This window comes from Bubalus kerabau, chromosome 15 (genome assembly GCF_029407905.1).
Source record: "Bubalus kerabau isolate K-KA32 ecotype Philippines breed swamp buffalo chromosome 15, PCC_UOA_SB_1v2, whole genome shotgun sequence".
Lineage (NCBI taxonomy): Eukaryota > Metazoa > Chordata > Mammalia > Artiodactyla > Bovidae > Bubalus > Bubalus kerabau.
In genome coordinates, this window is record NC_073638.1 from 80,610,167 (window position 1) to 80,682,255 (window position 72,089).

General features: G+C 41.3%; 1 protein-coding gene across 1 annotated transcript; it reads right to left on the bottom strand.

Annotated features, from left to right (window-relative positions):
- Nucleotides 1-11,760: 11,760 nt before the first annotated feature.
- On the bottom strand, nucleotides 11,761-59,227 carry LOC129627923 (fatty acid desaturase 2-like protein FADS2B). Its single transcript, XM_055547364.1, is given in 12 exon segments — nucleotides 11,761-11,821; nucleotides 13,420-13,545; nucleotides 18,067-18,146; nucleotides 20,055-20,151; nucleotides 21,832-21,929; nucleotides 22,091-22,167; nucleotides 24,796-24,856; nucleotides 29,368-29,493; nucleotides 34,528-34,629; nucleotides 36,370-36,567; nucleotides 44,779-44,889; nucleotides 58,907-59,227. Coding segments are annotated over 12 exon segments (1,458 nt in total).
- Between the last annotated feature and the right edge of the window lie 12,862 nt (nucleotides 59,228-72,089).

The following is a 72,089-nucleotide window of genomic DNA, read 5'->3' on the forward strand; positions in this document are numbered from 1 at the left end:
GTGAGGTGGGCACTCTCCATTCTCCCTTCTGATGTCTATGTCAGAGGCTTTCTCTGTCCCTTTTTCACTTTAATAAAACTTCTGCCACGCAAAAACTCTGAGTGATCAAGCCTGGTCTCTGGTCCTGAAGCTAAATCTTCTGTGGAGATCACAAATCCGATATTGTTCACCATAAGCTATCAATACCTGGTGTTGTCACACGCAAGCTCTATTATTCAAAGATGTCTCAACTAGCCAATGCTAGTACTGATTCACACACATGCAGCATACACATAACAAGCATGGTCCCACAGACAAAAGGACAAACTGAGTGGCTCAACGCAAACACACACACACACAAACAACAAATAAGCTGTAGTTGCACAGACAGAAAATCAGAAAGCTGTAGTCTAAAATTCCACTTCCGCTCCCAGATGGAGGTCTCCAAACAGTGGCTCAGCTCTCAAAGGAGAACAGACGCAAAGTAGCTCACTTCCTGCAATGGAAGCAGCCCAGATGCAGTGGAGAGAATTCCCAGCCTGCACTAGCTGGAGTGACTTACCCAGGTGACACCAGACGTGGACTATAGTTCTGGACATTTCTCTGCCCGAACAGACTCATGCTTTGGGAGAGCCGGCACTTGTCCTGGAGAGTCCTTCTCAGTTCCTGAGAGCAAAAGGAACTCCCGCAGCTGCTGGGCACTTGGGAAAGGGTGGCCTCCAGCCAGGGTCAACCTGCCCCAGGCACAAGTGTCCTACAGCAGTCGCCATAAATAGTTACTGAAAACACAAGTTCATGTGCCCGATGCACAGTGAGGCCAAACACTAAACCACTGGAATTTGGAACAGAGAAAGGTTGATTACAGGACCATGCAAAGAGTTGGGTGGCTCATGCCCTAAGACCCCCAAAGTTACTAAAGCTTTCAGCAAAGCCCTTTTATTTTTTTATTTTTATTTTTTTTAATTTAATTTTATTTTATTTATTTTTTTAATTTTAATTTTATTTTATTTTTAAACTTTACAATATTGTATTGGTTTTGCCATATATCAACATGAATCCACCCCAGGTATACACGTGTTCCCCATCCTGAACCCTCCTCCCTTTTAAAAGCAAGTGGGGAGGGAGGGTTGCCGTTAGTTGTTGCAAACTTGTTGGTGTCAGATCCTTTGTTCTCGAAGTCAGCTCATGGTCAAGAAACGATGTTTCTGTAACTCTCTACCAAATACTTTGTCCTGCCCAGAAAGGGTAAGATCCCAAGGCATAATTTCACCCTCCAATGTCCCAGTCCAGGCGAAGAGGAGGCAGATATCTGTCGGCAGCTCCCTCAGGGCCAGGTCCCCGGACTCTGCCCAGCTGTCATTGCTGAGGGAGCCAGGGGCCCAACCCAACTGGTCCTCACGTTCCTCAGGCCACCACAGGGGAGAGACCACAGACGGGACCTAGGCAGACTGCCACTGCTGATCAGGTAGCCGCGGCCATGACGGGGGAGAGGGTCACCGCTTCCTCGAGGCCTGGGTCAAGGCTGGCCAGTGGCCTTGGTGAGGCCTCTGACACCCTACAGAACACAGCTCCCGGCCTGTCCTCTGGCCCGGTGGGCCCAGGACCGCTTGAGCTGGAGGGCCTTGGGGAGAATGCCAGGCTCTGCCCCACACCTGACTCCCGCCTTCTTTGGGGAGAACGCCAGGCTCCGCCCCTCAACTCACTGCCCGCCTCACTGGGGTAGAACGCCAGTCTCCACCCCACACCTGACTCCCCGCCTCGTTTGGGGAGAACGCGAGGCTCCACCCCTCCCCTCCCCGTATCTCTAGGGAGCCAAGCTCCGCCCCGCCCCTCCCTGCCCGCCTCACTGGGGTAGAACGCTAGACTCCGCCTCTCCCCTCACTGCCCGTCTCGCTGGGGAGAATGCCAGGCTCCGCCCCTCCCCTCACTGCCCTCCTGGTGACACCCACTCCACCGTCGTGTCCTCCCTTCACTGTCCTTTCCAAACGGTAGGCTGCTTGTGGGAGGGGCCCTCCACTGCGCTGTCAGTGGCCGAGCAAGACCCGCTGCTTGGGAACAGGCTGAGGATAATGACCACGGCGATGGCTGCCTTGCTGAGGGCTGCGCTCCCCGCCATCTGTTACAGTGTGGCTCCAGAGCCCTCACCCAGGCCACTCACTAGCCAGTCCCAGGCCTGAGGAAGCGGTGAACCCTCTCTTCCAGCCCTGTCTCTGTGACCTAATAGCAAGGCATGCTGCCTGTGTCATGGTCTGTGGGAGCCCACCTCCCGGCTTTGGACAGCCTGAGGAGCCAGAGGGCCAGTCAGGTTGGGCCCCCGGCTCCCTCAGTGATGACAGCTGGGTGGGGTCTGGGAACCTGGCCCTGAAGGAACTGTCAGCTGAGATCTGCCTCCTGTTCGCCAGGACCAGGGAATTGGAGGGTGAAAGTTGGGCCCTTCCTTGTCAGAAGCGAGAATAGCATTCATGTCATAGAGAGTTACAGTGACATCATTGCCTGACCATAAACTGACTTCAGGAACAAGGATTTGACACCAAGAAGTTTACAACAACTGGCCACGCCCCTCCCTCACCTTTCCTATCAAAGGGCAGTGCTGAAAGCTTTCAGTGATTATGGGGTTCTTGGGCATAAACCACTCACCTCCTTACATGAGCCTCTAATCAGTCTTGCTCTGTTCCAAACTCCAACGTTTTAGTATTGTTTGACCTCACCGTGCATTGGGCACATGGACTTGCAATTTGGTAACAGGAGGTGGTCCTGACCAAGGACCCAGCACCAACCTCCGCTGGACAGGTTTCTGAGGGCTGAAGAGGGCGATGGAGGACCAGCGGGGACGCCCTGGAAGAGACTCCTTCCCTTTCAGCTAGGCCATGGGCAGCGGCAGGTTCTCAGCCACGTGGCTGGGGCCTGGGGGAGGCCCTTCTCCAGCAGGAACCCGTCCTGGACCACATACTGCAGGTGGAATATCTCGTGGTCACCTGGCAAGGTCTGGTCACAGGCACGCCACATGAGGGAGACTGAGATGGCCATGGTGCTGGCTGTCTCAGCCCATTCTTCCTCCAGTTTTTTCCTTCCACTCATCTTTATTGGGGCGTGCCTCATGGCGGTGGTAGTGGAGGGGGAGGAGGGTGCTGGTTCTCCAGTAGCTTCTCCAGGACTAGTGAGAAGGAGCCAAGCAGGCCTCTTACCCTGGCTGCATACCCTGGCCTCAGGCCTGGCCTCACCTGTGGCTCCTCAGGGAGCTTCTTGTTGCCCCTTGTAACTGTTGGAGCTTGTAGCTGTTGGAGCACTGGACCTGCAGCTGTGGATGCTGGCAGCTGGTGCAGGCTCCCAGCAGCCCCCTTCCCTGCCCTCCACAACCCCTCCTCTCTTCTGCTCACGCCTCCTGCTGCCCTTTCTGCATTGGACATGGCCCTAGCCATCTTAATTTCTTCTTTTTCTTGTTCATTTTTAAAAATTTATTTATTTTAATTGGAGGCTAATTATAGTTTCTATTTTCCTCTTAAATGTATATTATTCTTGTCTTAATAAAATTGTCAGCTCTTTGAGAGTGAAACACTAGCGGGTCCATATTCCGTGTGCCTGCAGTGCCCCTTAACCACAATACAAGGTTTTCCATTGTTGCATGTTGGATTGTCTGAAGTCCTCCAAATCTTACTCAGTTGGATAGTGCTCGTGGCTTTTTACCACAGAAATTCCAGCAGGTCTGGACTTTGTATCCTCTGCAGGACTACTCTGAGATGTGTTCAGTGCTTGAATAGAAAAGCAGCAGTCCCTGAAGAACAGGTATTTATTGAACAGGCACTCAGGGCAGGTTTGGTGCTGGAGGTATAACAAATTAGTCCAAAACCACTGCTTTCAAGGACCTGATGGTATTTTCCCACTCTCTTCACACTTTATAAATGACAAGGGTATACTTACATTCATTCACTTACCAGATTTTTATGTTAAAGCTTATATTCCAATAAGATAACAAATAATTTCATATGGTGTTGAAAACTATGAAGGAACCAAAAACAGATTAATGCTTAGGGAATTATAGGTTCTCCTGGTGAGGGAGGAACAGGGATTCTATGCATAAATTGGATTGGATGGAAGGTGACCATGAGAATAAGTAGATACCTGTCATGCATATATCTGGGAGATCCCAGGTAGCTAGGACACTGAGTTCAACTGTGCTGATATTGGAAGAAGAGGGTAAATAATGAGAACAGTTAGGAAGCTGATGCAGTAGCCCATGAAAGCTGATCGGGGTAGGCAAGGTACTGACACTCTAACATATTGACTCTTTATAACCCCAAATAATTCCTTGTATTTCATTAGATTATCTATGAATAAAGGAGGTACTCTCTAGAAAGGAAGGAGCAAGCTCATGATCAGAGAGTAAGTGAGAAATAAATGTGTAACTATTAAGAGAGCCCAAGTCTAGGGCTGGAAACTTCACATTGTGGTTTAGGGCAGCCTTACTCTCTCATCTCTTCAGCTCTGCCTATTCCTTCTCCAACAAATCATCTGGCAGCATGAAAATTCTTTTAGTATAAGCCAATATTTGTACCAGTGAGAAGTAGACCTAAGTCACTCTTTGTAGCCTTTTTCAATTGACTGAGCAGAGGGTTCCTAATTACAGACTTAAAACTCAAAATTCTAACAACTAAGATCATGGCATCCAATACCATCACTTTTTGGCAAATAGATGGGGGTAAAAATGGAAACAGTGACAGACTTTGTTTTCTTGGGCTCCAAAATCACTGAGGGTGGTGACTGCAACCATGAAATGAAAAGACACTTGCTCCTTGGGCAAAAAGCTATCACAAACCTAGATAGCATATTAAAAAGCAGAGACATCACTTTGCCAACAAAGGTCCATATAGTCAAAGCTATGGTTTTTTGAGTAGTCATGTATGGATGTAAGAGTTGGACCATAAAGAAGGCTGAGTGCCAAAGAATTGATGCTTTTGAACTGTGGTGTTGGAGACTACTCTTGAGAGTTCCTTGGGCAGCAAAGAGATCCAACCAGTCTGTCCTAAAGGAAATCAGTTCTGAATATTCATTGGAAGGACTGATGCTGAAGCTCCAATACTTTGGCCACCTGATGCGAAGAACTGACTCATTGGTAAAGACCCTGATGCTGGGAAATATTGAGGGCAGGAGGAGAAGGGGGTGACAGAGGATCGTCAACTCAGTGGACATAAGTTTGAGTAAACTTTGGGAGATGATTCGGGACCAGGCAGTCTGGCATGTTGCAGTCCATAGGGTCACAAAGAGTTATACACTACTGAGCCACCAACAAAAACAAGGCATGTTTTTTATTTTTTATTTTTTTTGCTAGGGGTAGATGCCATATGGAACTGAGAGCATCAGAATGACAGCTGGAGTCTAGGCAGCAATTACAAGCAATTTTTGGAATGCTTGTCATGAGAAGATAGATTAACTAATTATTATTAAAACATTTATTGAATACCTGGCCAGTGCTAAACACTGGAGAGGGGCTGGTGATAAAATGGTGAGTAGCAGCATACAGGGTGGCGACTGCCCTCGTGGAGTTTTCAGTGTTCAGTGGGCACATAGGCAGAAAACAAGTTGTGTTAGTGAGGTGCACAGGACACAAGGGCTTGTAAAAGGAAATTTAACCTGGTCAGTTAAATCTGGGAGGCTTTCCAAAGAGAAATCTATGCTCATATTAATAAAGTAATAGAAATTTACTTTTATTATTTTTTTATTGAGATATAGTTTATTCATAATATTCTGTTAGTTTTGGTGAACATCACAGTGCTTAAGAGTTTTTATAGTTTTTTTTGGTTGCTGTTGTTTAGTTGTTAAGTTGTATCTGGCTCTTTGTGACCCCATGGGCCTTAGCTTGCCAGGCTCCTTTGTCCATGGTATTTCTCAGTCAAGAATACTTGAGCGGGCTGCCATTTCCTCCAGGGGATCTTCCCAACCCAGGGATCAAATCTGCAACTCCTTCACTGGCAGGCAGATTCTTTACTGCTGAATCACCAGGGAAGCTCTTTTACAGTTTATACTCCATTAAAATTTATTACAAGATAATGGCTATGATTTCATGTGCTATGCAGTTTCCTTGTTCTTTATCTGGAAAATTGTTTTTGAATGCCTCTGAAGAGCCAAGACAAAATACACTGAAGAAATGAAGTTGAAGTGACAGTGAGGGAAAAACCTGGGACACTATTTCATAGTCATACAGGCAGCTGTGTTCTTTGAACAGAAGTTTGTTACTTAGAAGCAACGGCCTTTGCACTTTGCTTCTAATGATGCTGCTCATCAAGATATCATGGCAGTCTTCACATCCTCACAGTCAGTTTTTCATAACCCCCTTATTGAAACTAGTCCCTGCTTATCACTCTCTCACACAGCCTTTGGTTTTCTTCATTTGTGATGATCTTGGTTTTTCTTCCATTTACTTTTCTTAATGACTTTTTTCCCCCCACTAGATTGTATGCTCCAAGAGCCCAGGCCACTGCAACTCTTTTCATATCACTTGGCCTGATTCTGACACATGGTAAGTGATCAATAAATATTGCCAAGTGAAAGAGAATGAAGGAGTTACATATACATCAGTAATCAAAAAATAGAGGATAAATGCATGCACAAGAAGGTTTATTCTGTTTTGAGTTAATAATTTCTTTTGCACAATGTTAACCATGTTATATTCCCTTCACATAGCAAAATTCCCATAAAACTCCCTCAAAGGTGAAACTGCTACACAATTCTTTACTGAAGACAAGAAATGAACTTTGTTGTTTGCGTAATCTGAGCTTTAGTTTTAAAAAGCCTCTGGAAATTTACTTTGAAGCACATAAAAAGGGTAGAGTAATGAATAGAGAGGTAGATGGATATAAAATAAAACAAGTTTACTAAAAATGTAACTTCAAAATTTTGATTATGGTTAGACAGATGTTCACTGTAAAATCCTTTCAACACTACACATTATCATAAATGAAGTTTAGAAAGAAAGGGTATCTGAGTGTTCCTCTTCTCAACAGAATTTATGTTTAATCTTTATTGATGTTAATAAAGCACATTAAATTTTTTATATTTAATTTAGTACTTTCTGTATCTTTAGGGTACATGATTAGCAGGGGAATAGTCAAGAAAATCCTTTACAATATACTGATTAAGCAACAAGTGATATAGTTCTATTTGGCATGATTTCCAGTAGAGAATTGTGTACTTACATGATTGACTGGAAGCTTGGAAAACTAGAGCCCATGGCTCTCTACTATTCTTCCAGCCTGAGATCTGACTGCTGGTTCCAGGGGACTGAGTAAAGTCAGAAGTGGAAGGTGATGCCCAGGTGTTATCTGTTGTAACAGGAGAAATAATTTTCTCACTTGTGACTCACAGCCCTCTCATCTAAGGAAATGTGCCCTTGTCGTCATTAAAATGGTTCAGTGTCTTTCTGTCCCTAGAGTCTATTTGACTTTGTGGCTGCTCTTGCTGTTGTTGGGGCCAGGATGGAAGGAACCCTAGTTACATTCATAACAACAACCATCATCAGGAATGGGTGTTCCTGGCTTATGAAAGTATTTCTATTTGCTTTCTTTATTCAGCTTTCCCAACAAAGCTATGATGCAAATAGGCCAGGTAATATTATGCACCCCACCTATTTTACAGAGTGAGGCAATGTGTGCGAGACATGGCCAATTTCATGGTAGGGCATTGAGGAGCTGAAATTAGGACTGAGGTTCCCGCCTTCTAATCCAGTCAATCATCCTTACTTCATGCCCAACTGAAAATACAACTTCTCACTGCCAGAATGTTTCACATTTGGAAAAGAGTGAAGCTTTGGAGGAAATAGGCTATCAGGGAAAAGCCATGTGAAGGTAGCCACAGGTAAGGTGAACTTTCCCCGGGTTGAATTCATGCCATGTCACCACCAAAGCTCCGATCCATTTCTCCATTCCATTCTTCCATGTTTAATGCAGTGTCTTCCCCTTGAAAAGTTAAATCTCTGCTTGATTCTCCCCTAGTGAATTTCTCTGAGCTGGATAATACTCTTAGGATGGGGAATAGTCAGTCAACGGGGACTGTTTCTATGCTTGTCACATGTTCCTCCAGTCTTCCCCTCCCCACGTGCCTGTTCTTGCTGAGGTGGAAAGATAACTACATTTGTGCTTATTTCACCAGCTCCCAGGAAGCTTATTCTTACCAATACTTGCGAGCATCTACCAAGCAGTAAGTACTGAGTTGCACCCTTCATGTGTGGAATGGGTGTTATTCCATTTAACCCTCACAACAGCTCCACAGGGCAAGTCCTATAATTAATCTCATTTTATAGATAAAAATATGCTACTTTGGGAGGCCAAGAAACTTTCCTGATGGCACAGGTAGGAAAGGGTGTGCCTTTTTATGAGGAAAGGGTGTGCCCTTTCCAAGTATGTCCACTGCTCACAGCTTGTAATACCACTTAATATCCTTTATTTTTGGTTTCTGGGTATGAATGTTAATGAGTATTGACTATGGAATCAGAGATCCGTGGGTCTGAAACTCTACTCACCCCTTCCTACCTGTGCCATCAGGCAAGTTGCTTGGCCTCCCAAAGTAGCATATTTTTATCTATAAAATGAGATTAATTATAGGACTTGCCCTGTGGAGCTGTTGTGAGGGTTGTACACCCATTCCACACATGAAGGGTGCAACTCAGTACTTACTGCTTGGTAGATGCTCATAAGTGTTGGTAAGAATTTTAATAATTCAGAGTTAAAATATAAAAGTACTCTTCATATACTTGATAAAATTCATCTTACTATCTGGGCTTCCCCAGTGGCTTATTGGTAAAGAACCCGCCTGCTAATGCAGGAGATACCGGTTCAATCTCTGGTGAGGAAAATCCCCTGGAGATAGAAATCTTATTGTCTAATTAGAAGGAATAACATTTACACACAGCTTTTTCTTCCTCCTTCCTTCCCTCTCTTCCTCCCCCGCTTCCCTCCCTCTTCTATCCTTCATTTCTTCCCTCCTTCCCTCCTTCTCTCTTCCTCCCAGGCTTCCCTCTTTCCTTCTGTCCTGTAGACTGAAAAAAAGGCACAACATGAGAGCTGTGAGTTAAGTTTTACTGGGGCAAAATGAGGACTATTGCCCTGGAGACAGGATTTCTGGTAGCTCTGAGAAACTGCGCCAAAGATGAAGCAGGGGGGTGAGTACATACATGATTTGAGTGAAGAAGGTACATGCCGTCAAGCACACATTTTGGCAGAAGCTTGCTGCTAGTTACAGGGAGCAGATGTCACCATTAATTATCTTAGTGTTTTCCTCAGATGTGAGGAGATGCAAGATTTGGGCTCATAAAATCTTCCCCTGAAAATATCTAACTATCTGAGTAACCCTTCTGCCCATTTTTCCCAGAACACAGTGCCTGATTCCTTATCTCCTCCCTGAATTCATTTCAGGTCGTGTTGAAGGTCAGCGGCTGTGATGGCTCATGATTCATTCCTTGTAGAGGTAGCAGGCAAGTGCCAGAAGTTGACACTTCATTTTTCCTATCATCCTTCCTATCCTCACCCACCCCCTTTCTTCCTTCCTTCCTTATTCACATATTTACTGAGCATCTCTATCATGTGAGGCAGTCCCTAATCTCATGGATGGTGCAGGCTACCATAGAAGACAAATTATTAAAGTAATTACACAAATGGCTGTAAGATTATATCTCTAGTAATTACTACAGGGCTACAGAGTATATCACAGGAGGCCTTGACTTAATAGGGAAGCTTCCCTGAAACTGTTACCAAGCAAAGGACTCACTGCTTGATGTGCATGAAAGCCAATACTATATATACTCAGTTGTTCAGTCATGTCCAGCTCTTTGTGATCCCATGGACTGTAGCCCACCAGACTTCTCTGTCCATGGGATTTTCCAATCAAGAGTACTGGAGTGGGTTGCCATTTTGGTACCAGCTTTTGAGGTTTTATTTTGAGGCTCACTGGCAAGGAGATGGGGGCAGGGCTCAAATCTGTGTTTTGATCTGTGGTCTGGTTAAACTTTTATGAATTAATGGTGGCTGGGTTGGTCTGCACAAATGCTGGTGGGGCAGACTGCCAATAGCGAGCTTCAGAACATGGTCATCTCTGGTAAAATGTGCTTCAGGCTTCAACATGGGATCCTCAAGGACCGTGGGCCCTTCACTTCTAAAAGGATTCTGGCATTCAAGTTTCAGCCATGCCCTGATCCTTTGGTTTCCTGGGGGTTGTGGTGGGTCCTTTGGTTTTGGGTGTTACTTGAGGTCAACAATTCTCTCCTCTGCACTCACCTTGGCTGCCTGGCTTGCATTTGGTTCTCTTGTCTTTGAAGAAGTCTCAGTGACTTGTTAGAAACAGAACCAGTTAGAGGTGGTTCTGTGGTTCCAGGATTGCAGGTAAGTGGCAACTAACCAGGTGAGGAGTAAGGGCAGGGATGGTGACAGAGCAGTTCAGACACTGGATTCAGAAGCCAAGACCCTTTCGCAGAAGAGTGTGTGAGCCTGGAAGGAAACCACCTGGGCTGAAGAAGAGGCAAGTAGTCTAAGGTGGGGCAGGCTCTGTTGGGGAGGACCAACATGTATAGTCTGTTGGCAGTCACCAGGTTTCATCTTCATTCCAAGGGCAGCCATGGGAGTCCATTGAAGAGCTGCAGGTAGGGCTGTAACATAACTTTCATGAGCCGCTTAGTGTACAGGGATGTCAACACAAGTTCCTGTACCTGATGCCTAGTGAGGCCAAAGAAACTCAAATGGAGTTTGGAGCAGAGAAAGGTTTATTGCAGGGCTGTGCAAGGAGAGGAGGTGGCTCATGCCCTGAAAAGTCTAGACTCCCAGAAGGGTCTTGTCAAAGCAGTTTGTAAGGGCACGTGAAGGGGAGGTCCCGGGGTTTGGGATCAGCTTGTGTACAGTTCTCTCACTGGCTGATGGTGAGGCACAGGGGTTCCCATCTTCAGTTCTTAGGCTCTAGGTGGCCTTGGGCTATGTGTTCATGGTCAAAAAGTAGTTCCTCCTTTTGGTGGTGGGGGTGGGGGGATGGGTTCCTATATGCAGAACTGTTCAGGAAATTTGCATCAAGTACTATTTTCTGGTGCCTCAGAGAGGAAATAAAGCAGAGGATGTGCCAAGATCGCCTTTTGGGGGAAGCTGTTGCCAGGAGGCTCCATCAGGTCCTGCTTGGTTACAGAGACAGAGGTCTGGCCAATCAAGCCATCTTTATTCCTGTGGCCAAAGAGTAGAGGGCAGAAATGATCTGCAGGATGGATCATCTGAATTCTAACTAGTGCTCAGTGATCCTGGGAGTCGTGAAAGTAGCAGGCCTTGGGTCTTCTCCTCTGGGAAGATTATTGAACAAGCTTTTAGAAAACAAAAATTCAACTGAGTATATTTGATGATTGAATTGGCTTTATTCAGTGATTTATGAACAAAGTTAATCAAATGGGGCTCTGATGGGTTGGGCAAATGGAAGGCTTTTATCGGAAGAAGAGAGGGGCAAGGAAGCTCTCAGCAAAGAAATTTAGGGCAGACACCTTTTTTAGTGACGGGGAGGGGGTGACAAGGGTTTTATCCTCTTCTTCCTCTGGGCTGGGGTCAGGGATGGAGAACAACAGATTACCTCCTAGATAGCTGATCCAAAAAAAATACAGATAGTTGATCAGAAAAATTACAGACAGTTGATTAAAATTTCACTTTGGGGAAGGTTAAAACTGCAAGTAAGTCAGGCATTAGAGAGGTTTGGTATCATGAGCTTTAGCACAAGTGACACCTTGGGGCATGTGGCTTTCTCTTTAACACAGACTCACGCACATCCACATTATGTTTCTGGATGGCTGTAGTAAGCATCCATCCAGAGGGCTGCGGACTTCTTCAGGGCCCTGCGAGAGGAGCAGACAAAATTGTGAGTAGGCGATACTCAGGTCAAAGGAGCTACTTCATGGAACATTTGCTGTTTTACTTAATTCAGGGCAACATTATCATTTTCAGCTATATCTGAAAAATGTCTTTCTATCTTGCCAGTGTGGAGCATCAAATACACTGACTTATGTATTAGAAGGTGAGTCCACCTTTTCTGGCTTCCCAGGTGGCTCATTGGTAAGAATCCGCCTGCTAATTCAGGAGAAGCAAGACACACAGTTTCTATCCCTGGATTGGGAAGATCCCCTGGAGAAGGAAATGTCAACCCATTCCAATATTCTTGCCTAGGAAATCCCATGGACAGAGGAGCCTGGCAGTCCCCAGTCCATCAGCATTTCTATATGGAAGAGATTGAGTTTTTCTTTCAATTATTTTTCTTCTATACTCCAAAGCATCACTTATTCTTTTTTTCATATTAAAAGAAAAATCTCTACTGAATTTCTACAAGGTAAATCATATACCTATACCAACCTAACCTGTATCCACCTACCTCTCATACTTTATAAAGTTAAAGACTTTTCTAGGCTCTGGTGATACAGCTGTGAGTAGGAGTAGTGAGAGTCTTTCCACCTGGAGCTGTGGTCTACATTGGGAGACACATATTACATAATTTATTACCCAATATGCTATTAAATCATGATTGTAATAAGGATCAGAAATGAAGAGAAACAGGTGTTGTGAGAGCAGGTGCTGTGCGAGCACATGACGGGTTTAGTCTTGGGGGCAAGGGAGGACCGAGATGAAGAAGACCTTTCAGGTGAGCTTTGGAGAGTGAACGGAACTTGAGAAGGTGACAGGAGGGGGTGGCAAGTTGGGAGATTATTCTAGGTAGGAGAAAAGGTGACCAAGGATGTGTCATGGCAAGGGGCAGGAAGTTATGTAGTGGCTGAAGGGAGGCCAGATATTGGGAGGGCAGGAAAGGAGGAGGGCAGTGGTGAAGAGTGAAGATGGGTCACTGTTCAGGGATGAGATCTGACCAGCTCTAGGCTTGCTGGTTTATTTATTCATATTAAAAAGATGCTTTTGCTTTACTTTTTCCTAATTTTAAGATAAATTATACAACCAAGGTTTTGGCTATTAATTTGATGAGCAAAGGATCCGCTAAGGCACTGTGAATGCTTCAGGATGAGTATGGATTCTCAGTTCCTGTAGGAAGAGTCACCCCTGTCTGTCCCACCAGACCCTGCAAGCATCTTAGTTTGCAACCTTGGACCAGATGATTTGAGAGTCCCTCCCACCGGTTAAGTTGTAAAGCGTGTCAAGGCTCTGTGGATGATACAGAGACAAATAATACAGAACCCTGGTTTATAAGAAGCTTGAAATTTAGTAGGGCATCAAGGTATTTTCACTAAGTACCCAGAAGGCAGAAGCTAAATGGTAGGAATGACTGTTATCATTTCTGTGTTAGTGCTGTTCTGTATAGAGCCTCATCTCCATACTGGGCACATGAATGCTCCATAATAAACAGCTATTGGCTGAATGATTCATAAAGCAGTGAAGAGTCTGGGGACCAACAGTGAAGGGAAATGAGAGCTGTGGGTTGAGGGACTGTTATTACCTGATAATATCTCCAAATGCCTTCAATATGGGCTTATTCACATATGGTAGTCCATGCTTGGCACACAGTGACTTCACCAGAGGTGCCGCCTTGTGATAATTATGGCGTGGCATTGTGGGAAATAGACTAGGAAACAGAGAAAGGAGATATAAAACTTCTCAGACCTAAGGAGAAACCCAAAGTTCCCTTTCCCCTTTTACAAAATAAAATGGTATCAGCCACGCAGACCCAACCTTGACCTTCCACAATACTTTTGTTTTGGGAGGTTAAAAAACTTGCTGGCAGACTCATCTTATCCCTTAAACCTCTACAAGCCTTGTGGGTGGCAGATGTTTAGGAAGAACTAAGGGAATATGTTTTAGCTCCATCAACTGTTTATTTTTGGCCTGATCCAATGAAAGTATATCATTTAGAACTTTCTACCATTTAAAACGACCCACTCTTTAGAACTACCCAGAGAACTAGAGATACTGAACCACCCACCCTGCCCCTGCTAATCTCTGTCTTAGTCTCTCTTTCTAACTTCCTTAGCAAGAATAGATGGATGTATATTAAGTCATGGTAAATAGCTAAAAGTCCTAGGAAAGGAATAAGAAGTGAGGAGAGATGGATTTTTAATCACAAGTTTTCATTAGTCAGCCAGATGACCGTCTTGGATGTAAACCTCTCCTTTAATAAAACTATGAGTAATAGTCTTTTTTGTTTGTTTGTTTTGCTGAAATTTTCAAGCCCTAATATGAGAAATAGAATGAAAAAAAATTCCTTGAACAAATAAAGGTCTTGTTCCTTCTCTGACTATCATAGACTCACATGGCTTAGACAAAGAGAATGTGGAAAGCCTTTCCCTGATACTCTGGAGAAATTGACTCTCAATGTTTTAACTTGCATCAAGGTGTGAACTACCCGTTTCCTCTCTGTAACTGACCCATTGGTTAAGTATTACCAGATACCATTTAGAAATTGCAGCAGGGACTCCACTTTATTAGTTATTTTGTAAACTTGGCTATAAAACACAGATAAGTAAATATTTGAATTACAGCATAGTTAAATTTCAACACAAGTTGGTTACCCAAGTGTCCTGATTTTTCTTAGGTTTTGCCAACAAAGCAAATGCAAGGAAATCACCAATTCCTAAGCCCATAGAAATCTGGAAACTGAGTCACTGATACTTTTCCAAGATTTCACTCCATTTACTCAAGACTTTATATTGTTGGGCTCTAAAATCACTGCAGATGGTGACTGCAGCCATGAAATTAAAAGATGCTTATTCCTTGGAAGGGAAGTTATGACCAACCTAGACAGCATATTCAAGAGCAGAGACATTACTTTGCCAATAAAGGTCCGTCTAGTCAAGGCTATGGGAGAAGGCAATGGCACCCCACTCCAGTACTTTTGCCTGGAAAACCTCACGAATGGAGGAGCCTGGTAGGCTGCAGTCCATGGGGTCCCTAGGAGTCGGACACGACTGAGCGACTTCACTTTCACTTTTCACTTTCATGCATTGGAGAAGAAAATGGCAACCCACTCCAGTATTCTTGCCTGGAGAATCCTAGGGACAGGGGAGACTGGTGGGCTGCCATCTATGGGGTCGCATGGAGTTGGACACGACTAAAGTGACTTAGCAGCAGTAGCAGCAGTCAAGGGTATGGTTTTTCCAGTGGTCATGTACGGATGTGAGAGTTGGACTATAAAGAAAACTGAGCACCAAAGAATTGATGCTTTTGAACTGTGATGTTGGAGAAGACTCTTGAGAGTCCCATGGACTGCAAGGAGATACAACCAGTCCATTCTAAAGAAGATAGAAAGCCTTGGACAAAATTCAACATCCATTTATGATAAAAACTCTCCAGAAAGCAGGAATATAAGGAACATACCTCAGCATAATAAAAGCTATATATGACAAACTCACAGCAAACATTATGCTCAATGGTGAAAAATTGAAAGCATTTCCTCTAAAGTCAGGAACAAGACAAGGGTGCCCACTTTCACCACTACTATTCAACATAGTTTTGGAAGTTTTGGCCACAGCAATCAGAGCAGAAAAAGAAATAAAAGGAATCCAAATTGGAAAAGAAGAAGTAAAACTCTCACTGTTTGCAGATAACATGATCCTCTATATAGAAAACCCTAAAGACTCCACCAGAAAATTACTAGAACTAATCAATGAATATAGTAAAGTTGCAGAATATAAAATCAACACACAGAAATCCCTTGCATTCCTATACACTAATAATGAGAAAACAGAAAGAGAAATTAAGGAAACAATTCCATTCACCATTGCAACGGAAAGAATAAAATACTTAGGAATATATCTACCTAAAGAAACTAAAGACCTATATATAGAAAAATATAAAACACTGGTGAAAGAAATCAAAGAGGACACTAATAGATGGAGAAATATACCATGTTCATGGATTGGAAGAATCAATATAGTGAAAATGAGTATACTACCCAAAGCAATTTATAGATTCAATGCAATCCCTATCAAGCTACCAAAGGTATTCTTTACAGAGCTAGAACAAATAATTTCACAATTTGTATTGAAATACAAAAAACCTCGAATAGCCAAAGCGATCTTGAGAAAGAAGAATGGAACTAGAGGAATCAACCTACCTGACTTCAGGCTCTACTACAAAGCCACAGTTATCAAGACAGTATGGTACTGGCACAAAGGCAGAAATATAGATCAATGGAACAAAATAGAAAGCCCAGAGATAAATCCACGCACATATGGACACCTTATCTTTGACAAAGAAGGCAAGAATATACAATGGATTACAGACAATCTCTTTAACAAGTGGTGCTGGGAAAACTGGTCAACCACTTGTAAAAGAATGTAACTAGAGCACTTTCTAACACCATACACAAAAATAAACTCAAAATGGATTAAAGATCTAAACGTAAGACCAGAAACTATAAAAGTCCTACAGGAGAACATAGACAAAACACTCTCCAACATACATCACAGCAGGATCCTCTATGACCCACCTCCCAGAATATTGGAAATAAAAGCAAAAATAAACAAATGGGACCTAATTAAACTTAAAAACTTCTGCACAACTAAGGAAACTATAAGCAAGGTGAAAAGACAGCCTTCAGAATGGGAGAAAATAATAGCAAATGAAGCAACTGACAAACAACTAATCTCAAAAATATACAAGCAACACCTACAGCTCAATTCCAGAAAAATAAATGACCCAATCAAAAAATGAGCCAAAGAACCAAATAGACATTTCTCCAAAGAAGACATACAGATGGCTAACAAACACATGAAAAGATGCTCAACATCACTCATTATCAGAGAAATGCAAATTAAAACCACTATGAGGTACCATTTCATGCCAGTCAGAATGGCTGCGATCCAAAAGTCTACAAGCAGTAAATGCTGGAGAGGGTGTGGAGAAAAGGGAACCCTCTTACACTGTGGGTGGGAATGCAAACTAGTACAGCCACTCTGGAGAACAGTGTGGAGATTCCTTAAAAAACTGAAAATAAAACTGCCTTATGATCCAGCAATCCCACTGCTGGGCATACACACTGAGGAAACCAGAATTGAAAGAGACACGTGTACCCCAATGTTCATCGCAGCACTGTTTATAATAGCCAGGACATGGAAGCAACCTAGATGTCCATCAGCAGATGTATGGATAAGAAAGTTGTGGTACATATACACAATAGAGTATTACTCAGCCATTAAAAAGAATACATTTGAATCAGTTCTAATGAGGTGGATGAAACTGGAGCCTCTTATATAGAGTGAAGTAAGCCAGAAAGAAAAACACCAATACAGTATACTAACGCATATATGTGGAATTTAGAAAGATGGTAACAATAACCCTGTATACGAGACAGCAAAAGAGACACTGATGTAGACTCTGTGGGAGACGGAGAGGGTCGGATGATTTGGGAGAATGGCATTGAAATACATATAATATCATGTATGAAACGAGTCGCCAGTCCAGGTTCAATGCATGATACTGGATGCTTGGGGCTGGTGCACTGGGACGACCCAGAGGGATGGTATGGGGAGGGAGGAGGGAGGAGAGTTCAGGATGGGGAACACATGTATGCCTGTGGTGGATTCATTTCGATATTTGGCAAAACCAATACAATATTTTAAAGTTTAAAAATAAAATAAAATTAAAAAAAAAAAAAAAAAAAGGAGCTTGGTCTTGGATGTTCTTTGGAAGGAATGGTGCTAAAGCTGAAACTCCAGTACTTAGGCCACCTCATGCGAAGAGTTGACTCATTGGAAAAGACTCGGATGCTGGGAGGGATTGGGGGCAGAAGGAAAAGGGGACGACAGAGGATGAGATGTCTGGATGGCATCACCGACTCGATGGACGTGAGTTTGAGTGAACTCCGGGAGTTGGTGATGGTCAGGGAGGCCTGGTGTGCTGCGATTCATGGGGTCGCAAAGAGTAGGACACGACTGAGTGACTGAACTGAACTGAACTCGCAATTGTGACACTTCCTTCATTTCTTTCTTCCTTTCTTTATCATTGTTGTTAATTGAAAAATAGCATCCTTTAGAGAATCCTGGTTCATTTTTTTTCCCCTTAAGATCGCAAGTCTAGTGCTCTGGACTATATGGAGGACAGTTATTAGTGACAGCCCTTGCCCTTTATCATAAACTATTTCTCTTACTGGTGCTCAATTTGGAAGTTCAAGTGCCCAGTGAACCAGTCATTGAAAAAGGACTGTTCAACATTACAGGTGGCCAAGACCTGCAAAGAAAAAGCTTACATTAGATGTAAATCAACACATGTCAAACAAGAGATTGTTACTCTTTTATTTATCTATCATTCAACAAGTACTGATTGAGTACATATTTTGTGTAACAAACCATGAGGGATAAAAATAAATCCCAGGTCTCAGGGACCTTACAATTATGAAGTAAATAAGACATTTTGCTAAGAAGTATAGATAAGGCAATAGATATGAAGAAGTAAATAGGATTTGAGAGGACTAAGTCACTATCAGCCCTCAAAATCAGAAGACTAAGGTGTCATGAGTAAGGACTTTGGCAGATGGAAGCGGGATTGTAGGACTCTGGTAGAAATTATAGGAGTTTGAATATTATTACCACAGAATAGATGTAAAGGACTTCTAAATGGGGAATAAAGCATGCAAGGGCTTTAATCAAGGGTTTTGTGCATAGAAATACATTTATTAATATATACAAGTAGCTTCCTTTTTAATCTAATGTATTTTATTTTGTACAAAGACAGACTGAGAAGAAGTTCATAGGATTCTCCAGACTACTTAGAATGCTTATGAATGTGATTTTTATTCAGTGCCTTTCTAAGATTTAATTCTTGTTAGGGTTGTTGGCATTTTGAATGTTATTTTTGCAGTTGCTCTATGTCAGGGTTCCTCGAAGTGTGCTTTAGAGCACCTTGGGGTTCCCTAGGACACTTTCAGAGGATCTTCAATGATTCCCCTAATACTTCTGAGGCAGTATTTGGCTTTTTCATTCTCATTCATGCATGCTTATAGCATCGGTTCTTCCAAGGGCTATTAAGCATGGGGTGATGTCATCACTCTGATGTTAACCTTTATTGGGTTTATCTTATTATTTTAAAATTAATTCATAGATATTTTAAAACTCCCAGTTTCAATTTCAAATACAGTAAGTATCAGTAGATATAACCTCCACAAACGAAAGCTCTTTGATGTTCTCAATAAGTTTTAAGAGTGGTTTCTTGACCAAAAAGAAAGAATGGTTTCTTGACCAAAAAGATTGAGAACCACTACTGTGTGGAATGTCCACTGAATTTGGAAATGAGCATGGAGAAGGAAGCAGTATGATGACTGGATTCTCCAGTTAATCACGGCACAGCCAGTGTCAGGCTTAGGAGGCAGTGGTATTCTGCATGGGTCATGAATCTTTTAATCATTAATAGCACACTTGCTGAGAATGCTGACTCTCCTTTCTGGGCCCCACTATCTATACAATGAAATGAGGAGGATTCCAGGGTTCTCCCTTCTGTTATTCTAGGAGTGTGAGATTTCACTGAAAGACTGTATCATGTTGAAGCAGGTTTAGTAAACCTTGCCTGTAAAGTGCAGCACAGTAAATGTTTCAATTCTGCATCACCACTACGCAGTTCTGCTGTTTTAGAATGAAAGCTATCATAGAGAATATGTAATGTATGAGTATGGCTGTGTTCCAATAAAACTACAAAAACTCAGACTGGGCTAGACTGGCCCCTGGACTGTAGTTTATTAAGCCTTAGTTAAGAGCAAAGCTTCTGAAATCAAACTACCGAGGTTTAAAACCTGCTTCTAGGGAAATCCCACTGGTCCACTGGTTAAGACTGTGTACTTAACACAGGTTTGATCCCTGGTAGGAGAACTGAGACCCTGCATGCCACACAGTGTGGCCAAATAAATAAATAAAACCTGCTTCTGCCACTTATTAGCTGTGTGATCTTGCACAAGTTGTGCAACTTCTTCATACCTTAATGTTATCATTTGTAAAGTGGGAATATTCCGAGCACATAGCTACATGAGATGTAGCAAAACAATTGACAGTGCCTGGCCCCTGGCAAGCCTCCAATAAACATCATTTGAGGTCAGCAGATGGTAATCAGGATGCTTTGGTGGATGCTTTCCTGGAACAGCATTATTACCTGAGAGCTGAACCAGTCCTGATTCTCCTCTGTGTTCATTTTCATTGGTATGTGGCTCATCTGGGTAACATATGCAATCCAGGGACTTTCAAGAAGGCTTTAAGAGAATAAGAAGAAGATATGATCACTCCTTGGGGAGTTTCAGTTCCACTCACTGGGCTTGTGTAACAACTGGCAGATCTGGCTGAGCAGTAGAGGAAATGGCAGTGACTCAAAGGTTCCAATCATGTGGTGGTTGTTTGTTTTTCATCTTTGCAGACCTTTTATATCTAAAGATGACATACTAGGTATTCAGTCACACTACCTGTCTTGCAGCCTACTGTACCAGAGCATGTGCCCAGTATTTTCTGTAGGCATTGGTGCAAGGCTCAGAAGATACCTAGATAACTGAAGGTCAGGCTTCCCTGGTGGATCAGTGGTCAAGATTCCATCTGCCAATTCAGGAGATCCAGGTTTGATTCCTGGGTTGGGAAGATCCCCTGGACAAAGAAATGGCAACCAACTCCAGTATTCTTGCCTGTGAAATCCCCAGAATAGAGCAGCCTGGCAGGCTACAATCCATGGGGTCACAAAAGAGTCAGACATGATTTAGCGACTAAAGCAACAACAATTTAAGGATATGTGCAATGTGATTAACAGCTTGGCTGTTGTCATCAGATAGAACTGGGTACAAGTTTTGATTTGGCACTGCCACTGGCCCTTGCTCTTGAGTAAGTGATTTAATTTCTCTGAACTTTAGTTCTCTTATCAGACAAATGAAATTGATACTATCTACATTGCCATGGTTTTGCATTTTGGATTACATCAAATAAGATAATGCATGTAAAGCCTTTAGCAAATGGCCTGATGCACAGTAGCTACTGTTATTGTTATGAATAGTAATGCAAATGAATGAGGAAGGACTAAATTGGGAAGTTGAAGAGGGTTATTCAGTTTAAAGTCATTTTGATTTGGGGAAAATCTCTAGTCATAAAATAACATTTTAAAAAACTGGCCTCCTATTATCTTTGGTAAGAATTATGATGCCCAGCTGGATTACAGTTTGAAGGACTTGGTGATCAGGCAGAATACAGTAGACCTTTGAGAAACACGCAGGTCCACTTAAATGTGGATATTTTTAAGTAAACCCAGAGTACTACAAGATTAGAGTTTGCATGAATCCACAGTAGTGGAACCACATATATGGATAGATGACTATGGAGCTTGAATATCTTTGGGTTTTGGTAACTGAGGTGGGTCCAGGGACTAATCCTCCTCAGATGGTAAGGGACTGTTGCTACTGCTAAGTTGGTTCAGTAGTGTCCGACTCTGTGCAACCCCATAGATGGCAGCCCAACAGGCTCCTCTGTCCCTGGGATTCTCCAGGCAAGAACACTGGAGTGGGCTGCCATTTCCCTCTCCAATGCATGAAAGTGAAAAGTGAAAGTGAAGTTGCTCAGTCATGTCCGACTCTTCGCGATCCCAAGGACTGCAGCCCACCAGGCTCCTCCGTCCATGGGATTCTCCAGGCAAGAGCACTGGAGTGGGATGCCATTGCCTTCCGTAATTGGGAATTAATCATGTGGGAAAAAAGGCAAGATTGGGCAAATGCAGTTTCCAAGAAACTAATTCAACTATTTCAGCTGTTTTATCCCACATTTTCTTGGAAATGTCTCAGCTATAAGAATGCAGTCTGGTGTCATAATCTGCTAATCATTGCTAATGATAAATAGATCAAGTAAGAAAGGTAAGAGGAACATCCAGGTAATAAGAGTAGGAGATATTATTGTTTTCTTACTTGACTAAGTATATGAGCACCAGGGTTCCGAAGATTCCATAGAAAGGGCCAAATGTGATGAAATAGCGGATATAAAAGCTGCTGACTCAGGCAATGTCCTGTGGAAAGAAGTGCTTGAAAGTTAAGCTAGTGGAAATAAAACTGGCTAAATCTTATATCCTGATACTCAAGGAAGCTATGTCTGGAAAGGACCAAGCATTTACCTTTCCCCTTTCCTACCAGCCTGATCTAGCTCTAGAGAAACAATCGAGTTGCTCACCTCCCAGTACCTTCTACAGTACATCACTCGAATGGAATCCAGGTTGAAGTATACTGGCATGAGAAGGGCAGCCCCAACTGAAAACAAAACAAAACAAAAAACAAGAAGATGGTGAACAAATGAGCAGATATGATTCCTGTGGAAGCTAGTGGGAGTTGATCTCCTTAACATGCTACCCCTGGAATATTGCCCCTGAGAAGGATGCAAGGTGGAGATCCACAACCACATCCTGGATGCTGCTGGGCTTTTAGAGTCTCTGAGGGTGAACCAGGACTTTGGTTCAAGCTCTCTTAAGGAGACTAGTGAAGGTTTGAAGATCTGAGTCATTCCTGATGAAGGCATCCCACAAGGGCTTCTGCTGTGAGCTTTCAAGTTTTCTCAAGGTCCCTGGAATCCTTCAATCCTTCACGATCCTTTGTGTTGGGCCCTGTCACAATATGTCGAGGTGGCAGATACAGAGCAGGCATACTGAGTCTGGCCAGATAGTTATTTACCTGCATCTCCCCCAGGACCAGTGAAGTTGCCTGGAGCAGGTAGGAGTCTCATGGAGACCCTTCACATTTCGACAACTCTCTTCTTGATCAAACTTGAGTCAGATGCTCTGGAGCCTCCTTCCTGACGAGGCTTCAAACTTGACCTGTAAACTTTCAAAGCCTGCAAACTGTCAGCATAAATGATTTTGTCCACCTTACACACTAAGAGACTCGCAAAAATGCTAGAAATAGTTTCTGAGAACAATTCAGGGCTGTGCTCCTGGGATGACTCCAGCACCTTTAAAATTCTTGAGAAATTTCAAGACTGTCCAGAGAACTTACTGCTTGTTCAGTAGGCTTCTGACCTCCTTTTCTTCAATCATTGTTAGAAAACTTACAATTATAAAATTCTTACTGTGTCCCTCTGGGATGGATTGTCCCTGATCCAGAGTGTCTTTCTCAAGGACTTGGGGGTCATCCCTTTGAAGTGCAATCTTTGAGGGTCTGACTCCGTCCTGCAGCCTCTGGGAGGGTAGGGGTTTGACTTTGATAAGCACCAGTGAGAAGACACACGTGGCTTAACCACATGACCAGCTTCCCCTCCTTTTATCCTCTTTCACTAATTTCCTTTAGCATGTTCCCGTGTTTTAAAAGTCTCCCACCTTTCATTTCTGGTGAGTTGAGCTCAGCCTATACTGAATTACCTTTCCCTACTACAGCAATCTGCATGAAAGCTGTCTCGCCACCTTTATGAAATGTCAAACCTCATCTCTCTCTGACAGGTTGAGTATGACTCATTTGTACCTGTCATACTACACTGAAGACATTTGAAAGAAAATGGCAAAATGAAACAGCTCCTGAGGACGATGTGGTTTGTAAGCTGGGCATTCTGCAGTGAAGCTACAATATTCATCCATTCCTCATAAGCTAAGGCTATATTGTTTCACTACAGGAGGAGAGTTCAGACAAGAGGCTCCAACAGTTTTTTCTTATGTGAATACACATCTGTCTGGGCTGGAAGAGTTCCCTTTCAAACTGGGGCACCAATGACCTCCACACCCTTTTTGGTCATGAAAGAGAATAACTGCATTAGGATAAGTCCTCAGGATTCTAGCTCTGGAAGAGGCTGCAGTGGTGGTTGAGCCTCATGTCTCAGAATAAGGACTCACAGGCCATCCTGGTCAGGCACAAGACAGATGACCACTGGTGGCCAATGTTTGGGCACGCCAGATCATCTGCAACACTTTCTCAATCTTAACACTGTTGGCATTTTGGGTCAGATAATTCTTATTGTTCAGGGCTGTTCTGTGTACTGTAAGACATTTCATAACATCCCTGGCTTCTGCCCCATGGGTGTCAATACCATTCCTCCCTCTTTGTTGGGATAATCAAAAAAGTATCTGTATGCTGTCAAACGTCCCACTGGGGGCAGCAATGCTATTAGTTGAGAACCACTGATCTACAGGAAATATTTGCAATCTTCTCTAAATTGGGTTTCTTTTCCAAATGAGTAAGCATGTTTCAGATGAGCATATTTTGGGGTCCTAAACTTTTCTTTGTGGGCTCTCATGAGTTTGACTTGGTTAAGAGCAAAACATTTTTGCTTCTAATATTTTTTATTGATACTTGCATTATTAAGCTACCCTATTTTCTCTCAAGCCTAGAACATATCCAGACTTGTCTTATTATGTGTGTGTGTGTGTGTGTGTGTGTGTGTGTATCTGTCCACTAAAATACCTTCTACAGCTGTATGTAAGCTGTGGGAACAGTCAACTTTCTATCACACAGAAGCTCTACAGGTGACTTTTATCATGAGACTCTGCTTTTTCGGGCACCTACTGTCGGTGCTTGAGCATTCTTTTCCTAATTTTCCCCCTATCCATACACCACTATCCTTTTCTTCTTGATAAGGATTGTATTTAGTTTATCCAGGACGAGAGTCACAGATACCAGACCCCTTGATTGGCATCCTGCATCCCATCCTTCTTGGAGCATCTTCTTCCCTGTACAGTAGCCAGAGTGATGAGATGCCCATTAAGAATGCCTAATCACTCTTCTGTTTTCCTCTTCAGATTTCACCCAAGTAAGTCTGAAATAAAACATGCTGCTTTTTTGAGGCACAAGACCTGGGATCGTCTCTCTGTGGGAGGATTTCAGTCCTGCCTTCTGGCTTGACCACTGTTTGCTTCAAGGAAATGGGATGATAAGGATTGTGGCTCCCTGGTGACTCACCCGTGCAGAAGTACAGGTGCTGCTTCTTGAAGTCAATGTATTTGATTTTGTTCTTGCCATACTGAATGAAGAGAGAATAAAACTAAAGTAAGAACAATATAGACTTCCGTTATTATACTCAAGGTTGTGTGTGTGTGTGTGCGCGCACATGCGCGCGTGTGTGTGTCTGTGTGTGTGCGCGTATGTGTGTGTGTCTGTGTGTGCGCATGTGCACGCACGTGTGTGTGTCTGTGTTTGTGTGTGTGTGTACGTGTGCGTGTGTGTCTGGATGTGCGTATGTCAGTGTCTCTGTGTGTGTGCATGTGTGTTTGTGTGTCTGTGCGTGTGTCTGTGCATGTGTGCATGTGCATGTGTGTGTGTGTCTGTGTGTGTGTGCGCATGTCTGTGTGTGTGTATCTGTGTGTGTGCTTGCACACGTGTGTGTGTGTCTGTGTGCCTGTGTGTGTGTGCATGCGTGCATGTGTGTGTGTGTTTGTAGTCTTTACAGAAAGAGCCATCTGGTCAGAGTTCATTTACTGTTAAACTGAAGGCACTGAGGAACCAGAACTAAAGGGGGAGGAAATATTTTGGTGACTTTTTCTTTATTTACATGTGGGCAATTCTTGCAGGGATGGTTTATTCCATTTGAATTCAGGGGTTGTGATAGTTTATTATTATTCCCATGGGAGCCATTTTAAAAATTTTTTCCTGGTGTGGAATGGAATGGTGATGGAGGAGAAATATTTCTGATAAGTTTTCAAGGTCTTCTTCAACCTATGTGCTTAGAATTCTGCTTGAAGCTCAGTCTGCTTGTATCCATTCATCCATTTAACAGATATCTGTTGAATGGTTACATTATAAAACACATAGTCATAACCTCTAGTATCTACCTCATATTTCCTCCTTTATTTCCATCAGTGGATCTCATGCTGTGCTATACTCATTTTAAGGCATGGTAACATAATTGCACTCATCTCACATGCTAGTAAAGAAATGCTTAAAATTCTCCAAGCCAGGCTTCAGCAATATGTGAACTGTGAACTTCCAGATGTTCAAGCTGGTTTTAGAAAAGGCAGAGAAACCAGAGATCAAATTGCCAACATCCTCTGGATCATCAAAAAAGCAAGAGAGTTCCAGAAAAAACATCTATTTCTGCTTTATTGACTATGCCAAAGCCTTGGACTGTGTGGATCACAATAAACTGTGGAAGATTCTGAAAGAGATGGGAACACCAGACCACCTGACCTGCCTCTTGAGAAACCTGTATGTAGGTCAGGAAACAATAGTTAGAATTGGACATGGAACAACAGATTGGTTCCAAATAGGAAAAAGAGTATGTCAAGGCTGTATATTGTCACCCTGTTTATTTAACTTATATGCAGAGTACATCATGAGAAACTCTGGGCTGGTGGAAGAACCACCTGGAATCAAGATTGCCAGGAGAAATATCAATAACCTCAGATAGGCAGATGACACCACCCTTATGGCAGAAAGAGAAGAAGAACTAAGGAGCCTCTTGATGAAAGTGAAAGAGGAGAGTGGAAAAGTTGGCTTAGAGCTCAACATTCAGAAAACGAAGATCGTGGCATCTGGTCCCATCACTTCATGGCAGATAGATGGAGAAAGAGTGGAAACAGTGGCTGACTTTATTTTGGGGGGCTCCAAAATCACTGCAGATGGTGAGTGCAGCCATGAAATTAAAAGACGCTTACTCCTTGGAAGGAAAGTTATGATCAACCTAGACAGCATATTTAAAAGCGGAGACATTACTTTGCCAACAAAGGCCCGTCTAGTCAAGGCTATGGTTTTTCCAGTGGTCATGTATGGATGTGAGAGTTGGACTATAAAGAAAGCTGAGCACCAAAAATTGATGCTTTTGAACTGTGGTGTTGGAGAAGACTTTTGGAAGTCCCTTGGACTGCAAGGAGATCCAGCCAGTCCATCCTAAAGGAGATCAGTCTTGGGTGTTCATTGGAAGGACTGATGTTGAGGCTGAAACTCCAATACTTTGGCCACCTAATGTGAAGAGGTGACTCATTGGAGAAGACCCTGATGCTGGGAAATATTGAGGGAAGGAGGAGAAGGGGATGACAGTGGATGAGATGGTTGGATGGCATCATCAACTCGATGGACATTGGTTTGGGTGGACTCTGAGAGTTGGTGATGGGCAGGGAGGCCTGGCGTGCTGCTATTCATGGGGTCGCAAAGAGTCAGACACGACTGAGCAACTGAACTGAACATATAATCTTACCACTGGGAATTTGAGTCATTTTCTAGGGGTTTTCTTAGTTTATTTAGTCAGTGCCCAAATGCACAAAGGCAGCAAGTATCTTGAGAGGAGGCATAGATGTAATGGTTTATCTCTATTTCCTAAGAGACACTTAATAAATGTTTAGTTGAAGGAATGAATGAATGAATGATAATTCAAGTCTCCTGTATAATTTTACCTTATGTTCAGTCAGTTAAAACACAGTAAGCCATGTTTAATTTTTTGCTTTTCCCATTCTTTTGATACCTTCCCTTCTACATATTTCTTCTGTTATTTGGATGTAAGACTTGACCCTTGTTTCTCTTACTATCACAAATAAAAATAAATGTCATGGTGATAAAGTAATGATAGTTATTTGCAGTTACTCCCAAGCTTCTGGATATTTAAGCGGTAGGAAACTTGAAAGAGGGAGTCGGTGGGAAACAGTGGAGAGTTGGCAAATGTAGGTGAAGGACTGACTTTTGAGTATGGCTCCAAAGGAGAAGTCGAACTTTTCCAGAGTATGAGCACAGGACCTGGCCCTAGATGATTAAATTAATACTCATTAAAGGAATGAATGTTTGAAGAAAGTGGTAGAAAGACTGACAGTAAAATGGGAAGAACAGAAACATTTAGGGCTTATCAGAATTAGTTTTGTTGCAAAACAACTGAATTTAGAGATTAAATGATTGTAAGTAATGTGGTGTCCATTGGCTTTGAAATTATAGTAAACAGAAACCTAAAGCTCGAAGGATATGTCTCTCGAACGATGGAGAAGTGATGATGTCTCCATCCTCTGTGAAGAGGCAGCATGTGAACTAGATACAGTTCTACAGAAGGTGCTTCTGGAGGGGGCCAGGCTGCCTCATGAACTCCAGTGAGACAAGTCTCCATTGCTGTGAGGGACTGAGGAGAGAAGTCAAAGTGTCATAAGTTTAGTGATCAGCTGAGGAGTTCACAGGGATTCCCTGGTGGCTCAGACTGTAAAGTCTGCCTGCAATGTGGGAGACCCAGGTTGGATCCCTGGAGAAGGAAATGACAACCCACTCCAGTATTGTTGCCTGGAAAATCCCATGAGTGGAGGAGCCTGGGGGGCTACAGTCCATAGGGTCACAAAGAGTCAGACACGACTGAATGACTTCACTTTAGGAGTTTGCAAACTTCAGAGAGCTCTGACTTGTTTGTGGAGTCTTTGGAAGGACAACTGACTGAAGACTACAGTCAAGATTTCTTTCTTTCTTTTATTTTCTTTATATCTTGGCAGGAGACTTTTCCCTAATTGGAAGAATGCTGTCTTCCAAAACTGGGAAAACCTATTTTGAGAAAGTTACACAATCCTGGTTACCACAAAGTCCACGCAGCAAGTGACCAAGCTACATTCCTCTGTTTTTACAAAGCTCCTAAATTCTTCCAGAAGGAGATAGAACCTCTTCCTAAGCACTTAATTCTCAGGATCCATCATTTCTTTCAAGGAAAAATACCTTTCTATGATTATCCTTATACCTTCTGTGTTGAAAGCAGACTATAAACATCTTGGTAATAATCCTTACATGCTGGTTTTTAAGCTGAGGTTTAAGAAAGTCAACAGCTGAGACATTCTGGAGTTTGCCTTCCTTTTTCTTTTCCTTAAGAAGTCTGAACTAGAGGCGAGGTCCTGTGTATTATGAAGCATTTGAGCTGAGTTTCATGTATGCTGCTGCTGCTGCTAAGTCGCTTCAGTCGTGTCCGACTCTGTGCGACCCCATAGACGGCAGCCCACCAGGCTTCCCCATCCCTGGGATTCTCCAGGCAAGAACACTGGAGTGGGTTGCCATTTCCTTCTCCAATGCATGAAAGTGAAAGTCAAGTCACTTAGTCGTGTTCGACCCTCAGCGACCCCATGGACTGCAGCCTTCCAGGCTCCTCTGTCCATGGGATTTTCCAGGCAAGAGTACTGGAGTGGGGTGCCATTGCCTTCTCTGGGGTTTCATGTATAAATGAGCCAAAATGGACCTAAATTAAAATAACAGCTTAGTTTCTTCCAACAGCTAGAATTAGTTGACATAACTAGATATGTAGATGGTTCATGATTTAGCACTTGTTGAATGTACTGCCATGCCTTCTATGACTGATTTAGCCTGAATGACTTTTAAGATCATGGAGTTATTCATTCCACATTTTCTTCTTTTCTTACAACACCAGATTCACTTATTTAAAATTTATATCCTGGAGTTAAAAGAAGAGATGCTCTGAAAACATGCTTGAAGCCAGAATCTCCAGCCTGATCTCCTCAAGACAAAGGTGTAGACCTTTCCGAGAACCACTTCCTGGAATATTTCTCTAGTGCTTAGGATTTGTAAACATACCTTGACAGGTTGTAAATCTCCAACAACAAAAATTGGGCCTACATCAGTATCTGGATCTTTGGAGTAGATGTTTGTTTTTACATGGTGTTGGAAGTGTTGGTTATTCCACCATTTTGCAGATAAACCCTGAGGAGAAGAGAACATTCATTAGCTGCAAGATTTCTCTCCTAAAATATCTTTCATTATCAGAGTTTTTCAAAACCAAACAAAATCAACCCTGAATATTCATTGGAAGGACTGATGCTGAAGCTGAAGCTCCAATCCTGGCTACCTGATGCAAAGAGCCAACTCACTGGAAAAGACCCTGATGCTGGTAAAGATGGAGGGCAGGAGGGAAAGGGGATGACAGAGGATGAGATGGTTGGATGGTATCACCAATTCAATGGACATGAGTCTGAGCAAAATTTATGAACTGGTGAAGGACAGCCAAGCCTGGTGTGCTGTGTTCATGGGGTCACAATGAGTTGGACATGACTAGCACTTGAATTGGAGAAGGCAATGGCAACCCACTCCAGTATTCTTGCCTGGAAAACCCAATGGACGGAGGAGGCTGGTGGGCTGCAGTCCATGGGGTCGCTAGGAGTCGGACAAAACTAACCAACTTCACTTTCACTTTTCACTTTCATGCATTGGAGAAGGAAATGGCAACCCACTCCAGTTTTCTTGCCTGGAGAATCCCAGGGATGCGGGAGCCTAGTTGGCTGCCGTCTATGGGGTCGCACAGAGTCGGACATGACTGAAGCGACTTAGCAGCAGCAGCAGCAGCAGCGCTTGAATAGTAGCAATCAGAGTTTTCTGCCTACATCTTTAAAGTTTAAGTAGGATATGGATTCCTGGAACATGTCACCCCCCATTCCTGGGTCACAGAATGATTCATTGGCTAGAGGCTCTAAAAGCCTACCATCAAATCATTATCTTATCCAGGAACATAAATTCCAGGCTAAAACAACTCCTGATAATGAAGAAGAATAAAAACCATTGAAATGAAATGTTTTTCCATCTATCTTTTTATTGTCCTCATTTTAAAAAGAAATATGAAATAGGTAGAGCAGATAGTACACTTCTTATTTTATAAATAAAGAAACTTCAGCTCTAAAACTAATTAGTTCGGGGGGGGGTGGGGGGTGGGGAATGGAACCAGGGTTCCATCTTCAATGAATATTTAAAAGAGTCATGGATCTGAAGTCATCTCCTATGGGGGCTTGCCTCTGATCATCACATGTTAAAGCTTCAATGATCTCATTAAATATAAATGAGAATAAAAGTATTTTAGTTGATGCCGAGTTCATGTCATCTCTGATTAATTTGTTTGGGATTTTCTCTCTTTCAATGAAAATCTGAAGGTTTTAACAGAGAAAAGGATTTGGAAGCACATCAACTTAGTTGCATCCACTAGATGTATAAATGCTTCTGTGTGGTTTGAGAAAATTGTCTACCCTTTGATGTTCAATTTCATCTTCAGTAAATATAGTATAATATAATGACATTTACCTGCATGGGTTGTTTGAGGAGACATGAGATGCTGTGTGTAGAATGCTGGCATACTGAGACATTCAATTTCTCTTCTCTTCCCCTATTATGTTAATCATTTATAGAAGAATAAGCAATAGTCATAGTTTTTACTGCATATTTGACATCTCTCAAAAATTGATTAATGTGTATTTTAGATCTGCAGTGCTCAATAGAGTAGCCCTTATCTGTGTATGGCCACTGAGCACTTAATATGTGACCAGTCAAATTGAGGCGGGCTGTGTAAGGATATAATACATACTAGATTCAAAACCTCAGAATGAAAAAAAGAAATGTAACATATGTTAATAATTTTTATATTTCTTTCACGTTAAAATGAAAATATTTGGAATATATACAGGAGTAATAAAGTTGGAAGAGGGTGTTTGCTGTGACCAGTGTGTTCTCTTGGCAAAATTCTGTTGGCCTTTGTCCTGCTTCATTCTGTACACCAAGGCCAAACTTGCCTATTACTCCAAGTATCTCTTGACTTCCAACTTTTGCATTCCAGTCCCCTATAATGAAAAGGACATCTTTTTTTTTTTTTTTTTTTTTTTTTTTTTTGGTGTTGGTTCTAGAAAGTCTTGTAGGTCTTCATAGAACCATTCAACTTCAGCTTCTTCGGCATTAGTGTTTGGGGCATAGATTTTGATTACTGTGATATTGAATGGTTTGCCTTGGAAATGAACAGAGATCATTCTTTAATTTTTGAGACTGCATCCAAGTACTGCATTTTGGACTCTTTTGCTGACTATGATGGCTACTCCATTTCTTCTGAGGGATTCCTGGCTGCAGTAGTAGATATATGGTCATCTGAATTACAGTTGCCCATTCTGGTCCATTTTAGTTCACTGATTCCTAAAATGTCTATGTTCACTCTTGTCATCTCCGGTTTGATCACTTCCAAATCACCTTGATTCATGGGCCTAACATTCCAGGTTCCTATGCAATATCGCTCTTTACAGCGCTGGACTTTACTTCCACCACCAATCACATCCATAGCTCAGCATTGTTTTCACTTTGGCTCTGTCTCTTCGTTCTTGCTGGTGTTATTTCCCCACTTTTCTCCAGTAGCATATTGGGTACCTACCGACCTGGGACTTCATCTTTCAATGCCATGTCTTTTTGCCATTTCATACTGTTCATGGGGTAATCAAGGCAAGATTACTGAAATGCAGTACAAAATGAAGCAAGGCAAAGGCTAGCAAAGTTAGCTAGACTTGGATTACTGTGATACTGAATGGTTTGCCTTGGAAATGAACAGAGATCATTCTGTCATTTGGTTTCTCACCAAATCCTAGAACATCATAGAAAGGCTGATATCCAGTTGAAGTCCTAGTTTTAGAGATGAGAACACTGAGAGCCAGAGATAGAATCTGACTTGTTCAGGGTTGCACAGTGAGCGTTATCAGAGCCAGGGCTAAAACCTACTTTCATCAATCCTTGTACTATTATCTAGCATCTGTCCCTCTATCCATCCATCATTCCACCCATCCATCCATTCCTTCATGCATTCAGCAAATGCTTATTGAAGGCCTACTGTGTGTTAGGCACTCTGTTAGGCACTGCATTTCAGGGGTGCATAGGATAGTGTGCCTGTCCTCCTGGAGCATATCTGAGGCGGATAAGACCAACTGCCCCTGCTTTTTCCAGCAATCTGGGTTTTGCAACCCTCAACTCTTAAACAGAGCTATCTAACTTCCCTTGGTTCTCTCTTTTGTTAAACTTTGATCTGTTCTGTATCTTTTCTTTTATTTATACATAGTCCTCCCAGGATTAAATGTTGCTGGATTCCCATAGCCTCCCAGAAGAGCATGTCCAGACCCCTTCTAAGAATATCCCTACTCATGACTTTATAGGGTATATCTCCTGAGAGGTGGTTCTTTAATGGTGTACCAGCTGCTGCTAAGTCGCTTCAGCCGTGTCCGACTCTGTGCGACCTCATAGATAGCAGCCCACCAGGCTCCTCCATCCCTGGGATTCTCCAGGCAAGAACACTGGAGTGGGTTGCCATGTCCTTCTCCAATGCATGAAAGTGAAAAATGAAAGTGAAGTTGATCAATCGTGTCCAACTCTTAGTAACCCCATGGACTGCAGCCTACTAGGCTCCTCTGTCCATGGGATTTTCCAGGCAAGAGTACTGGAGTGGGGTGCCATTGCCTTCTCCAATGGTGTACCAGGGATTGGGCCAAATAGTTTATTGGCTAAGAAAAAAACAGAACTTTTTAATAAAAATAAACTTTTTCTCCTAAATATTTAAATTTCTAGTTTTAGCATATATGTTATAATATTATGTGCATGTGTGTATAAATATCTATTTATGCTTTATTGACTATGCCAAAGACTTTGACTGTGTGGATCACAATAAACTGTGGAAAATTCTGAAAGAGATGGGAATACCAGACCATCTGACCTGCCTCTTCAGAAATCTGTATGCAGGTCAGGAAGCAACAGTTAGAAATGGACATGGAACAACAGACTGGTTCCAAATAGGAAAAGGAGTACGTCAAGGCTGTATATGGTCATCCTGCTTATTTAACTTATATGCAGAGTACATCATGAGAAACGCTGGACTGGAAGAAGCACAAGCTGGAATCAAGATTGCTGGGAGAAATATCAATAACCTCAGATATGCAGATGACACCACCCTTATGGCAGAAAGTGAAGAGGAACTCAAAAGCCTCTTGATGAAAGTGAAAGTGGAGAGTGAAAAAGTTGGCTTAAAGCTCAACATTCAGAAAATGAAGATCATGGCATCTGGTCCCATCACTTCATGGGAAGTAGATGGGGAAACAGTGGAAACAGTGTCAGACTTTATTTTTCTGGGCTCCAAAATCACTGCAAATGGTGACTGCAGCCATGAAATTAAGACACTTACTCCTTGGAAGGAAAGTTATGACCAACCTAGATAGCATATTCAAAAGCAGAGACATTACTTTGCCAACAAAGGTTCATCTAGTCAAGGCTATGGTTTTTCCTGTGGTCATGTATGGATGTGAGAGTTGAATTGTGAAGAAGGCTGAGCACCGAAGAATTGATGCTTTTGAACTGTGGTGTTGGAGAAGACTCTTGAAATTCCCTTGGACTGCAAGGAGATCCCACCAGTCCATTCTGGAGATCAGCCCTGGGATTTCTTTGGAAGGAATGATGCTAAAGCTGAAACTCCAGTACTTTTGCCACCTCATGTGAAGAGTTGACTCATTGGAAAAGACTCTGATGCTGGGAGGGATTGGGGGCAGGAGGAGAAGGGGACAACAGAGGATGAGATGGCTGGATGGCATGACCGACTCGATGGACATGGGTTTGAGTGAACTCTGGGAGTTTGTGATGGACAGGGATGCTTGGCATTCTACGATTCATGGGGTCGCAAAGAGTAGGATACAACTGAGCGACTGAACTAAACTAAACTGATATTTATATAATAATTATATATATAATAATAATATATATAATGATATAATATATTATATACATATATAATTATTATATGTATATAATATATATATAATATGTATAGTCACTATATTGTTAGTATATGTACATTTACTTTTGTGTTGTGTAGTAACATTTTTTGCTGATAAGTGTATATAGAAACCACTGCTTAGTGAAATGACTTTCAGAATCCCATCATACTCCTGGAACATTCTGTACCTTGAGATGATCCATCACAAATATTTGCATCAGGCGATTCCACTTGGACTTCTTAAATATGGAAAGGTGCCCCATGTCATGTTGCAGAAATGAACCCTGAGCCTAGAAGAGACAGGGCTACTGTCAGAGAAGTTGACAAGGTAAGAAGAAAGTAGTAAGTGAGCCCACTGGTAGGTTCGGGAACCCATGAGAACAGTGGGAGATCTTGTCTGACCTCAAACCAAGTGTGTCACACTTGCTGAGTTCTTTCCCATCTCTGTGCCTTTGCACAGGTGGTTCTCTCAGCCTAGAATGCTCTTCTCTCCACTGTCAGAATCTTCCAGTGTGGAATGGAAAGAGGATGCCTTTCGAGTCAGGCTAACTTGGGCTCTAAACTGTCCTTCACCACTTTACAAGTTATACAACTCTTGGCAAGCTAGTCGGTAGCTCTGAACTCAGTTCTTTGTCTGAGAAGCAGGGATTATAATAAACCTTGCTCATTCAGCTGTCGTGCAGCCAAAATACATGTAAAATTCCTGATAATGCTAAGCAGTCAAACAAATATTTGTTTCCTTTCTTGATTCTAAAAGTTGCTTTTCAAAGAATAAAGCAAGTTGACTTTCCAAGAAAAAAATGAGCATATAAAATTTTGTAATTAACACTGATGTTAATTCTCCATGAAATCATCCCCAATTGCCTCAATTAGAATTAGATGCCTCTTTCTGCTCCCACAGCACATGCTTGTTTCTTTTCCTTCTGTCTTGTATCCTGTCTAGATATTTAAATGACCAGCTCCTCCCCTGGATGACTGTTTCCCAAGGGCAGGGTCAGATGCATTTCCCTTTGTGTCCAAATACAGTGTTGTGGTTATAGAAAGCCATCTTCAGAGATCTGTGCTTCATTCAAAGGATTTATCAATTGCCCTGCTACATGCCAGTTGCTGATTGCCATTTCTGGCAGAATACATGATCCTATTATCATGTAATAATAAATAGACTTTCTTCATAGACTGATGTATTGATAAGTATTGGTGAAATGAGGATTTTGGCTAGGGTCTCAGAGAATTTAAAAAAAAAATACAGATAGATAACATCTTTAGTAGAATCTTTTATTATGAAACATCATGTATAAATAGTGATATATATATATATGTATATATATATATATACATATATATATATACACACACACACAGGTATAAATTAATGTGGGGCTTCCTTTCTTCATGGTGGCTAAGATGGTAAAGAATCTGTCTGCAATGTGGGAGACTCGGATTTTGATCCCTGGGTCAGGAAGATTCCCTGGTAAAGGGAATGGCAACCTACTCCAGTATTCTTGCCTGTGGAAATCCACAGACAGAGGAGCCAGTTACAGTCCACGGGGTCAAAAAAGGTTGGAAACAACTGAGCAATTAAAAAGAAAACAAAATAAGTTCATGTATGTGCCTATAGTCTTAATAAAATCATTGAACCACCATGAAAAATGTTGGTTGGTTAATGAACGAAAGACAAAGGTGAAGGTTACATGGCCTAGAACGGAACTTCAGTTACTGACATTGTGTGGATAATGGCGGGCAAAGAGCAACAACTGTCAAGGATATTTACCACATGCCAGTCTCTGTGCTAGGTACTCTACAGAGTAACTTGTTTAGTTCTCCTCAGAATATTTCCATAAAAAATTGTTACCCTATGTTACAGATAAGAGAACTGGGGCCCTGTGGGTTTTGAAAATTTATTGGTGTCAGACACTGATGACTAGCTTGCCAGGAAGTGCCAGGCCGCTGCTGACACCAGTGTAAAGAGAGAAGAAAAAATTCTGAGGCTTCCCACAGAGCCACTGCCTGGGCTTGGGATACCTACTCACCTGAGCAACTGTGAGAAGAAAAGAAATGAATATTGTGATAAGCTAGCCACTGCCAAAATGCCACACTATTACCCAAGCCAGGGCCTCCAAAATCAAGACCTGGGCGAGGTGAAGGAAGAAGAACCCCAGGTTGGCACTGAACATATTCATGGTCTCTAATGTCCTCCGCAGTTCTTGGAAATCTTCTACCAGCTGGGACTGTGAGATAAATATGCAAGAAAAGAATTAGTTCCTTCAGTGGAGAGGGAGTACAGATCAACATAATTATTAATCTATTTTAATAATTTAATCTATGATACCTTAATTTTATGAATAGACATTTATTTATTTAATAAGTATAATTAGGCATAAACAAAAAACCCAGACCTTAAAAAATTAACATAAAAGCAAAATGCTTAAAACAAGTTATGAAATTTTTTTTTTTTCTGGAGAAGAGACAGATGAGTAGTGATTTGTAAACTGTCCTCAAATTGTTACGGGACTTATAATTTACTTCTTTTTTGGGGAGTGGGGGGGTTCAATGAAGAGATACATATCTCTAACAATTCTCTTTTTAAAAGTGATTAATTAAATTTTTTTTTGATGCAGATCATTTCTTTTAAATCTTTATTGAATTTGTGACAATATTGCTTTTATTTTATTTATTTGTTTATTTTTTGGCTGTGAGGCATGTGAGATCTTGGCTCCCTGATGAAGAATCAAACCTGCACCCCCTGCATTGAAAAGAGAAGTCTTAATGACTGGGCTGCCAGGGGAAAACCCCCAAAATTAATTTTCTACTTATCAGAACAAAAAATTTGTTTCTTCAGATTCTATTCCATTGTAGATCATTATGAGATACTGAATATAGATCCCTGCCAAACAGTAGGTCCTTGTTATTCGTCTATTTTATATGTAGAAGTGTGTATCTATTAATAATAGTTGCCTTTTTAAATTAATGTGTTGTTTGAACTCTGATTATACTTTGGGCAACTTTGCTATCTACATGGATCTATGTTACTTTCTATGTTATCAGCTGATAACATAGATAAGTGGCTGGCTTATCACAATATTCATTTCTTTTCTTCTCACAGCTGCTCAGGTAAGTAGGTGTCCTATGCCCAGGCAGTGGCTTTATGACTGGCATATCAATATGCCAGTCTTTAGTGTGTGCAAAAGACTCCTTTATGAAAGATAGAGTTCACTTAGATTAGCCCAAAAGATGCATTTCCTGTGAGATGCTCAGGAGCTCTACAGGAATGAGACAGGGTCTCCTGTGGTATTAGTGACTGTGTCTTCCCTGGTGGCTCAGATGGTGCCCAGTGTCTCCCTGCAACGTGGGAGACCGAGGTTCCATCCCTGGGTCAGGAAGATCCCCTGGAGGAGGAAATGGCAACCCACCCCAGTATTCTTGCCTGGAGAATCCCATGGAAAGAGGAGCCTAGTGGGCTGCAGTCCATGGGGTCACAAAGAGTCAGGCATGACTGAGCGGCTTCACTTTCACTTTCCATTGGCTGGAGGAGTCCTGACTCTGTGTACATGCACTGTGCTTATGTATGTAGGTCAAGTGCTAGCACTGATTTACAAACTTGCACATCATACTCAAGAGTCAGTGAAAGGCCTGGGAAGAAATATCTCCTTAGCTTAATGACTATAATGGGTTTGAAACTCAGACTGTTGAGAAAGTGACCAGGGTATAAGAATGAAAATTGGATTGTTCAGATGTAAAAGAGAAGAAAAATTTGAAATAATAATAAAAAAGAGATATGAACATAATCCTAGAAGGAAGAAAATTCATTTCAAAATTCACTGATACTTTTAAATGATCCAATGCCTTGGAAAAGTCTGGATGGGCTCATCTTGAAAGGCCCCATGACCATCAGAATTCTGGTGGCCATAGATAACTTTAAGAGATCACACAAGTGTGCTAGTCAACAAAAGAGTCTGAAATACAGTACTTGGGTGCAAAATCAAAAAAGAAAGGTGATCTCTGTTCATTTCCAAAGGAAACCATTCAATATCAGAGTAATCCAAATCTGTGCCCTGACCACTAATACTGAAGAAGCTGAAGTTGGATGGTTCTCTGAAGACCTACAAGACCTTCTAGAACTATTACCAAAAAAGATGTCCTTTTCACCATGAGTTCAGTTCAGTCACTAGTCGTGTTCGACTCTTTGAGACCCAGTGGACTGCTGCACACTGCTTCCCTATCCATTACCATCTTCTGGAGCTTACTCAAACTCATGTCCATTTAGTCGTTGATGCCATCCAACCATCTCATTCTCTATTGTCCCCTTCTCCTCCCACCTTCAATCTATCCCAGCATCAGAGACTTTTCAAATGAGTCAGTTCTTTGCATCAGGTGGCCAAAGTATTGCACTTTCAGCTTCAGCATCAGTCCTTGCAATGAACACCCAGGACTGATCTCCTTTAGGATTGACTGGCTGGATCTCCTTGCAGTCCAAGGGACTCTCAAGAGTCTTCTCCAACACCACAGTTCAAAAGCATCAATTCTTCAGTGCTTAGCTTTCTTTCATCATAGGGGATTGGAATGCAAAAGTAGGAAGTCAAGACATACCTGGAGTAACAGGCAAGCTTTGCCTTGGAGTATAAAAGGAAGCTGGGCAGAGGCTAACAGAGTTTTGCCAAGAGAACACACTGGTCATAACAAACACCCTCTTCCAACAACATAATAGATGACCCTACACATGGACATCACCAGATGGTCAATACCAAAATCAGATTGATTATATTCTTTGCAGCCAAAGATGGAGAAGCTCTATACAGGCAGCAAAAACAAGACCAGGAGCTGATTGTAGTTCAGATCATGAATTCTTTATTGGAAAATTCAGACTAAAATTGAACAAAGTAGGTAAAACCACTAGGCAATTCAGGTACGACCTGAAGTAAATCCTTTGAAGTTATACAGTGGAAGTGAGAAACAGATTCAAAGGATACGATCTGATAGACAGATTGACTGAAGAACTATGGACAGAAGTTCATAACATTGTACTGGAGGTGGTGATCAAAATTATCCCCAAGGAAAAGAAATGCAAAATGGCAAAGTGGTGTCTGAGGAGCCCTTACAAATAGCTGAGAAAAGAAGAGAAGTGAAAGGCAAAGCAGAAAAAGAAAGATATACCTCTCTGAATGCAGAGTTCCAAAGAATAGCAAGGAGAGATAAGAAAGCCTTACTCAGTTATCAATGCAAAGAAATAGAGGAAAACAATAGAATGGGAAAGACTAGAGATCGCTTCATGAAAATTAGAGATACCAAGGGAAAATTTCATACAAAGATGGGCACAATAAAGGACAGAAACCATATGGACCTAACAAAAGCAGAAAATATCAAGAAGAGGTGGCAAGAATACACAGAAGAACTGTACAAAAAAGATCTTAATGACCCAGATAACCACGATGGTGTTGTGATCACTCACCTAGAGCCAGACATGTGGAATGTGAAGTCAAGTGGGCCTTAGGAAGCATCACTACCAACAAAGCTAGTGGAGGTGATGGAATTCCAGCTGAGATAATTCAAATCCTAAAAGATGATGCTGTGAAAGTGCTGCACTCAATATGCCAGCAAATTTGGGAAACTTAGCAGTGGCCACAGGATTTGAAAAATCAATTTTCATTCCAATCCCAAAGAAAGGCAATGACAAATAATGTTCAGTCTTCTGCACAATTGCACTCATTTCACATGATAACAAACTAATGCTTAAAGTTCTCCAAGCTAGGCTTCAACAGTACATGAACTGAAAACTTCCAGATGTTCAAGCTCGATTTAGAAAAGACAGAGGAACCAGCAATCAAATTGCTAACATCTGTTGGATCATAGAGAAAGCAGGGGAATTCCAAAAGACATCTACTTCTGCTTCACTGACTATGCTAAAGCTTTTGACCATGTGGATCACAACAAACTGTGGAAAATTCTTCAATAGGTGAGAATACCAGACTGCCTTACCTGCCTCCTGAGCAACCTGTATGCAGGTCAAGAAGCTACAATTAGAACTAGACATGGAACAATGCAGTGGTTCCAAATTGGGAAAGGAGTACATCAAGGCTGCATGTTGTCACCCTGCTTATTTAACTTCTATGCAGAGTGTATAATGCGAAATGTCAGGCTGGATGAAGCAGAAGCTGGAGTCAAGATTGCTGGGAGAAATACCAATAACCTCAGATATGCAAATGACACCACCCTTATGGCAGAAAGTGAAGAGGACATAAAGAGCCTCTTGTTGAAGGTGAAGGAGGAGAGTGAAAAAGCTGGTTTACAATCCAACATTCAAAAAATGAAGATCATGGCATCCGGTCCCATGATTTCCCATGACAAATTACAGTAACATTGAACTGGAGGTGGTGATCAAAATCATCCCTAAGGAAAAGAAATGCAAAAAGGCAAAATGATGTCTGAGGAGGCCTTACATAGCTGAGAAAAGAAAAGAAGTGAAAGGCAAAGGAGAAAAGGAAAGATATACCCAACTGAATGCAGAGTTCCAGAGAATAGCAAGTAGAGATAAGAAAGCATCTTATGTGAACAAAGCAAGAAGTAGAGGAAAACAATAGAATGGAAAAAACTAGAGATCTCTTCAACAAAATTGGAGATGTCAAGGGAGCATTTCAGGCAAAGATGGGCACAACAAAGGACAGAAATGGTAAAGACCTCACAGAAAAGAAGATATTAAGAAGATGTGGCAAGAATAAATAGAATTATACAAAAAAGCTCTAATGACCCAGATAACCAGGATGTTATGGTCACTCACCAAGAGCCAGACATTTTGGAGTGTGAAGTCAAGTGGGCCTTAGAAAGCATTGATATGAACAATGCTAATGGAGGTGATTTAATGCTAATGGAGGTGATGGAATTCCAGCTGAGCTATTTTAAATCCCAAAAAGATAATGCTACTATAGTGCTACACTCGATATGCAAATTTGGAAAACTCAGCAGTGGCCACAGTGGTTGAAAAATCAATTTTTATTCCAATCCCAAAGAAAGACAATGCCAAAGAACATTCAAAGTACCACATAATTGCTCTCATTTCACATGCTAGCAAGGTAATGCTCAAAATCCTTCAAACTAGGCTTCAACAGTACATGAACTGAGAACTTCCAGATATACAAGTTGGATTTAGAAAAGGCAGAGGAACCAAAAATTAAATTGCCAACATCTGTTGGATCATAGAATAAGCAAGAGAATTTTAAAACAAAACAAAACAAAAAAAAACCTGCTTCACTGACTACTCTAATATTCCTCTGGGTTTACTGTTTCTTCTGACCCTTTGTGGATCACAAGCTGTGAAAAATTCTTAATGAGATGGGAGTACTAGACCTGCTTCCTGAGAAACCTGTATGCAGGTCAAGAAGCAACAGTTCAAACCAGACTTGGAACAATGGACTGGTTCAAAATTGGGAAAGGAGTACATCAAGGCTGTATATTGTCACCCTGCTTATTTAATGTATATGCAGAGTACATCATGTGAAATGCTGCGCTGGATGAAGCAGAAGCTGGAATCAAGATTGCTGGGAGAAATATCAACAACTTCAGATAAGAAGATCATACCACTCTAATGGCAGAAAGTGAAGAAGAACTAAAGAATCTGTCTGTTGATGAAAGTGAAAGAGGAGGGTAAAAAAAGCTGGCTTCAAACTCAACATTCAAAAAATGAAGATCATGGCATTCAGTCCAATCACTTCATGGCAACTAGATGGTGAAATAATAGAAACAGTGACAGTTTATTTTCTTGGGCTCCAAAAATCACTGCAGCTGGTGACTGCAGCCATGAAATTAAAAGATGCTTGCTCCTTGGAATAAAAGCAGTGACAAACATAGGTAGCATATTAAAAAGCAGAGACCTTACTTTGCCAACAAAGGTCAATATAGTCAAAGTTATGGGTTTTCCAGTAGTCATGTATAGATGTGAGAGTTGGACCAGAAAGAAGGTTGTGCACCAAAGAATTGTTGTTTTTGAATTGTGGTGTTGGAGAAGACTCTTGAGTGTCCCTTGGACAGCATGGAGATCAAACCTGTCAGTCCTATAGGAAATCAACCCTGAATATTCATTGAAATGACTGATGGTTAAGCTGAAGCTCCAATACATTGGCCACCTGATGGGAAGAACCAACTCATTGGAAAAGACTCTGGTGCCTAGACAGGTTGAGGGCGGGAAGAGCAGAGGGCGACAGAGGATGAGATGGTTGGATGGCATCATGGACTCAATGGACATGAGTTCGAGCAAACTCTGGGAGATAGTGAAGGAACATGGAAGCCTGGCATGCTGCAGTTCACAGGGTCACAAAGAGTCAGACATGACTTACTGACCGAACAATATCTCGGCTCCTACACCTTGTCATAGGAACTGGGCTTGTCATAGGAACCGGGCTATGTGTCCAGGCTGTCTGCCTGATGGCCCAATCATCTCAGTACCGTGCGTTGCTTCCTGACACACAGCCTTGAGGGATGCACATGGGCCTCAGGAGTCAGCCTAAGTATTCGTCTTGGGCCTGCACGTAACCAGTCGTCTCTCCTCAGATTCCTCCTGTCCCCTTGTGAGTTTGGTTCTTCATTTCTTTAAGTGGAAATGTAATTCGTATTCTTTCTGTCTCACAGTGATATCTGGATCACCACTTTGTACAAAGTATTTCAAAAGAATGGTACAATTGTAAGCTGTTTTAAAACATAAAGTGCAAAAACAAACAAACAAACAAACAAAAAAATCACGCAGTGCTTAATATTAGCTAAAATACCTTTAAGTGCAACCATTCTAGTGAAGTCTAGTCTTATGGAGGCCCTGCCTCCTGAAGACAGTTTTTCAGTCAACCAAAGTCTTGGCAAAAGAAAAGTGGTGCTTTTCGTGGGGGATACCCAAAGGTTTGGAGCCAGAAAGAGGTGAACTGGAGTTCCTGTCCTTTGCTTTTCAGAAGGTAGTTTATTCTCCTGGAACTGTAATTTCTCCAATTGTAAAAAGAACTATAGTTAGGATATAGTCACATCACTGACTCAACAGCTATTTACGGGAATTCCTACTACAGGTCCAATCCTGCGGCAGTAGGTATTGAGGAGTCAGATCTGATCAGATCAGTTGCTCAGTCGTATCCAACTCTGTGACCCCATGAATCGCAGCATGCCAGGCCTCCCCGTCCAACACCAACTCCCAGAGTTCACTCAGACTCACATCCATCGAGTCAGTGATGCCATCCAGCCATCTCATCCTCTGTCGTCCCCTTCTCCTCCTGCCCCCAATCCCTCCCAGCATCAGAATCTTTTTTCAATGAGTCAACTCTTCGCATGAGGTGGCCAAAGTACTGGAGTTTCAGCTTTAGCATCATTCCTTCCAAAGAAATCCCAGGGCTGATATCCTTCAGAATAGACTGGTTGGATCTCCTTGCAGTCCAAGGGACTCTCAAGAGTCTTCTCCAACACCACAGTTCAAAAGCATCAATTCTTTGGTGCTCAGCTTTCTTCACAGTCCAACTCTCACATCCATACGTGACCACAGGAAAAACCATAGCCTTGACTAGATGAACCTTTGTTGGCAAAGCAATGTCTCTGCTTTTGAATATGCTATCTAGATTGGTCATAACTTTCCTTCCAAGGAGTAAGCGTCTTTTAATTTCATGTCTGCAGTCACCATCTGCAGTGATTTTGGAGCCCAGAAAAATAAAGTCTGACACTGTTTCCACTGTTTCCCCATCTATTTCCCATGAAGTGGTGGGACAGGATGCCATGGTCTTCATTTTCTGAATATTGAGCTTTAAGCCAACTTTTTCACTCTCCACTTTCACTTTCATCAAGAGGCTTTTGAGTTCCTCTTCACTTTCTGCCATAAGGGTGGTGTCATCTGCATATCTGAGGTTATTGATATTTCTCCCAGCAATCTTGCTTCCAGCTTGTGCTTCCTCCAGCCCAGCGTTTCTCATGATGTACTTTGCATATAAGTTAAATAAGCAGGGTGACGATATACAGCCTTGACATCCTCCTTTTCCTATTTGGAACCAGTCTGTTGTTCCATGTCCAGTTCTAACTGTTGCTTCCTGACCTGCATACAAATTTCTCAAGAGGATGAGCAAAATTGACATAGTCTCTGCTCTCATGGAAACTGGTTTAACAGGGAACATCAGAGAATTATAAGCAGTCATGGAAAAAGAAAAGTTATGTGTAAGTTGCATGCCAAAAAGTAGGTGGTTAGAAACATGGAATTACTATTTGGCACAGGGCCATGCATCCCATTCCTTTGTTTCTCAGAGGTTTAAGAATTCTGAGGATCTCAGGAGGATGACATTGCTTTGAAATACTTGGAATCCTCTCATTTATACTATTGCAGGTCCTTCCAGGCAGGATGGCTGGTTTCCCACAGAAAATGATAAATTGGCCCTGTAATATACCTCGTCCCCATCCCTCTACATACTTGTGAGTCCCGAGACCTCACTCACGTTTTTGTTTATCTCCTGATTGGGCTCTTCAGGAGCAAGGTCTCCGATGAGCAGTGGTTTAAGGTACAACCGCACAATGTCAGGGTCCGGATGCATGGCTCTGAAGATGTCCTGTGAATCAGAGAGAACTGTTAGAGGCTTAAAAATGACATGCTTCTCTGCACAGATATCTCCCTTTTCTTACTTCGTTCTGTATTGACCTTAGGAATAAGCACAGACTATGTTATAGAGCATTTACTTCTAACTCTAGGTTGACACTTCAAGTTCATTGATCAGAATTACCCTTGAAATTCCTCTATGAAAGCCTCACACTGCAGATCCACCCACTGAGTGCATGGCTTACTAGGCAAGTCCTGGGTAGAAAGTTGATCCCCAAGCACTGGAAGAGATCATTGTTTATTTTATTGAGCCCAGAAGAAGTAGTTGGCTTTGAGATTATGGGCCATGGTGAATTTTTAGAGTCAAACCTCAGGTTTGGTGTGGGAGTTGCCCACATTGTTTGGAGCATGCATCAACCAAGACTGCCTATGCAAATCACATCTATCAGAGTTTCCCTTTTAGTTCTTGGTCAAGGATCAGGGGACAGAGGTGCTTGAATTAAGTTATTTCCAAGGAAAGACAAGTTAAAGTTGATGATGATAACAAATATCTAAGACAGCATGGGAGCAAAGCCCTCGAATCCTTAGATGTCTAAAGTGGCACTTTCTTGGCTAAGTTTATCACTGAAGGAACCTTAGCACTCTTTCTAAGCAACAACAACAACAAACACCAAAGCATTCTCTGTAGGGGCTGGAGACAGGCACAAAATAGAGCTGACCAACTATATTTTTCCAACTCCATTCCCATGTTAAGTAGTAACTCCAAGCGGCTATGAGAAGAAGTGTTGGTTCTCATGTTCTGCTTAAGTTTGGAAATAAGAGATAGACTTTTTTATTTTTCTCCAGGTATTTAAACTGCTTTGGGGGGAAGGAGGCTTCTCCAAGAGTAAGATACTGGACTTCTTGCTATTATGGTTTTGAGAATAGGAATGATTAATATGAAGAAAAATAACCAAGGTTTTAATTTGAATATGTGGAATCCATACACAATACCCTGGAGTGGTGGTGTTTCATAGTGCTGATTAGGAAACCGGATCCCCGAGCAGCCTTCCTACACCTAAGTTCTACACTTGCTGTGTAATTGTGGACAAGTCTCTTGACCAGTTCATGCTCCTGTTTTCTCTTCCCTAACATGGGAGTGACGGTAATAGCTACTCAATTTATAAAGTTATTATAAAAATTAAGTGAATTGATTAGAATCTGAGTGGTTTATAGTAAATTCTCAAACATATTAGTTCTCTTTCCAATATGTATACGTCTAGGCTTCCCTGGTGGCTCAGATGGTAAAGAATCTGCCTGCAATGTGGGAGACCCCAGTTAGATCCCTGGGTTGGGAAGATCCCCTGGAGGAGAGAAAGGCAAGCCATTCCAGTATTCTTGCCTGAGAATTCCATGGACAGAGGAGCCTTAGTGGGCTACAGTCCACGGTGTTGCACAGAGTTGTACATGACTGAGCGACTAAGACACACCTGGATAAGAGCTATCTGCCTTCCTTCTCTTCAGTAAAATATAACAGTTCAGAGAGTTTCTTTCCATACTCCACTCAGAGTGAGCTCTGAATTATTTTAGTGAATATAATGAACCCTCCATCTTCAAAATCTAAAGCAACTTTAGATACATCTAGAACTACATACAAGCCTACACATAAAGCATGTCCATATGTGTAGGCTTGTATGTGTGTATATATATATATATATATATATAATGGATGAGGTTATTCAGAAGGGTGCAATATCAACTCTTTAGACTCACTTTTCTAGATTCAGTGATGTAAGAAGGGATTTGTATCTGCTAGAACCAGTCCAGGTTCTACTGTTCATTCTGCCTTTGTACACTTTCTCTGACCCTCTTGGGAAATGCTGCTTTCAAAGATGTGTTTTCATTGTCACATTCAATGACCCTAAAGTTAGTTTACCTAACCAGGATGAGAGTCATTCAGTGATTAACAATGTGACTAAAACATTTCAGGGTGGCCCATACTGAAAAATCATGTTCTGCCTGCTGTTAAGGAAGAGATGAGGGTGAGAAACATTCTGAGGGATCAAGATCAGAGTGTAGAGGAGGGGTGAGGCCCTGCATTTGCATCTTACTCTGAGCAGTCATCCAGAGCCCTGGAACAGTATGCTGATGCTAATATTCCTCTGGGCTCACTGTTTCTTCTGATCTTCAGCAAGATTCACAGGTCAATACTGCGACAACAGAACCTGAAGACCTACAGAGTTTTCCAGAATAGTAAGAATTTCCCTGCTGTGTGGAACTCTTTTCATTGTATTAATGGGCAGTACAAATGTGGTTTAGGCAGTCTTAGAATATTCAATTTGAAGGAATTCACTATTAGAGTCTAGATACCGAGTAAGTTGTGAAATCTCAAAAGACCTTCAAAAATGAGTTGTTGTTGTTGTTGTTTTTTAGTTAACTTTATTTGGCAAGTATGCTCCTCCTGAAGAAAGTCCAGGGGTAAATGAAGGGGAGAGGGAGTAACACCATTTTTTTTTAGTGTATCCTGTATACAAGGTGCTCTATGGGCCAACTCATCATCATCAACTTAGTTCTGTGAGGTTCTATCATTTTTGTTATACATATAAAGACTTCAAATTGCAGGACATTGCCACGGTAAGTGGAAGAGCCAGGATTTGAACTCAAGTCTATGTGGCTTTAAAGCCAGGAAGCCATAAAGGTCCATTCCAGCTTTAACATGTACAGTTCTTTTTCTGAAAGAAGGATGACACAAGATTGTTTTGGGAGGATGTTAAGATCAGTATATGCATGCTAGGCAGTTAGTAAAGTATTTCCCCACCTTAGGTTTTAATGATGTGCATCACTTTGTCTGTGGCCCAAACCTACTTCTCCAGGTTTACCTCTCACCATACCCTTCATGCCTCATCCTGTCCAATGGAACCAGTGGAACTTTCCCTATTCGATAAACATTCCATGACCCTATATAGTTCTGAAGCTTTGTAATACATACTGCTCCCTTTGCCTTGACTGCTTTCCTCCATTTTTTTTCTACTTAAATTTCCTTCTCATTCTTGAACATCCAGATGAAATATGCCTTCCTAACACAGTCAGGAAAGTTATTGATGATCTCTCTGGGCTCCCATGACACTTTGTTCCTAAAGCTTTTCAAATGATGTTGCAGTGAATCTTTGTATTCACAAAGGCCTTCTCCAGTGCCTTTTGACTTTTTTGAAGACTGAGACAATGCATTATTGATTAAATTATACCTGATATTTTTCGCTGTGCCTGGAATATGACATGTGATCAAGAGAGATCTGATGAATAAGGGGAAGGGTGAATGAATAGAGCAGCATACGACTTCTCTAAAAAGGAGAAAGTTGAGAAGTATTGAGTTCAAAGGATATGGGTCTTAAGCACTTCTGTCTCTTCCCCACTCTCAGCATCTCTATTTTCTGACCTTTTACCTACTTTATCATCTCTCATTTTCATCTGTTATCTTTTGATTCACTTTCCAACCATCATCTCTGTTTCCTAACCTATTCATAAATTTATACTATAGCTCTTCTTAACACTGATTATTTCCCAAACAGTATCAACACAGAGGAAAGATGCGATTATCTTTGCTTTCACAGTGACTTTGGAAATCCTGCTGATTTTTTGCTGTTATTTAAAGGGGGCTGGATAGATGTCCATTATTGGAAGAGCAGTATGATCCCTAGTGGGAGAGACAAGTATGTAAAGTGAGAAGGCCTGAGAAGGAGCATGTCCTTACATCTTAACTACTGTATACAGGCTGTGCCCTGCATCAAGGCACTTGGCCTAGAGGGCATGTGTGGGTTGAAATTCAGGAGACACTCCATTTGCCAAATATTCTTCTGCAATCAATCAAAGTATGTGCCTATTAAATTTACACCAAAATACAGTATAGGGAGCAGTGCAGTATGTTGTTTATATTGGGAAATTTGCTTAATCTCTGAAGCTTCAATTTGTTTTCTAACTGTGGATACTACTTAGTCTGCTCCATGGGCTCATTTATCCCTTCATTCATTTATTCAGTCATTACAAAACCTTGCTGAATACCTAGCCAAGCATCAAAGAGCTTAAGCTTTGGAATCAGATGCCATTAAATGATGATATTTTTATATTAATATTATTATTTGGTTCCTCTGAAGTGGGTTGAAATTTCCCGAAATTCAGAAAAAAAAAAAACCCACCCATGGTGAATTTATGTATATAGTCACAAAACAATATAACTAGAACATAGATTTTGATTTACTTATCTCAAACAGCCCACAGGGGACTTCCCTGTCAGTCTGGTAGTTAAGACTCCATGCTTCCAATGGAAGATGTGGATCCCATCCCTATTGGGTAACTAAAGTCCCACCTGCCTTGCAGCACAGCCAAAAAAATAAAAATAAGAAACTCACCAGAATATTCAATACCCAACCACGGACACCCATTCCTACACATTTGGGTAGTTCCTCTTCTGGTTCCTTTTCAGATCTCATCTGTTTCAAGGCAAATGCTAAATCAAGGTCCCTCGTATTTCTGGGAGATCACAAGTTTTGAGTAGGCTGATTTATGGGGAGAGTATAGTCTTTGCCTTAATTGTGGAAAAGAGCCACTTTGAAGTGGAGAATGTTTACGTGAAGTCACCAAGATTCCCCTCCACCCACACACGGATAAACAGAGGGTTATTTATTAATTTATTTTGCCATAACTCACTCTATTGTTTGAGAACTTTCATTATTTGAGATTTTTTTCCTGTGATATACTTAACTAAGCTCCGGCCAGACTTTCTCTATGTCCACTGTCCCTACCAAACCTATTCATCTTTCTGGCTTCATTATCTCATAATGGCAACTGCCATCCCCCTACCTATATAAGGCATCCATCATACAGTTTAGACCCCTTACTCCTGCTTACTTACCCAGCCACTTATCCCTATTATAAATTATGTCTCCTGGTTATCCACCCCCTCTTCCTCATTTCTGTTGTCAGTGCCTTATTCAGGACTTCATCATGTTCCCTGGACTCCTTCCTTCATTTTGACTCTTTAAAAAAAAATTTATATGGGGCCATAGCCTATTAACAATGTTGTGATAGCTTCAGGCAGACAGCAAAGGGCCTCAATCATACAGATGCCTGTATCCATTCTGCCTTGACTAACGCTTCTTGATCTTCAGCCTTTACTTAACCAACAGGCTGGCATTTGAAAAAGAGTCCCTCTTCATGGCCATTGTCATCCATTAGCACTTTAACTGCACTTGTCTCTATTCTCATACCTATTTTTCACCTTGAACCATCATTCAAATGAGAAACAAATTAAAATTTAATTTTAAAGTAAAAAAAAAAATGTTGACAGCCCACAAAAGATGCAGTTATTACTGATGACAACTTTCCTTTTACAAACAGCTAGGTTTCCTTGTAGGATTGGGTGTAGGGAGGGATGCTGGGCTAGAGAAGTGTCATTACCTGCAGTGGGAGGAAAGGAAGACCTACAGTGATGGTGAAATCCAGAGTCCTTCGCTCAGAACTCAAGACCCTTTCTCCCCCTCCTCCGTCTCTTGTCTCTTTCTTTACCTCCCATACCCTTAATCCTCTCTTCCTCCTTCCCCTCTTCTCATCCTCAAGCCATCATATTGACCAGGATTGTGTTAAGCAAAGGATGTGGCCAGGCCGGGACACCTATTCTGCTGGTGCTTACTCACGATGTGGACCTGATCTGTATTCCACCTCTGTACACATCCTCTCTTGCCCCACCCCAGCCTTGCTTCTGTTGATTCCACAGGAGTCTTTTGGACTTGCACACAGCTCTAACCTCTTCCACATTGTAGTCTTCCAAGCAGTTGAAACACATTTTGCTATATTTCCTCTAGGCTTATGTCATCTTTTTCCTGTCATATTGAATTTTTACCCTGATGAAGAGCTTGAGTTTCTCAGTGTCCCTCTCATACCCTGATGTTTAGAACATGAGGTGGCTTAGCATGCACCTTTGGTAATAACCATGACTTCTTTGTTCTGAATTTTCTGCTCTTGTGCATACCACACAAGATTGTGTTTACATCTTTTGTGGAGCCCAGAAATATTATTGACTTACTTATATAAAACTTGAGACTTTCCAGGTTGTGCTAGTGGTAAAGAACCCACCTGCCAATGCAGGAGACATAAGAGATGCAGGCTCGATTCCTGGGTAGGGAAGATTCCCCCGGAGGAGAGCAGGACAATCCACTCCAGTATTCTTGCCTAGAGAATCCCCAAGGACAGAGGAGCCTAGTGGGCTATAATCCATAGGGTTGCCCAGAGTCAGAGATGACTGAAGTAACTTAACACAACTTAGCATGTAGCATGCTTCATATGGACATATTGTAATCTATATGATTAATTCTTCTTGTTGGACTTATAGGTTGTTTCTGGCTTTTCATAGGTAAGTTTTTCTAGGTGAGAAAATCTTTAGTTATTAGCATTGTGCATTAGTTTTAAATCATATAATTTGAAAAAAAATCAAATAAATAATATGTTCTATAATAGGAATTGATGTGCCTGTGTCTTGTATTATAGACTTACCCTCTTCCAACAACACAAGAGAAGACTCTACACATGGACATCACCAGACTGTCAACACTGAAAACAGATATATTATATTTTTGCAGCCAAAGGTGGAGAATCTCTATAGAGTCAACAAAAACAAGACTGGGAGCTGACTGTGGCTCAGATCATGAACTCCTTATTAGCAAATTCAGACTTAAATAGAAGAAAGTAGAGAAAACCACTATAAAATTCAAGTATGACCTAAACCAAATCTGTAAGTATTCTTAAGTGGAATCGATAATAGATTCAAGGGACTAGATCTGATAGAGTGCCTGATGAACTATAGATGGAGGTTTGTGACATTGTACAGGAGAAAGGGAGCAAGACCCTCCCCAAGAAAAAGAAATGCAGAAAATCAAAATGGCTGTTTGAGAAGGGCTTACAAATAGCTTTGAATAGAAGAGAAGTGAAAAGCAAAGGAGTAAAGGAAAGATATACCCATTTGAATGCAGAGTTCCAAAGAATAGCAAGTAGAGATAAGAAAGGCTTCCTCAGTGATCAATGCAAAGAAATAGAGGAAAACAATAGAATGGGAAAGACTATGGATCTCTTCAAGAAAGTTAAAGATACCAAGGGAACATTTCATACAAAGATGGGCTCAATAAAGGACAAAATGATTCCGTCCAAAACAGAGGCAGAAGATAATAAGAAGAGGTGGCAAGGATACACAGAAGAACTGTACAAAAAAGACTTTCACGACCCAGATAATCATGATGGTGTGATCACTCACCTAGAGCCAGACATCTTGGAATGTGAAGTCAAGTGGGCCTTAGGAAGCATCACTACGAACAAAGCTAGTGGAAGTGATGGAATTCCAGTTGAGCTATTTTAAATCCTAAAAGATGATGTTGTGAAAGTGCTGCACTCATTATGCCAGCAAATTTGGAAAACTCAGCAGTGGCCATGGGACTGGAAAAGGTCAGTTATCATTCCTATCCCTAAGAAAGGCAATGCCAAAGAATGTTCAAACTAGGGCACAATTGCACTCATCTCACATGCTAGTAAAGTAATGCTAAAAATTCTCTGAGTCGGGCTTCAGCATTGCATAAACCATGAACTTGCAGATTTTCAAGGTTAATTTAGAAAAGGCAGAAGAACCAGGTATCAAATTGTCAACATCCACTGGATCATCAATAAATCAAGGGAGTTCTGGGAAAAACATCTTTTTCTGCTTTATTGACTATGCCAAAGCCTTTGACTATGTGGATCACAATAAACTGTGGAAAATGATGAAAGAGATTGGAATACCAGACCACCTGATCTGCCCCTTGAAAAATCCATATGCAGGTCAGGAAGCAACAGTTAGAACTGGACATGGAACGACAGACTGGTTCCAAACAGGAAAAGAAGTATGCCAAGGCTGTATATTGTCAACCTGCTTATTTAACTTCTATGCAGAGTACATCATGAGAAACACTGGGCTGGATGAAGCAAAAGCTGGAATCAAGATTGCCGGGAGAAATATCAGTAACCTCAGATATGCAGATGACACCACTCTTACAGCATAAAGTGAAAACTAAAGAACCTCTGATGAAAGTGAAAGAGGAGAGTGAAAAAGTTGGCTTAAAGTTCAATATTCAGAAAACTAAGATCATGGCATCTGTTCCCATCACTTCATGGAAAATAGATGACGAAACAGTGGAAACAGTGGCAGACTTCATTTTGGGGGTTCCAAAATGACTGCAGATGGTGATTACAGCCATGAAATTAAAATACGCTTACTCCTTGGGTGAAAAGTTATGACCAACCTAGACAGCATATTAAACAGCAGAGAGGTTACTCTGCCAACAAAGGTCCATCTAGTACAGTCTATGATTTTTTCCCATTAGTCATGTATGGATATGAGAGTAGACTATAAAGAAAGCTGAGCACTGAAGAATTGATAGTTTTGAACTATGGTGTTGGAGAAGACTCTTCAAAGCCCCTTGGACTGCAAGGATATCCAACCAGTCCATCCTATAGGAAATCAGTCCTGGATATTCTTTGGAAGGACTGATGTTGAAGCTGAAAGTCCAATACTTTGGCTACCTGATGTGAAGAGCTGATTCATTTTATTAGACCCTGATGCTAGGAAAGATTGAAGGTGGGAGGAGAAGGGGATGACAGAGAATGAGATGGTTGAATGGCATCATTGACTCAATGGACATGAGTTTAAGTAAACTCTGGGAGTTGGTGATGGACAGGGAGGCCTGGCGTGCTGCAGTCCATGGGGTGGCAAAGAGTCAGACATGACAGTGTGACTGAACTAACTAACTAACTCTTAGTAAAAGTCTTTGGACAAAATGACAACTTATCTCAGAATAACTAAGGAATGATAAATGTCATTTTTGAGTGTTTAATCTGTGCCAGGTATAAGAAGAAAACCTTTATTTTATCTTCGCTGACTTTGACATCCATAATAAGATAGAAGTATCATTATCCCACTTTCTAGATAAAGGAGCTGAGGCTCCAAGTCTTCAGCAAGCTCCTCAGGACATTCCTAGCAAGTGGTGGAGCCCAGATGCAAACCACACCTCTTTCATTCTCAAATTTGTACTCTTAATCATTAGACTGGACACCTCAAAAAGTTTTAGAATAATTGACCACATGAATGAATGAATGAGTGGCCCTATGGAACAAGCTACCTTGGTATCATTATGTACTTTTCGTAAGAAGAATGGAGGCTTGGAGAAGAATTTCTGTGTAAATAAGGAAAGATGCGCCGCTCTGGGCAGGTGTAGCTATGGGCCAGGGCTTGTGCACAGAGATCATATGTTGGTGCACATTTGCCTTTCAGGGCACAGCCTGCAAACACTTTAGGCTGTAGAGAGAGAGCGTCTGACCTCAGGTTCTCTGACTTCATGTTCTTCCTTCTTTCCCTAGAGTCATGCCGTTTCTCCACCACATACTCCTCTGTTCCCAGTTAGCAACAAACAATCAGGATTTCTAAGCAGGTGGTAAACAGGAAATGTGACTCACACCTCTGAGTCTATGGTGGTGTGATATGAATAACAATAGCTATGATTTAATGAAAAGTGCATCTGGTATTATGCTAAACACTTTACAAGCTTTAGTCTCATTTCCTAATTAGATGGGTAAGGCCATTCCCATTATGCAGATGATGAAGCTGAGTTTCAGAGCATTTCAGGGACTTTCCCAGGCTTGTATAACCAGTATACCGCACCTCAGGCTCCATGTACTCTGAGTGGCCATGGAATACTGCCAGGGTCCAGCCCCGGAGGATCCAGGGAATTCGAAGCGGGGATGGTGTTGGCGAAAATCAGGAAACAACTGCTTAATTAAACGTTTATTAAGGATATAAAGAGTGGTGAAATAAGGATAGCTCAGTGAAGAAATTCAGTGAAGAAAAGAGGCTGAATAAAATTCCAAAGCAGGGAATTTATGTCACCTACGAAGGCCGCAGGCGTCCTCCCGTTCTCCCGAAGGAGAGGAGACACTAAGGCCTCCCCGGTCAGATCTTAGAAGCCCAGGCAAAATTAGTAGGCTTGACGAGCTTCCCTGCCTCAGAGGAAAAGTTCAGCTAGAAGGTGAAAGAACGACATGGGGAGACCAAATTTCGGTGAACAAAAAAAGGGCATACTTTATTTTCCAAAGTAGTTTTATACCTTAAGTTGTGCATAGAGGATAATGGGGGAAGGGGTAGAGTCATGCAAAGACAGCAGTTCCTGATCCTTATCGAAGCCAGGCTTTCAAACTTATCATATGCAAAAGTTTAGGTGATTTACATCATCTTCTGGCCAGGAGGCCTGTTAACATTTTAAGAAACTTATTTTTCTCTAAAGGTGATTATTCTAAAGTCAGGCGCCAGCCTCCAAAAAGCATTGGATAAAGTTGCATTCCTATAGGGCAAACGGTGAGGTGGGCTCAATCAAGAAAAGAATTAACTCAAGGGTCCAAGATTACAAACATTGAGGCTACTACTTACATTTCTATACACCCATTAAATCAATCAATACACCGCCAAGGACACAGTAGGTAAGGGATATGGAGACTTAGCAGCAAACGTTGGCCCAACAAGTGAAAAACCCTTCACCAATACAATTTCTAATCAATCTTTTAACTACTCAAAGGAATCTGTGTTTAGATAGTTTAGAACATCTCCTGCCTCTCACACATTGCCGGAAAAAAACTATTCAGGCAGGCTAGAGGACTTCCAAAGGAGTTTGTAGGTTGAAACACTGTCACACCCAGGAATTATTAACTGGAGCTGTAAGCTAACTCTTTTTTCAGAGAGAGGTAGTGGGGGACAGCCCCCTGTAAAGTCAGAGGTGTAGGTGAAAGCACAAAGCAGAAAGTAGGCAGACTCTGGTTTTGGGGGTAGATGCTCGAGAATTTCCAGGGGGACTCCTGAGGCTCGATCCCACCTTTGTGTATGCCGAGCCTCCTTCCTCATGACCTTTGCCACGGGCGGAGTGCCTCACGCTGGCCCCCAGCAGTGATAGAATTCTAGTTGAGCTATTCCAGATCCTCACTCAATATGCAATATGCCGGCTCCCGGCAGAATACTGTGGTTGTCAGAATTCTTCTGGCACCCTTCCACTCTTCTCTAGCCATCCTCTGGAGACTTTACTCTGAACATTCTGGATCTGCCTTCTAAAAGTCCAGGGTACATGACTGACCACGCTCAGGTGTTCATCCTTAAGACACAAATCCTGAGGTATCGTGGGTATTTTCCCATAAGGTTTAATTCTTTCTTGTTAACTAGACTTGGATGCAGAATTGTGGTCTTTCTCTAACTTCTGGGAGGTAAAAACTCACCAGCAAATTACAAATTCATCAGCTGAGCTGCTTTCTGCAAGCTATGTCTACCAGTTATATTCAAGGTGGTTGAAAGTACATATTTTTGCTAACACATCCTCTGAGCTGATTCTGTGACTTGTGTTAGAAAGCATTGCCCATATTTTCTTTGTGTAGTGGAGGTGAGATATGTGGTATTTTTCCATCTTTTTTGCCACTTTATTTTTTAAATTGAAGTATAATTGCTTCACAGAATTTTGTGGTTTTCTGTCATACATCAACAAGTATTTTTTCCCTTTATTTTTGTTAATTTTTCTTCTGATTCTTGCACAAATGACTGTCCCTTGGCTCCTTCTATCCTCAGCTCTCTGGCTTCCTAGGGTCTTCCTGACACATGTGAGAATCCCATTATGGACTACAAGCTCATGCACACTTTACCAGGAAAAGGTTGAACTTTGTTTTAAAAACATCAGATCAGACCAGAGTGGTGGGGATGTGGAAGGGTCTGCTCAGAAAGGCATTCCTCTGACTGCAGAATCAAGATGAGAAGATGGTAGAAGGCCCTGATTAGACAGAGAAGTTGAGAAATTAGGGGGAAATGAGAATTGGGGAAAGAAGATGTTGCTAGTGTCAAAAAACAAAATCTTTCTTTCTTTGCAAACTAGCCATATGCTTCTGTATTCTGTTTTTATCTGTCAGGTAATGCTCACAGAGCAGAGCTTCCTGAATCAATATTTTTAATGCTATGCTTTGAAACCCGTTGGAAAAATTATATACTAACATGAAAACGACAAGGATAACATAAAAAACTCTTTAAATTTCTACTCTATAATATGTTAATTTTCTGATCTTGAATTAGTTTATTTAACACCTTTTATTCTCCATTTCTTCATGTGTATAATATGGAGAAAAAGTTCCTAATTGGGCTAAAATCAACTTTCTTATAGAATATTTTAGAATGGATTCCTAAATGCATTTAAGGATTGAGAAACCTCCTTCTTCAATATTAAATGGAAATTTTATTTTTAAGATCAGCTATAAAGGGCTTTCGGAGAAGGCAATGGCACCCCACTCCAGTACTCTTGCCTGGAAAATCCCATGGATGGAGGGGCCTGGTGGGCTGCAGTCCATGGGGTCGCTAGGAATCAGACACGACTGAGCGACTTCACTTTATTTTTTCACTTTCATGCATTGGAGAAAGAAATGGCAACCTACTCCAGTGTTCTTGCCTGGAGAATCCCAGGGATGGGGGAGCCCAGTGGGCTGCCATCTATGGGGTCACGCAGAGTCAGACATGACTGAAGCGACTTAGCAGTAGCAGCATAAAGGGCTTTATGGTAAAAAACTTATCTGATTTAAAAATTTGTCACTGTTATTTGTGTGCTCTGAGATACATTATTTTCATGTTTTAGTATCAGTTCTTTTAATCTTTAATATGGGAATACCATTCACTTTCCTTAGAGGTGAAACTCCAGTACTTTTGGCCACCTCATGCGAAGTGTTGACTCATTGGAAAAGATTCTGATGCTGGGAGGGATTGAAGGCAGGAGGAAAAGGGGATGACAGAGGATGAGATGGCTGGATGGCATCACCGATTCGATGGATGTGAGTTTGAGTGAACTCTGGGGGTTGGTGATGGACAGGGAGGCCTGGCGTGCTGTAATTCATGGGGTTGCAAAGAGTCGACGACGACTGAGCTACTGAACTGAACTGAACTGATTCACTTTCCTTATGATAAGGTTTAAGTGAGGTCATGCATTTGAATGTGTCTATGTTGTCTTTGGGCTTCCCAAGTGGTACTAATGGTAAAGAACACTCCTGCCAATGCTGGAGAGGTAAGAAGTACAGTTTCGATCTCTAGTTCAGGAAGATCCCCTAGAAAAAAGCATGGCAACCCACTCCAGTATTCATACCCAGAAAATCCCAAGGATGGGGGTGCCTGCCGGAATGTGGTCCATAGGGTCGCAAAGAGTTGGACACAGCTGAAGCAACATGTGATGCGTGATATTTTAGGCATCCATTGAAAGTCTATTTTTTCAGCTATTTTGGTGGAGGAGAGTTATGAGGAAAAAAGGAAAGTGGTTAAGACTGAAAGTTCAGAAAGATAAGCGTTTTGAATCTGAGATCTGCTGGCTGGGTGAACTTGGGCCAGTCACTTAACCACTCTGATTTCAGTTACTTCTTCCATAAAAGTGGGTTGTATTACCTGTATCACATTGAATTAACTACACAACAAAAAATAACTCTATAAAGTCTAAAAGCCTATGTCACTGTATGCTTTCAACATTGTTCAACATTTTGATGCTCACCAGATGAGCTGCTGTCTGTTTCAGGCACTCCAGTTGTAGGAGTCTGAGAAATTTCTACTTGAATGAAGTCATTTTTTTCCAGATTTTACTCACCTATTTGTAACTTTCTTCTTGTAAGACAATGACTCTATTTCAAAACAAAACAAAACAAAAAAAACATAATGCCAAGAACAAAAACCAAAACCTGAAATACACATAGTATCTACTGTCAGCATCTGAGCCCATCCCAAACCTAGTGCAAATAATAGCTAGACCTTGAGGCTTAATTAGCTTTCAACTTTTTCCTGGATAGGAATCCAGAAAAATTGGTTTGGGAGGAGATGAGTGATCATGGAGCTTGAACACGTACTTGAAATGCTTTTGGAAAGACAGTCAAGGTCCCAGCCACCCAGCAGCTGGAACAGAGAGAGAGAGGGCAGACTTGGAGCTCCTTACCGTGGCATCTTCCCCAGCACAATGGTTGAGGACCAGCCGCCCACCGGGATGCCTGTCTGCCCAGCCAGTAACATCATAGACCTTGCGATTGATCACCAGCCTCTGGTCAGTCTCCTGATTGTGTCTCTGGATCTTCTGCCAGGTGTACGTGCTGAGGCTTTTTCTGGGCAAGCCACACTTCGCGTTTGCCTCCTGCCTTGCAGGGAGCTTGGTTCTCCCACTTGCTGCTGGTTTCCTGTTTGCCTGATGCTTCGCACTCAGGTCCAGCTGGTTCTCATCCACAAGGCTCCCATTGCCCTCAGGCTTTTCTTCAAACGTCATTGTCTTTGTACTTTTAGAATTTCTGGCGTGACACCAGGAATTTCTAATTCTCACCTGAATAAACTACAGAATGACCTTTTCCCTCTCCTTTTATTCCATGAAGTAAGAAGCCTACACAGAAAACTTTTTAGCCTACTTGACTCTTGGCAAACCTGATAGTGAACTCCTTCCCGGCTTCTCACTTCTCTGTCCTGAGTCTTTTTTTTTTTTTTTTTTTGTCCTGATGAAGACTGTACCACCTTTCCCGGTACCCAAGAAGATTAGTCTACCATTCTCTCTTCTCTCTCTCTGTTGGCTGATCGTTTACCAGCGTTCTTATTCATCATTAAATGTCCCTTAGTCAAGAGCTGGAGCCAATCACAGCCCAGAGCATGGTGTGGCCTGACCTCTAGGAGGGGCTGGGCTCCTTCTCTGCTGACTGCCTGCACTGGCATCATGCTGGATCAGGCTCATTAGCTCTCCCCCATTGAAAGGAACAGTTGTTTTAATTCAACACATGAGCAGAAGATTTCAAACCCTCTAGGAAGATATGAACGCCTCCTGGAATTGGGAAATGTTCTTTTGTTGTTAAGATTGGAAATTTTCCTTTTATTCTGATTTTCTCAGATTACTGTTTTTGTTTTGTTTTTTTAATTAATTGAGAAACCTATATGCAGGTCAGGAAGCAACAGTTCAAACTGAAAATGGAACAACAGACTGGTTCCAAATAGGAAAAGGAGTACGTCAAGGCTGTACATGGTCATCCTGCTTATTTAACTTATATGCAGAGTACATCATGAGAAACACTGGGCTTGAAGAAGTACAAGCTGGAATCAAGATTGCCAGGAGGAATATCAATAATCTCAGATATGCAGATGACACCACCCTTATGGCAGAAAGTGAAGAGGAACTAAAAAGCCTCTTGATGAAGGTGAAAGAGGAAAGTGAAAAAGTTGGCTTAAAACTCAACATTCAGAAAACAAAGATCATGGCATACGTTCTCATCACTTCATGGGAAATAGATGGGAAACAGTGTCAGACTTTATTTTTCTGGGCTCCAAAATCACTGCAGATGGTGATTGCAGCCATGAAATTAAAAGACGCTTAATCCTTGGAAGGAAAGTTATGATCAACCTAGGCAACATATTAAAAAGCAGAGATATCACTTTGCCAACAAAGGTCCATCTAGTCAAGGCTATGGTTTTTCCAGTAGTCATGTATGGATGTGAGAGTTGGACTGTGAAGAAAGCTGAGTGCTGAAGAATTGATGCTTTTGAGCTGTGGTGTTGGAGAAGACTCTTGATAGTTCCTTGGAGTGCAAGGAGATCCAACCGGTCCATCCTAAAGGAGATCAGTCCTGGGTGTTCATTGGAAGGACTGATGTTGAAGATGAAACTCCAATACTTTGGCCACCTTATGGGAAGAGCTGACTCATTGGAAAAGATCCTGATGATGGGAAAGATTGAGGGAAGGAGGAGAAGGGGACAACAGAGGATGAGATGGTTGGATGGCATCACCGACTCAATGGACATGGTTTGGAGTGAACTCCGGGAGTTGGTGATGGACAGGGAGACTTGGCGTGCCATGGTTCTTGGGGCCACAAAGAGTCGGACACGACTGAGCAACTGAACTGAACTGAATTTATTTTTTTAACTGAAGAATAATTGCTTTGCAGAGTTTTGTGGCTTTCTGTCATACATCAACAAGAATCAGACACAGGTATGACCATATCCTTTGCATCTGCCTCCCCATCCCACTCTTCTAGATTATCATAGAACCCCTGTTTCAGTTCCCTGAGTCATACAGCAAATTGTTCTCTTGACAGACGTTATTTCTCCCTAAGGGTTTTAAATTTCTGAAAAAAAAAGCATTTTGACTTTAAAACGTTTATAACACCCTATTGAGGTTACCTTGGTTTATAACATTATATAAATTTCAGGTATGGAAAATTATATTTCAACTTCTGAAGCACTACAGTATACTCACCACCAAAAGTTTTATTTTCCATCAGTCACGATACAGTTGACCTTTGTTTTTTGCCCTCTCTCATCTTTTTTTTTCTCTCATCTTTTTTTTTTTTAATTGGAGGCTAATTACTTTACAATATTGTAGTGGGTTTTGCCATATACTGACATGAATCAGCCATGGGTGTGTATGTGTTCCCCATCCTGAATCCCCCTCCCACCTCCCTCTCCATCTCATCCCTCAGGGTCATCCCAGTGCACCAGCCCTGAGCACCCTGTCTCATGCATCAACCTGGACTGGCGATCTGTTTCACGTATGATAATTTACATGTTTCAATGCTATTCTCTCAAATCATCCCACCCTCGACCTCTCCCACAGAGTCCAAAAGACTGTTCTATACATCTGTGTCTCTTTTGTTGTCTCGCATAGAGGGTCATTGTTACCATCTTTCTAAATTACATATATGTGTGCTAATATACTGTATTGGTGTTGACGTTCTTTACCCATTTTACCATGCTCCTAACTCCTTCCACTCAGGTAGTCACTGCACTGTTCTGTATGTTTGTTTGTAACTTATTTTATTTTTGTATCCACAAAGGAGTGAAATCATATGATATCTGTCTTTCTCTGCTTGATTTTGTTCACTTAGTATAATATACTCAAGAAAGTGAAGTTGCTCAATCATGTCTGCTCTTTGCAACCCCATGGACTGTAGCCTACCAGGATCCCCTGTCCATGGGATTCTCCAGGCAAGAATACTGGAGTGGGTTGCCATTTCCTTCTCCAGGGGATCTTCCCAACCCAGGGATCGAACTTGGGTGTCCCGCATTGCTGGCAGATGCTTTGCCATCTGAGCCACCAGGAAAGCTCAAATTCTCAAGGACCATCCCTATTTCCAAAAGTGTTAAGATTTCAACTTTTAATCATTTTTGATTATCTTTTAATGATTTCTGATAATTTTTGTCTGTTTTGTTTTCTTTGCTTTATTGTTCAGTTGGCACTCTGCTTTGGTTTTGTTTTATGCTTTGTTTAGCTTTTTAAAAATTGTTTGATTTCTTTTTTGATTTCCTTAGTTTGGTTGTTCTCTTGTGTGTGTGTGTGTATGTGTTTTAACATGCTATTTTATTTTATTTTTAATATAAATTTATTTTAATTGGAGGTTAATTACTTTACAATATTGTATTGGTTTTGCCATACACCAATCTTGTGTTTTGTTTTGGGTTCTGTTTTTATTTCTTTTTTGTGTGTTTGTGTTACTTTGCTTTTGTTTCTATTTACAGTTTGGGGTTTTGTCTTTTCTTTCTTTTTTCCTTTTCTTTAATCCTCATTGTGGTTTTCATTTACATTTCCCTGATGACTAACGATGTTGAGCATCTTTTCATATATCTGTTAGCCATCTGCATATCTTCTTTGGAAAAATGTCTATTCATTTCTTCTGCCCATATTTTAACTGAGTTCTTTGGTTTTTAGAGGTTGAGTTGTATGATCTGTTTATGTTGAGTTGTTTGGATCCCTTTTTGCTCATATCATTGTAAATATTTTCTTCCATTCAGTAAGTTGTCTTTTTTGTTTTGTTTCTGGTTTCCTTTGCTGTGGAAAAATTTTAAGTAGGTCCATGGGTTTATTTTTGTTCATTTATTTTATTTTTCATTGTGCTTGATCTTCATTGCTGAGCACGGGCTTTCTCTAGTTGCAGTGAACAAGGGGTAGTCTCTGTTGAAGTGGCTTCTCTTGCTGTACAGTATGGACTCTAGGAACACAGGCTTTAGCAGTTGTCTTGAAGGCCCTAGAGTGTGGGCTCAGTAGTTGTGGTGTAGTGTGGCTTAGTTATTCCATGGCATATGGGCTCTTCCTGGACAAGGGATTGAATTTGTGTCCCCTGCATCAGCAGGTGAACCCTTAACTGCTAGACCACCAGGGACGTCTCCTATGTGTTTATTTTTGCTTTTATTTATTTTGTTTTATGTTGTTTAGTTGTTCAGTCATGTCCAACTCTTTGTGACCCCATGGACTGCAGAACACTAGGCTTCCCTGCCGTTCGACATCTCCTGGAGCTTGCTCAAACTCATGTCCATTGTACATGTGTACATGTATGCTCACCCAAGTTTATGCCCAAGTTCAAGAAGAATGAAAGTGGAGAAGCCAGTTAAGAAGCTCTTGCAGTACTCTGAGGGAGAGGTGATGATGGATTGCACATGAGGAGTGGCAGTAAAAGTGGAGAGATTGTGCAAATGAACTTATTCTTTAATATTTTTCTCTGATATATTGCTTTTCTAACAAGGAAAAAAGTTGAATTTTTAAAAGCCAGGTTTTTAGTCCATGTAGCTATTTCCCCATACTCCAACAATACCCAATGATTAATCCTATCAGAATGCTGATTAGGTTAAATCACATATAATTGCTGCTTTTTAAACATCAAGCCAGTCGAGTATGATTAGTGTTTTATGGCTCAGTGTAAGAAACAAAATTCATCTGAACATGCTCACGTTGAGCGTTTATTTTGTGCCAGCCTTGTACTGGTTCCTACAACGTTGTATGTGTTCATTTTAATCACTTGAGTTTCACCCAGGGACACTTACTAAGGATTATGACCTTAATATCTGTGTTCTAACCACCTAGACAGTGACTGGAAACTTTTAATAGAAAGAGCACTATTTGTACAGAAGAAGCAAGGTTGGGGTCCTTGATAAAGCTAGAAATAAAAGAATCAACAAAGACAGTGATTTGGGGATGGATTTCTCTGGTTCAAACTGATATTGTCCTCATGGTTGGTAATTGACTCAAGAGATAAAGGATTGGCATTAATAGAAACAATTCTCTCTAACTCCTACCAAAACCTAAGGGAGCACTGGTCTCATCCTTTGAGCCAAAGTCCTAAGAATATGCAGGAAATAATTCTAAATTTGGAATTTACCTGTCTCTGTGGTGTGGAGTTGTGTTTTTGAGATTGGTTCATGCTTTGGAACATTATTCTGAAAGAATGAAGTTGGATTCTGGTTTATAGACTCCATGGTGGGGACTGGGCTGAATGACAGGTAGAGCTAGTAGAAATCTTTTATACAACCAAGTAGAATTAGTAATTCTTGGTGGGAGTATATGATTGTGTAAAAACAGCATGTGATTTTTTGAAGAATGGAATTTCCTCAGCTAAGTCTATGGCATCTACCATGACTTTATCAGCAACCTAATGTAAGTGATCTTTGAACTTACTCCTTTGCCCCTGGGCCACATTCAAATCACGATATTTGTGGTATGATGATAAACAAAATGGACTCTCCTCTCACAAGTAAAAGAAACACCGCCAGCACAAAAAGCACATTTGTTCAAAATAATGGTGATGATGATTTGACAGTGGTAACAATAATAAAACATTTATTAAGCACCAAAGATGTGCCAGCAGTATTCTAAACCCTTCACGTGCATTAGAAAAGTTAATCCTCACAACACTCCTATGGGACAAGCACTAAAAGCTTTAGTGTTGCTGCTAAGTCACTTCAGTCGTGTCTGACTCTGTGCGACCCCATAGACAGCAGCCCACCAGGCTCCCCCGTCCCTGGGATGCTTTAATAACTTGCTTTTATTTTCACAGCTTACAGTGGCAGGACTGGCAAATCACTTACACAATGACTAGTCTTCTAGCCATAGTTACACTTCTCAACCATGAAACTTCCTTCTGCTGCACAAAAAGTTTGTTTCTATAGTATGCTTTGTTTGGGAACCTTCTCACTTTACCTGGCTAGGAAAACGTCTATGTATCCATTAAGACTCATTTAAGGAAACATGTGAAGGTTTCTTTAACTCTCTTGTGTTTTCTTCGTACCTAGTATATTTCACTATACACTAATGTTCATTATGTGCCTGTTTGGTGGCTCAGAAAGTAAAGCGTCCGCCTGCAATGCAGGCGACCTGGGATCGATCCCTGGCTCGGGAATATGCCCTAGAAGGAAATGGCAACCCACTCCAGTACTGTTGCCTGAAAATTCCATGGACAGAGGAGCCTTATAGGCTACAGTCCATGGGGTCACAAAAGAGTCGGACATGACTGAGCGACTTCACTTCACTTCGGGGACTACTGATGAAAGGATCATATGTATGTAAACAACAGCACAAACTGATTGCTCTGCTTTTAAAATTTCCTGGTGAAAAATCAGTTACCATCATCCTTCAATAAAGAAAATAACAATTCTTACTTTTGCTCAGAAGTTTCAAGGTACTATCTAATTAGAATGTAAGACAAACCCCACTTTTATGTGTGAAGGCACGAATCAGTAATATGACAAGGCCAAGGAATGTGGGTTTTTTTTTTTTTAAAAAAACGCTGTTTTTAATCATTGTAAGCTGGCCAGTTTATTCTGACCCTTTCTTTTTGCTTTCCAAAGACTTAGTTTTAGTTCAAGATAAACTGGAAGCTGAAACTCCGTCCATAAACGTAAATTGTACCATTGTGAATTATGAATGTGTCTGTAATTAGAGATTCTGAAAGTCGTGGTACTGGTAGCTGCCTATTCAAACACATGGTGCCTAAACTGTGATAAACAGAGTCCCTTGGACTGCAAGGATATCCAACCAGTCCATCCTAAAGGACATTGTTCCTGTGTGTTCATAGGAAGGACTGATGTTGAAGCTGAAACTCCAATACTTTGGCCACCTGATGGGAAGAGTTGACTCATTTGAAAAGACTCTGATGCTGGGAGAGATTGAGTGCAGGAGGAGAAGAGGATGACAGAGGATGAGATGGTTGGATGGCATCACCGACTCAATGGACATGGGTTTGGGTGGACTCCAGGAGTTGGTGATGGTCAGGGAGGTCTGGTGTGCTGCAGTTCATGGGGTTGCAAAGAACTGGACACGACTTCACTTTCACTTTCACTTTCACTTTGATGCATTGAAGAAGGAAATGGCAATCCACTCCAGTGTTCTTGACTGGAGAATCCCAGGGACAGGGGAGCCTGGTGGGCTGCCAACTATGGGGTCACACAGAGTCAGATACGACTGATGTGACTTAGCAGCAGCAGCATGTCCATTGGGCCAGTGATGCTATCCAAACATCTCATCCTCCGTTGCCTCCTTCTCCTGCCCTCAGTCTTTCCCAGAATCAGGGTCTTTTCCAGTGTGTCATCTCTTCACATCAGGTGGAGAGAATATTGGAGCTTCAACATCAACATCAGTCTTTCCAATGTACATTCACAGTTAATTTCCTTTAGGATTGACTGGTTTGATCTCCTTGCTGTCCAAGAGACTCCCAAGAGGCTTCTCCAACACCACAGTTCAAAAGCAGCAATTCTTCAGTGCTCAGCCTTCTTTATGGTCCAAATCTCACATCCATACATGCCTACTGGAAAAATCATAGTTTCACTATATGAACCTTCCCTGGCAAAGTGATGTTTCTGCTCTTTAATATGCTCTTTAATAGGTTTGTCATTGCTTTTCTTCCAAGGAACAAGTGTCTTAATTTCGTGGCTGCAGTCATCATTTGCAGTGATTTTGGAGCCCAAGGAAATAAAATCTGTCACTGTTTCTAGTTTTTCCTCCTCTGTTTACCATGAAGTGATGGAACTGGATGCTATGATTTTTGTTCTTTTAATGCTGAGTCTTAAGCCAGTTTTTCACTCTCTTCTTTCACTTTCATCAAGAGGTTCTTTAGTTCCTCTTCACTTTCTGCCATTAGAGTGATATCTGCATGCATGAGGTTGCTAATTCTCCCGGCAATCTTGATTCTGGCTTGTCATTCACCAAGCCCGGCATTTCACATGATGTACTCTGCATAGAAGTTAAACAAGCAGGGTGAAAATATACAGCCTTGATGTACTCCTTTCCCTATTTGGAACCAATCCATTTCCCCATCCTGTTCTGCTGCTTCTTGCCGTACATACAGGAGGTGGGTAAAATGGTCTAGTATTCCCACTTCTTTAAGAATTACCCAGTTGTTGTGATCCACACAGTCAAAGGCTCAGTGTAGTCAATGAAGCAGAAGTAGGTGTTTTTCTGGATTCCCTTACTTTATCTATGATCCAACAGATTTTAATAATTTGATCTCTAGTTCCTTTGCTTTTTCTAAATCCAGCTTGTACATTTGGAACTTCTTGGTTCACATACTGCGGAAGACTTGCTTGAAGGATTTTGTGTGCATTACCTTGCTAGCTTTTGAAATGAGTGCAATTGTACGGTAGTTTGAACATTGCTGATTATCTGGATGCATTGCACAACCATTTTTTCTCTTTGGGGTCTCCATGTCTTCATATCACATTGCGTGATGCATTCATGTTGTTCTCAAAAACTCAGTGATCCCAAAGAATACTGAATTAGAAATCAAAAGCTATTTTTTGGCTGATCATTGAACATTGCATTGGATAATATCTGAGATTTTTTTCCAGCTCTTAGATGAAAAGAGGCCATGTCTGTTTTCCTTGCTCTGGTAAAGTTAGATCTTCATTGTTCTCCCTTAACCATTGGCAAAGTGTACTTCTGATTCTGCTCTATTGCATATGGGATTAAATCTTCAGATAATATGAGATTTCATAAAAAATACTTGTCTCTGTTATAGATCAGATTAAATCTTCAGATAATATGACATTTCATAATAAATATTTATCTCCTGTGAACATGTGTGCCAATCATCCTGCTAGGTGTTCTTAGATGATGTGCAAGAAAGGCAGAGTGTGTGATCTCTGCTCACAGTGGTTTCCTATCTGCCACCCTCTTATACTTTCTGAACTCCTGTTATGGTCTATGTGTGAAGTCACAAAGTCACCATGCCTATGTTAGTCCCCACCATCCTGCCTTTCTAGGGTACTCCCGCCCATTCTTCAGAATTCAGTTTAAGCACGTGCTTGTGTTGTTTCATGCTAAGTCTTGATGGAGCGGAAGCTCCTCGTCTGTGTTCTCACTCTTCCTGCGGCACGGTGAGGTCACTGCTTTGGTCTCCTTTGTGTTGCTGTCACCGCTGTTGTGTCTTTGCTCCTCTAGATCATCAGTTGTTTGAAGGCAGGGAGCATGCCTTTTCCACTTCTGCATTTTTCAAAGCAGGCACTAACTAGTGTTCAGTATTTGCTTACAGAGTGAATGACTGGTTCAGTGGATAGCTAAGACCCAGGGCTGTGTGTGCTCTGCTCTGTCATATGTACTTTCTGCGGTGGAGGTGAAGGGAGTGAGTGCAAGCTCCACTTAAACTAACCCCCCAGCTCCTATCTCACCTTAGCAGCGCCAAGCCTTGTGCCTGATTTCAGTGTTATCCCTGATTGTTCTTTCTCACCTGATGAGGACTGTCCTTAGGTCTTTAATTCTAGGTGCACTCATTTGTTTTTTGATGTGCTGTTTACATTCTTGTATCATTTACATAATCTTTAAGTCTGGTGATATTTGCAAAGTTTGCTAAGTAAATTCTCAAGAAGGGCAAAAGGTAATTTCTGAATGTCTAACAAACTCTTCAGGTGACAAACTAAAGACCCAAACTGTGCTTTTCTAAGAAGCATTTGCTGTTGCAAGTGGCAGATTCATGCCTTTGCATTCAGTACTGCAGTTGATCTTCTGATTCTCATAGTTGTTGTTACCTTTTATTGCACAACTGCTGTATTCCAAATTGTTAATTGCAATTTCTCAGTCAGTCTTAACAGTTGATCCTTAGCCCCATTTTGCAAATGAATTTCAGAATAGATATGAACTGCTCAAAGTCACATAGCTGGAAAGTGACTCAATTAGATTTGAACTTGATTGTGGTTGCTTCATAGCTGAAGCTCTTTCTGTTTTACACAATGTTATTCCACTATGACTAATTTCCTTACATACCAGTTTATTGTCCAGCTTCATCCTAATTACCCTCCAACTTTCCCCCTGAGTTTGAGCAGAGCCATTGGATATTTCAAGAAGAAATCTTCAATTTCTGACATCTATTGGGGGGTGGTGGGAGGAAAAGTAGAACTACCACATTAACCATCAGTTTTACTCCTAGGTATATATCCAAGGAAAACAAAAACACTGATTCAAAAATGATGTATGCACCGGAATTTATAATTACCAAGCTATGGAAGCAACGTATGTGCCCATCCATAGTTAGATGAATAAATAAAGACGTAGCAAATAGGGGGAGTTTTATAATCACAGTTTCAATTTCAATACTGGTGATTAGTCTGTTTATATTTTGTTTCTTCATGCTTCAGTCTTGGGAGATTGTTCATTTCTAAGAATTTGTCCAGTTATTCCAGGTTGTCCATTTTGTTGGCGTGTTGTTTGTAGTTGCTTGCAATAGTCTCTTATGACACTTCTTATTTCTAGGGTGTCTGCTGTAACTTATTCTTTTTAATTTAATTTTATTTTTAATATAAATTTATTTATTTTAATTGGAAGCTAATTACTTTACAATATTGTATCAGTTTTTGCCTTACATCAACATGAATCTGCCAAGGGTATACAGGTGTTCCTCATCCTGAACCCCCCTCCCACCTCCCTCCCCATCCCATCCCTCTGGGTCATCCCAGTGCACCAGCCCTGAGCACCCTGTATCATGCATCAAAACTGGACTGATATTATACATGTTTCAATGCCATTCTCCCAAATCATCCCACCCTCGCCCTCTCCCACAGAGTCCAAAAGACTGTTCTATACATCTGTGTCTCTTTTGCTGTCTCACATAGAAGGTTATCCTTACCATCTTTCTAAATTCCATATATATGTGTTAGTATACTGTATTGGTGTTTTTCTTTCTGGCTTACTTCACTCTGTATGATAGGCTCCAGTTTCATCCACCTCATTAGAACTGATTCAAATGTATTCTTTTTAATGTTGTAGCTTCTTTTCATTTATCTCTTTATCAACTTGAGCCCTCTCCCTTTTTTTCTTGATGAGTCTGACTAGAGGTTTATCAATTTTGTTTATCTTCTAAAAGAACCACTTTTAGTTTCATTTAATTTTTTTTTCAATCCTTTTCTTTATTTCTATTTGATTTATCTTTGTCCTGATCTTTTTTTATTTCTTTCCTTCTGCTAACTTTGAGTTTTGCTTGTTCTATCTCTAATCTTTTAAGTATAATGTCAGGTTTTCTTAGGTTTGTGATTTTTTTTTTCTTTCCTGAGGTAAGATTGTGTCACTATAGACTTTCCTCTTAGAACTGTTTTTGCTGAATCCTATACGTTTTGGATGATTGTACTTTCATTTTCATTTGTATCCAAGTGTTTTTGTTTGTTTGTTTTTTTGTTTTTTTTTTTCTGTTTTATTTCTTCTGTCATCTACTGGTCATTTAGTAACATATTATTTAGCCTCCACCTAGTTTACAGTTCTGTTTTGTTTTGTTTTGTTTTTTCCATGTAGTTGATTTCAAATCTCATAGTATTGTGGTTGGGGAAGATGCTTGATGTGATTTTGATTTTCTTAAATTTACTGAGGTTTTCTTTGTGGCCCAGCATGTGGTGAATCTTGGAGAATGTTCCCTTGTGCACATGAGAAGAATGTGTACTCTGCTACTTTTGAATGGAATGCTCTATAAATATCAATTAAGTCTTCCTGGCTTTACATGTTATGTAAGGTCTGTGTTTCCTTATTTGTTTTCTGGATGATCTGTCCATTAATGTATCACTGTCATTTTCCCTTCTCCTTTTCTTGGCTGTATTTGACTTATGTATTGGGATGCTCTTATGATGGATGCATATATGTTTACAATTATTACATCTTCTTCCTGGATTGATCACTTAATCACTATGTAGTGTCCTTCTTGTCTTTTATACTGGTCTTTATTTTAAAGTCTATTTTGTCTCACATGAGTATTGCTACTGCAGCTTTCCTTTGATTCACATTTGCATGGAACTCCCCTTTTCCATATCTTCACTTTTAGTCTGTATTTGTCCCTAGGTCTGAAGTGGATCTCTTAAAAACAACATATATACAGGTCTTGTGTTGTAACCCATTCAGCCAGTCTGTGTCTTTTGGATGGAGCTTTTAATCCATTTATCTTTAAAGTAATTATTGATATCCATGTTCTTATTGCCATGTTTGGTAACTGTTTCAGATTTGTTTCTGTGGGCCTTTTTTCTTCCTCTTTTGCCCTTTTCTCTTGTGATTTGATGGCTACCTTTAGTATTGTGTTTGAGTTCATTTTTCTTTATCTGTGTGTGTATCTGTTGTATTGGGTTGGCCAAAGTGTTCATTTGGGTTTGTCTGAAGACCTGAATGAACTCTTTGGCCGACCCAATAGATTTTTGGTTTCAGGTTACCATGAGGTTTTGATATAGCAGTCTGTATATAAACAAGATTGCTTTAAGTTATTGGTCTTTTAATTCTAAATGCATTTCCAATATGCTGCATTTGTGCTCTTTATCACAGTTGCTGCTTTTGATATTATATTTGTGTGCAAATAATTTCACACCCTTCCAGTAGTCATGTACGAATGCAGAGTTGGATCATAATGAAAGTTGAGCATTGAAGAATTGATGTTTTCAAACTGTGGTGTTGGAAAAGACTCTTGAGAGTCCCTTAGACATCAAGGAGATCAAACCCATCAATCCTAAAGGAAATCAACTCATCATAGGGGAATTAAGAGGAAATTCTAAAGGAAATCCCTCATTGGAGGGACTGATGCTGAACCCTAAGCGCCAATACTTTGGCCACCAGATTCAAAGAGGCAAGTCATTGGAAAACAATGGTTTTCTCATTTTATAGAGGTTTTCTCATTTTATGGAAATATTTAAAGTACTTAGACCCTAAACACAATATCAAGGAAGCCCAATATGTGTTCAGTGGTGTAAATTAATTCTAATTCATATATTTCTTCCCTTGAACTCCATTTCTCCCCATCTAAGCTGACTGGGGGAGGCTTAACTTAAACTGTATATTATGATGTCATATTACATAACATTTTATGTGTGTGTTTGTGTGTGTGTGTGTCTGTGAGTGTGTATAGCTTTAGCATAATGAGGTGGAGAGAAGAGTT